General features: G+C 46.1%; 6 protein-coding genes across 11 annotated transcripts; 1 reads left to right on the forward strand and 5 right to left on the reverse strand.

Annotated features, from left to right (window-relative positions):
- Window positions 1-837: 837 nt before the first annotated feature.
- On the reverse strand, window positions 838-11,768 carry cracdla (cracd like a). Its single transcript, XM_034286971.1, has 11 exons — window positions 11,631-11,768; window positions 9,193-9,308; window positions 7,804-7,872; window positions 7,349-7,469; window positions 6,775-6,907; window positions 6,433-6,597; window positions 5,866-6,102; window positions 4,512-5,733; window positions 1,947-4,042; window positions 1,637-1,757; window positions 838-1,531 (listed from the first exon to the last, which is right to left on the reverse strand). The coding sequence occupies exons 3-11, from the start codon at window positions 7,850-7,852 to the stop codon at window positions 1,326-1,328; spliced, it is 4,350 nt and encodes a 1,449-aa protein (XP_034142862.1). The 5' UTR covers window positions 7,853-7,872; window positions 9,193-9,308; window positions 11,631-11,768; the 3' UTR covers window positions 838-1,325.
- Window positions 11,769-12,125: 357 nt separating this feature from the next.
- Window positions 12,126-15,922, reverse strand: mitd1 (MIT, microtubule interacting and transport, domain containing 1). The gene is made up of 7 exons (XM_010880554.4): window positions 15,343-15,922; window positions 15,175-15,276; window positions 14,622-14,758; window positions 14,108-14,194; window positions 12,943-13,055; window positions 12,708-12,768; window positions 12,126-12,543 (listed from the first exon to the last, which is right to left on the reverse strand). The coding sequence occupies exons 1-7, from the start codon at window positions 15,479-15,481 to the stop codon at window positions 12,448-12,450; spliced, it is 735 nt and encodes a 244-aa protein (XP_010878856.2). The 5' UTR covers window positions 15,482-15,922; the 3' UTR covers window positions 12,126-12,447.
- A 173-nt stretch (window positions 15,923-16,095) lies between these two features.
- Window positions 16,096-18,119, forward strand: mrpl30 (mitochondrial ribosomal protein L30). Of its 2 annotated transcripts, none has more exons than XM_010880555.3 (5): window positions 16,096-16,363; window positions 16,510-16,587; window positions 16,775-16,921; window positions 17,214-17,287; window positions 17,790-18,038. In XM_010880555.3, the coding sequence occupies exons 1-5, from the start codon at window positions 16,319-16,321 to the stop codon at window positions 17,920-17,922; spliced, it is 477 nt and encodes a 158-aa protein (XP_010878857.2). In that variant the 5' UTR covers window positions 16,096-16,318; the 3' UTR covers window positions 17,923-18,038.
- Window positions 18,120-18,143: 24 nt separating this feature from the next.
- On the reverse strand, window positions 18,144-21,995 carry txndc9 (thioredoxin domain containing 9). 3 transcript variants are annotated; one of them, XM_010880557.3, is made up of 5 exons: window positions 21,894-21,995; window positions 20,842-21,059; window positions 20,647-20,765; window positions 19,894-20,148; window positions 18,144-19,546 (listed from the first exon to the last, which is right to left on the reverse strand). In XM_010880557.3, exons 2-5 carry the CDS (start codon window positions 21,025-21,027, stop codon window positions 19,426-19,428), a joined length of 681 nt encoding a protein of 226 aa, XP_010878859.1. In that variant the 5' UTR covers window positions 21,028-21,059; window positions 21,894-21,995; the 3' UTR covers window positions 18,144-19,425. The 3 variants fall into 3 exon arrangements, with proteins under 3 accessions (XP_010878859.1, XP_010878860.1, XP_034142806.1); XM_010880558.5 differs by lacking the exon at window positions 21,894-21,995 and adding an exon at window positions 21,648-21,797; XM_034286915.1 differs by lacking the exon at window positions 18,144-19,546 and having other exon boundaries at window positions 19,890-20,148.
- Window positions 21,996-25,014: 3,019 nt separating this feature from the next.
- rev1 (REV1 DNA directed polymerase) lies at window positions 25,015-47,773 on the reverse strand. 3 transcript variants are annotated; one of them, XM_029125881.2, is made up of 21 exons: window positions 47,320-47,773; window positions 44,465-44,531; window positions 43,419-43,551; window positions 41,347-41,515; window positions 40,366-40,875; window positions 38,104-38,846; window positions 37,174-37,272; window positions 35,571-35,820; window positions 34,421-34,549; window positions 34,157-34,311; window positions 33,181-33,300; window positions 32,105-32,325; window positions 31,813-31,985; window positions 31,285-31,520; window positions 30,974-31,176; window positions 30,176-30,436; window positions 29,977-30,067; window positions 29,620-29,822; window positions 29,393-29,543; window positions 27,946-28,048; window positions 25,015-27,446 (listed from the first exon to the last, which is right to left on the reverse strand). In XM_029125881.2, exons 2-21 carry the CDS (start codon window positions 44,519-44,521, stop codon window positions 27,335-27,337), a joined length of 4,119 nt encoding a protein of 1,372 aa, XP_028981714.2. In that variant the 5' UTR covers window positions 44,522-44,531; window positions 47,320-47,773; the 3' UTR covers window positions 25,015-27,334. The 3 variants fall into 3 exon arrangements, with proteins under 3 accessions (XP_028981714.2, XP_028981716.2, XP_028981715.2); XM_029125883.2 differs by lacking the exons at window positions 44,465-44,531; window positions 47,320-47,773 and having other exon boundaries at window positions 41,347-41,549; window positions 43,419-43,548; XM_029125882.2 differs by lacking the exons at window positions 43,419-43,551; window positions 44,465-44,531; window positions 47,320-47,773 and adding an exon at window positions 42,907-42,930.
- Window positions 47,774-49,492: 1,719 nt separating this feature from the next.
- aff3 (AF4/FMR2 family, member 3) lies at window positions 49,493-57,343 on the reverse strand. The gene is made up of 11 exons (XM_029125884.2): window positions 57,221-57,343; window positions 55,935-56,681; window positions 55,676-55,794; window positions 55,267-55,515; window positions 54,761-54,824; window positions 54,407-54,543; window positions 54,241-54,312; window positions 52,143-52,236; window positions 51,994-52,043; window positions 51,507-51,712; window positions 49,493-51,354 (listed from the first exon to the last, which is right to left on the reverse strand). The coding sequence occupies exons 1-11, from the start codon at window positions 57,341-57,343 to the stop codon at window positions 51,233-51,235; spliced, it is 1,983 nt and encodes a 660-aa protein (XP_028981717.2). The 3' UTR covers window positions 49,493-51,232.
- Between the last annotated feature and the right edge of the window lie 11,838 nt (window positions 57,344-69,181).

The following is a 69,181-nucleotide window of genomic DNA, read 5'->3' on the forward strand; positions in this document are numbered from 1 at the left end:
ACATGCCACCCTCATGGAGTCTGTTTGTGACAGTTCTGTCAGAAACATGAACACCAGTAGCCCACTGGAGGTCATTTTGTAGGGCTCTGGCAGTGCTCCTTCTGTTCCTCCTCGCACAAAGGAACAGATACTGCTCCTGCTGCTGAGTTGATGCCCTTTATCAGCCCTGTCCAGCTCTCCTTGTGTAATGGCCCGTCTCCTGGTATCTCCTCCATGCTCTTGAGATTGTACTGGGAGACATAGCAAACCTTCTTGCGACAGCATGTATGGATGTGCCATCCTGGAGTAGCTGGACTACCTGTGCAACCTGAATGGGCTGCAGGTATCGCCTCATGCTAGCAGTAGTGACAAGGACACTAGCAAAAACGCAAAACTAGAGAAACAGTCAGGGAGGATACGGAGAGGACAATTGTCTGTGGCCACCAACTGCAAAAGCATTCCCTTTTTGGGGGTTGTCTTGCTTTTTCCTCTCCAGTGCCCCTGTTGTCACCTGTTGTCATTTCCACCAAACCAGGTGTCATTGATTCTAAATCAGTTGTGCTTCCTAACTGGACAGGTTGATATCCCTGAAGGTTAATTGACTGTGTTATACTGTGATGAATACGTGTTCCCTATGTTTTTCTGAGCTGTATATTATATTTAAGCAATAAGGCATGAGATAGGCATGGTATAATTGCCATAAACCACCTGCCAGCGTGGCTTTTTGCCAATATAAACAGATGAAAAACGTGAATATATTTTGTAATAACTTGTTAATGTGTGTTAATATTATAATAAATTACATTTATTTAATATTAGTCATTAACATATAGAAGTGAAACAATAGGACAAATTCAGTCAAATACATAAACATTTATTCAATTAAAAATTACTGAGTGACAATTAATGGACGATCTGAATATGCCAATAACATGTTCCATCTCCCACCAACCCCAGAGTTTGGGACAGAAAACATTTCAATCAAAACCCTGAGAGCAAGAAAACATAATAATTCAGAGCCAGAGAACCAGTCTGCTTCATGGTAATCCCAAACACTAACATACAGCACAGACATCTGTTCACATACTCAGCACATTCAAGGTACGCAGATTTTATAGCAGTCGCTTGCGAGGTCAACTAAATTCCACTTAAGACTTCCTGACAATCTCACTGTCTTCCACTCTCTCTACATTTCCATTACGTTTCTCTCATTGTGTTTTCATCACTCTTACAACCTACAGTTGAGGAATTTTAAGCAGAATAAGTTTACAAAGAATATTTCCGGTATATTTCCCAATCCCATCTGCCCTCAACCCTCACCCAACTTCCTCAATGTTTTCCTTCCATCAGTCCATGGTCTTGTCATTCCAGGCCATTGACTTCCTCTTGGCCAGTTCCATCCAAGATGGCTGCCCGCCCACATCAGTGATGGTCTGCAGGGGGGATGAAGTCGAAGGGGATGATGAAGGAGACAAGGACGATGGCACGTTCTTCCTCAGCCATTTTTCCTCTCGGTCTGCTAGCCTGCCTGGCACTTTGGTTGGGCTTGATTCTGCGTTAAGAGGCCATTATTATGAGCATTGAAAAGAACACAATGGTTACTGTATAACATACAATTCAGCCTTTATTCCAACCAAAGTAAATAACATCATTGTACCTGGTCTTCTGTCGAGTTGAGCAACTTTAGCGGCTACATGTGTGGGCGTAGTTTTGGGAGATGCAGCTGATTCGGCTGTGGTTTGAGACTCCGATGTGGTTTTGGTTCTTCTGAGATCCATCTGTATGAGGGCAGAGGGTGACTGAACTGAACAGCAACATGTTCTCTCTATCTATCTGCTCCGTGGATAAGGTCTAAAATTGCAGGAAATGTACTTACATTTATCTCTATTCCCGACAGACGGTGTGTTGAGAAAGTACCCACCCGGCCCATTGGCCCTAAATGTCCCATTCTCTGATGGTGTGGTTACCTTTCTCCCTGCTGGAGGACTCCACTCCGTCTGTTTCTCTAGAAAGGCGGCCCTCTCTTCCAAAGTCCCCGGCCTGTCCAGGCCCACCTTCTTCTCAGCTGGCGCCACTTCCCCCTCACACCTCCCCTGGAGGACAGGGCTCCTCTGGCCTCTTGCCGGGCCTCGGACTGGGCCTGGAGTCGTTGCTGGGCCAGGCTGGGGCCGAAGGTTAGGGTTGACGCCTCGGGTGGTCCAGGGAGGCTGGCTGGGGATGGAACGCGGGCTTGAGGAGTGAGTCGACGGAGCCTCAGGCTCTGTGAACGTGGCCCCGGCTGGGAAGGAATGGAGCACGGCTTGAGTCGGTGTGGTGGCGCGCAAGGCGGGCTGGGTCGCTCGTAGGCTAAACTGCGTGGTTATTTGAGACACAGAACGTTGGGTAGATTGTGGCTGTGGTGGAGTGGTGGTTGGTTGTGTTGCCCAAGTGCTGGTTTGGTTTGACACCCGTGTTGAAGGTTTTGTGTCCTGTGTTGAAGGTTTTGTGTTCTGTGTTGAAGGTTTTGTGTCCTGTGTTGAAGGTTTTGTGTCCTGTGTTGAAGGTTTTGTGTTCTGTGTTGAAGGTTTTGTGTCCTGTGTTGAAGGTTTTGTGTCCTGTGTTGAAGGTTTTGTGTCCTGTGTGGAAGGTTTTGTGTCCTGTGTTGAAGGTTTTGTGTCCTGCATTGATGGTTCAGCATCTTTCTGCAGTAGTGTTGACTTCTGTGTCAGTGGTGTTTTGGTGGTCTGAACTTTTGTGATCTGTGCGACTGCAGCTGTCTGTGACTGTAGTAGTATTGTTGTGGGCTGCGACTGTGGTTGGTTTGCGGTCTGGGAGTGTGGTAGTGTCATCGTCTGAGGCGGTTGCGCTGTGGTCTGTGACTTGAGTAGTTTGGAATTCAGCGTTTCAGTCGTGGACTGTGACTGCGGTTGCGCTGTGGTCTGTGATTTTAGTAGTTTAAAGGTTGGTGTTTCAGTCGTGGACTGTGACTGCGGTTGCGCTGCGGTCTGTGACTTTAGTAGTTTAGAAGTTGGCGTTTCAGTCGTGGACTGTGACTGCGGTTGCGCTGCGGTCTGTGACTTTAGTAGTTTAGAAATCGGCGTTTCAGTCGTGGACTGTGACTGCGGTTGCGCTGCGGTCTGTGACTTTAGTAGTTTAGAAATCGGCGTTTCAGTCGTGGACTGTGACTGCGGTTGCGCTGCGGTCTGTGACTTTAGTAGTTTAGAAATCGGCGTTTCAGTCGTGGACTGTGACTGCGGTTGCGCTGCGGTCTGTGACTTCAGTAGTTTAGAAGTCGCCGTTTCAGTCGTGGACTGTGACTGTGGTTGTGCTGCGGTCTGTGACTTTAGTAGTTTAGAAATCGGCGTTTCAGTCGTGGACTGTGACTGCGGTTGCGCTGCGGTCTGTGACTTCAGTAGTTTAGAAGTCGCCGTTTCAGTCGTGGACTGTGACTGTGGTTGTGCTGCGGTCTGTGACTTTAGTAGTTTAGAAATCGGCGTTTCAGTCGTGGACTGTGAATGCGGTTGCGCTGCGGTCTGTGACTTTAGTAGTTTAGAAATCGGCGTTTCAGTCGTGGACTGTGACTGCGGTTGCGCTGCGGTCTGTGACTTTAGTAGTTTAGAAGTCGGCATTTCAGTTCTGGACTGTGACTGCGGTTGCGCTGCGGTCTCAGTGTGTGGTGGTGCCACTGTCATTGTGTGTAGTAGTGTGACTTTCTGGGTTTGCTCCACAATCTGAGCCAATGCCGGTGGTGGCGTGGAGGGCGGAGCCTGCTGTTGGGAGGGGGTCTGCATGCTGGGGAACTCCCGGGGAAGACTGTTGGTAAAAAGCTGCTGAAGGTCCCTGGTCTTCACCCACGCCCTGCTCATCCATGAGACAGCCGCCTGGGGGAGGGCCTGGGGGAGGGCCTGGGGGAGGGCCTGGGGGAGGGCCTGGGGGCCAGACGGGTGGTCCTCAGGTGCTGAGGAGGCAGGTTGGGCTTCCACAGGTGGGACAGGGGTAGTTTTGACCTCGTTTGAGGTAGCTGATGGGGTTTGGGCCACTTTAGGGAGAGGTAAGGCGGCAGGCTGTGCTGAGCTTCCCGTATCTGAGGGAGGAGACACGAGGAGACAGGAGGAGACACGAGGAGAAAGGAAGATTGACACACGATTCTGTCATGGTGCAGTAACATGTTGTAAATGTACATTTGAGTCATTTAGCTTGTGCTCTTATCCAGAGCGACTTGTAGCCTCTTTGTAGCCTTCAATGCTTTTGCCCACTAAGCGATCAGCTGACCCAACCACACAGATAGCTCAGAGCAATCAATAACGTGCTTCATCATCCCTATGGAGTTTAACATTCTTATTAATGTGTAACATATCTGTTTACTGGTCAATACCCATGATAAAATGAAGACTGTATATTCTGTAGAAGTGTAGCTCAGGGACAATGTCCAGAACTGACATCCCTATCCAATAAATGCATGACTTATGAAAATGATTTACCCACATAGCTGAGCTTCTCGCCATTTTAACCACATGGCTGAACATTTAGCATTTGTGTAAAGTGAGTCTTACCTGCTTCTCTGAGACAACCGGCTCTGCCCCTGGTTGCAAACAGAGTTGTGGTGGAATCTGAGGTGCCCATATTGATGTTTTTGGGCATGGAGTTCAGCCTGGTTGAAGGGGTGTCCCCAGTGGGTTTGGAGGCGGGGCTATAAGGGGCCGGGGGTGGAGAACCCACTTCTGCATCGTGACATTTCTTGAGACCAGCGGCTGCTTCCGCCCTGATGTGCAGAGAGAGAGAGGTGGAGCGAAGTTTCACACCGAATGTTGTTTTTCCATCTTCCTCCTCTTCCTGTGTCTCCTCCGTCGCTTCCACACCCTCCTCCAACTCCTCCTCCAACTCCTCCCCTTCTGAGACTTTCTCTGCCATGTCACCTGGAGTCATCACCTCTTCTTTTGGTTTAGCACCCCCGTTGTTCCTCCACAGGTCCTGTCCCATGTTCATCCCTCCCCACTCCCCCCCTCCCTCTCTTTTGGCCTCGGCCTGCTGCACCAATCCTAGGAAACCAGCGCTTCCAGTCCTGGGTCTCCCCCACTCCCTGGCAGAGTTGACAGAGAAGAGGCAGGGCCGAGTGCCTGGCCTCAGAGTGTCTTCTGGGGATAGTGGCGTTGTTTGACCTGGGTCCTCCTGGCCAGCAGGGGGCTCTGTGGTAATCTGACCTCCGGCCCGTGTCTCCAGCTTTCTCATCAGAGAGGATGTTTTGAGCGCCACCACTGAGGCCAGGGTGGATGTGGGCAGTGTATAAGCCACTGGGTCAACTTTGGGCAATAACTCCATGCTTTGGATTGCGTCTGGCATCCGGCTCTTGCTCAGGGCATCCCGTTTGTTTGGGGGGGGGGCTGGGGGCTCGGGGGCTCCAAGGGACGTTTTCAGGACTGGGGTCTCAGAGGGCTGTGGCTGTTCAGCTCCAGCTTTAGTTGAAGTTGGCTGGGCAGTGACAGGGGCAGGGGAGTCGTTTGAAACCCCAAGATGGGGCTGCTCATGTGGGGAAGTCTTGCAGGGTAGGTGGAGGTCTTTTGTGGAGGTCTTTGGGCATTTTAAAGCCTCTGCGGGACCCGACATGAGCGGTGTCAGCTTTGGAGGTGCAGTGGGCGTAGTCGACCCTTCTTGCTCCGTCTTCAGGATCTGATTTGAATGAGAGCGCGTTCTCCCAGTAATGGCAGCCTTGTCCTCTTCATCCTTCTCAGTCAAGTAAAAGTTGATGAGACTCTCTGAGCGTGGTCTTGTCTCAGTCTGAAGAGGGGGTTGGGGGTCAGGGGAGAGATTTTAGAGCAATCGTGTATCCAGTATTTTTAGACTCTGTGTATGTGTGTACCCCAGACCCTTGGGCACCACGTGCCGGCGGCTCTCCCAGGCAGGACTCACCGTGCTCAGCCGTTTGTTCTTGGCACAGGCCCTCTGGTTCCTGGGCTTGACGGACATGCGGTGGCGGGCAGCAGAGTTATCCAGGCAGGAGGTTAACTGGGCCGGGGTGCTGAAGTCCAAGGGAGGGAGCGCATGGAAGGTGTCAGAGACGGGGGCAAACGGGGTGAGGGGCACCAAACTGGTAACAGGAGGTTTGGGCATAGCGGAGATGGGACGGGATAAGGGTTTGGAGGAATCCTGTGGACAGAAAAACACAGGATAAACACATACAATGACTCAGCGTTTAATAACGAGTGATACAGTGGCTGAGATCAAAAACAGGAAGTGGTATGACTTGCTCTTCCTCCTCACTTCTGGCTTCTGCTAAACTCAGAGGGTTTTGGTGTCTGGGGGAGCAAGGGAACTGGTGAGGAACGGGGAAGATTTTTGTGGTCGGACAGAGGCTGAGGAGGTGGGAATGTTTAAGTATCATACTACTGGAATATACATAAACCGTTACATGCCAACTCATTGGTTTAATGGAGCTGAAATTGGAGGTTTGAGGCAGCAAGTGGATGTATGACATACCTTGTAAGATGTGGCCGGGGGGATTGTTTTTTCATCCACGGACATTTCGGAAGGGCAGTGCAGAGGAGTGTCATTCTCCGAGCTGTTCCCTAGGTCTTTAGGGCGTTTGATTGGCAGAACCAGTGGGGATGGGCCTAGATGCAGCTTCTGCTGCTGGAGCTTCATCTGGCCAATGACACATCATAGAGCTGTGGAAACCTACCTGGAGATCTGCTCGGTGGATCATTTACAGCCTGACTTAGACGACTGTGGATCCACTGGGTTCACTATGAAGTATGAGACTCCTTTCTAAAAGGGGGTTGGCTCTTTCTACAGACAGTTCTCAGGGGAATTCCGACTCACCTGGAGTTCTTTGATTCGGCCTGGGGAGTTCTCCTCAGAGAGAACTCTAGGCTGCTCAGGACAACGGCCATCCAGGTCGGCCAGGAAGATACTGTCGTGCGACAACGCCCGTGATCCCAACGTCCCTGAACACCTGGTGGAGGACAGGGAGATGCCCAGCAGTTCAGAAGGAACTTTCTGACCTTCATTTGGACTACAGATCCCAGCAGCCGGAAACAAACCAGGGATGAAAAGTAGACATCTGCAATCTGACTGGCTGAACCCAGAATGCAACAGTTGGCGTGGCATTATTCACATGGCACACTTATTACAACCTAACCGTTTATGTCATTAGGACACTACACACATTCTCCCTGCGTTCAACCCACCAGCCAGCCATTAAAACCTTGCAGTCTGAATGAAGATTGATATCTGTTGTAATCCATGGTGGACACAGGGGCATCGTCCTACAGGCACAGTAGTGGAGATATGGGTGAAAACAGCACCCTCTACTGGCCATTAGAGGCTTGACTTAACAGAAGCATGGCTGCTTTTGGAACCGCTGTCCTGGAGGAAACACTCATAGCACACTCACAGGTTCTCAGCCGTTTCCTCCTCCTCCGTGATGTCACTGGCTGACTGGCTCAGTTTGGTGTCCGTCTTGGTCTTTCCAAACAGACGTGTTTTCAGGGTCTTCAGCTTGGACTTGCTCCTCCCTAAAGGAGACAAGCTGTGGTCATGACAACCAGTGTCCAGATGCATTCATACTACCACACACCTCCACTGCCACAGATACATTTCAAACTCCTCATGCTACTTAACTTACTGATGTTTCACAATACGCTATGGCTTTCTCAGTCCCTAGACCGATCGATAGAAAAATGCTTTTGCATCCCTCCAATGAAGTTCCAGACGCTCAGAGAATCAATTGCAAGGTGCACTGAAGCTGTTCTGGCGGCTCACAGTGTCCCAGTGCTCTGTCTGTCATGTTATGTTGTGTTTCCTTTACGTTAGCAGTCAATTCTACACACAGTTTTTCCAGGGTCTCACCTGCAATGTCATCGGCACTGCCCTCCCCATCTCCGGCAAAAGACTCCATTGCTCCTTCCTCTCACCAACCTAAAATCCAACATGCAGGAGAAGCAGAGAGAAAGGGGTGGAAAAACCCACAAACCAGCGAGACAGACGGGCCCACGGAAGCAGCTAGCGAGAGACGCCAGACGTCAGAGACGAAAGACAGAAGTGAAGACGCTGTATTTTAGACAGAATGTACTTTCTACCACGGAGTTTAAGATTAAACTCAGTGCTGTCCAGCCATTCTTGTTGACACATTGTGATAACTAACACCTAAACAGGAGGCTGCCAAACGCTCCACCCAAGCTCAAAGGTTTATTGGTACTTAATCTACAACCTTCACCTTCACCCAGTCAAGACAATGACCAAGGAGCACATTCCTTCGCCAAACAGACAGAGGACCTTCATCGGATCATTGTTGCAGGACATTTAAGAGGTTTTCAGAAGTCTGATATTTCCACCTTGAAAGTTTCAACTGGATTTCTGACTCCTGAACTTCCCTCTCGATTGTATTAACCCCCTCGTAAATTTCAGTTAAAACCACAAACTGATTCACACTTCCTGTTGAGATTTCCACCATTAGATCTGCCAGGATCAATCAATGTTTACAACTTACAGATGGCCGATAAATGGAACACTAACATGTGGAAAAGGGCAAGTTTATCACCGGTACCACACACACACACACACACGCACACACAGCTCGGTTGTAAAGTATTGATGTCTACACAATGTCCCCAGAGACTGATAACTGGAGCAATATTCAGCCTGATTCTGAGTTCCTATAAGACCAAACCTAAAGAGTCTTCTGACTGACTTGATATATGGGTTAAGTCAGAAACATTACACTTTTATGGCTGTCTCAATTAACCACCACAGTATCCTTTTGGAAATAGTTGCAATTCAACACAACCTGGAAGACGCTGAACACAGTCCGTGCGTAAAGAGGTAAATTCAGATGTAGCACGACTAGCAGTGCCACATGACCCCAGAGAGAAAATGGTGTCTAAAGAAACAGTGCCGTTCTCCAGAGAATCATCCAATCAGCCCAGGGAACAGCAGCACCAGAAACAGGAAATAATCTGCAGGATTACCAACATTGCATGGAGATCCCTGTATGATTTCACAGCCACATAATCCCACACACAAAACCCCCAGATTAACCACGAACTTCCAACGTCCCTGGTCCCATGTCACAGCAGTTATCTACGAGCAGTGTTCAAACATGCACTGTGTTCACATTGATAACACAAGCACAAACACATTCTGCAGCAGCACACTTGGTATTACGCACCTTGGTTTAAAGGCACACTTAACTGTTGCTAAACTAAATCTCCCCAGCGACAATAACGGCTGTTTACTCACCCTATACTAGCAGACACCCGTACTGCCCAGTAGAAATCCCTCCCTCCATCCTCCTCTCCCACTCCTCTTCTCCTTCTCTCCCACTCCTCTTCTCCTTCTCTCCCACTCCTCTTCTCCTTCTCTCCCTCCTGTCTTCTCCTGGGGTCAGAATATGCAGAGTGAGAGACAGCAAGAGAGACAAAAAGGGAGACTGAAAAAGAGAAAGAAAGAGAGAGAGAGAGAAAGAGGGAGACAAAGAGAGACAGGGAGTGACAGAAAGAGAGAGACAGAACGAGGGAGACAAAAAGAGGGAGACAGGGAGTGACAGAACGAGAGAGTCTATTACATTAGTAGCACACTGTGGCACATTGTGGTAAGCTTCTTATGAAACACTAACCTCATTTTAGGCCCAGAAACGAGGAGAGAGGGAAAATAAAGCTCCAGTTGGAAAGGGGACAATACTGCTGATGACATCAGTTAACCTCAACATTACCACCACTAGACATTACCACAATTAAACATTACCACCATTAAACAATGCCACCATTACAAATTACCACCACTAGACATGACCACAATTAAACATTACCACCATTACAAATTACCACCACTAGACATTATCATTATTTGACATTACTGCCACTGGACATTACTACCATGGGACAGGTTGGACTGGGCTATCATAAAAAAGTGTGTGTGTGTGTGTCACAAATACAGAGAGGGTGCAATATAGTGTGTGCTAGTATGTGTGTCTGTAAATAAAGTTATTCTCGATTGTTGACAACTTGGGGGAAAGCCCTGTGTAGTTACCTATTAACAATGAGAAGCTTTTGGATGACTTTGAAGTTCACTGCTCAGTTTAAAACCATCGACACCTGGACTACGTCATTTCCCAGCTCATTTGCCAGGGCCTATTGATTTAACCTCTACATGCGCGTCAGATGTAAATGAAATCCAATAGAGCCTATGGGAAATGTAATTGTCTGCAACTTTCGGCGTATAGCCAGGACAATAAATGGTGGCACGGGATTTGCATGTCCACGCACAATTCAGGCGCTGTGGGTTTTGCATGATTGATCTTTGAAACGAGATAAACTGTTCAGTCAATTCCTTTGTAACGTCACAGCTACGGTGCCTGTAAAAGCCCTGTCCATATCAGCGGTCCAAGCAACGTGCTGAAAGATGACACCTCCCTCTTCTCCCATCCAAATCCAGCAGGGTCCACTTGCATTCTAAAATAGAATATGAATTTCCCTCTGAATTCACTGCAACCAACATGGAGTTGAGCCATTTCTATTCTGTCTCCATGGGATTTGTTGAGCAGCTTGGTCCAGGAATATAACATACACTATATCTGTGCTGTGCTTTAGGGTGTCTGGTGTGTAAATCTCGCTTTCCACTCTCACAGGACCTAGTCTCAGCGGGGACATCCAGACCACTTCTCACTTCCCATATTCATCATCTATCTCTCTGCAGTCTACTGTACTTTCATCTCATCAGATAATACTCAACCTGACATCTAGCAATGGACATTTTCGTAGTACTTCCACTGGACTGACTGACCATGACAGTGTAAGAAAAGTGGACTTATAAGCTTTTCTTGCATAGTGATGATAAATCACCTTCTAACATAGAATGACCTATTTTGCATCTGATGTAGGCCAATGGTTTTTAGCATTTTCTCTGCAGACTCCAGGTGGTCTGCTAGGTTCTGCAGGTGATCAGTGAAATATAAATAATTTTAGATTAACTTATCAATTAAGAAATGTTTTTGAGAATAAGTCTAAGCAATTTCACACATTTTGACATTGTGGTAGGCTAATCAAAACCTTTTTTCAAGGTGATTTAGTGGTTTCGGTAACTGTACCGTTTAACTGTACCGTTTATCTATGCTAGTTTACTGAGACTGAAGGCAGCACAGACCAAACCATCCATCCAATAAATTACTGTCAAGACTAAGAAGCAGATCAAGATGACTGTCATTCATTGCTTTGGAGCGTTATCCGAGGCCAAGCCGCCGGACCGAAGGATTATATTTTCCTCATTGCTCAACACAGAGGACCGCTCATATCGAGATTAAGGCCGATTATAGATAGATTTTAATCCAAACCTCTGCAAGAACTCGGATATTCACTGAAACTATTTTTTTCTAATGAAGAGTGGAGGATGAAACACCCCCTATATACAAGTAATGGTCCACGTAGCCAACTAAAACTTCATTATAACTCATTCTGCCTTAACAATTCCTTTATTTAAATAATATAATGCAAATCGGGGTCAATGTCTAGCTCACCTTGACGACAACGTACCATATATGGTACGTATCAAACTCTCAAATTAAAATCGGATAACTATTATGCTACCTATTTTAATAGGTATGCACAACAGTGAGTGACAAAGTTAATTAAATGATAGAATTTGGTAAGGAAAAACTAGTCGTTATAGCAAGGTTACTTTACCCCAGGTCCGGAAGGTCCGGCGTTGAAGGAAATTATCTAAACGTCATAGTCTATAACTCCAGCGCGTGTACCGCTGCTCACAGATGTTTCACCATCAGTTCACGACGTGCACTCGTGTCCCCTCCGTCCAACCTAATGTCCATCTCACAGTCATAACTGAAGGGTATTAACCCTTCATCTACTGAAAAGATGACGCCCAATCAAATCCTCGAGGACCGAAATATAAAAAAACGTTCGTTCAAATCCAACGGTGAAAGCCCCAGTTGAAATGATGCACACGTAAGAATAATACATTTTGATAAGTTAAAAGCCAAAGGATTACATTTAGGCTACTCACTAAATATTCTGTGAATTATTATTTGATTTTTAATTCTACGGTAATTATATGAAGTCTCCAATAGATGGCGCCAGGTATTTTTACAACAGAAATGAAATAACGACCAAAATATCTAAGCATTTTAAATATGTAAACTTTTAATGAAAATACATACATGTTTAATTTAAAAAAATACACGTAAAGAAAATATTAAGAAAAGACCCAACGATCTTTAGGATCCTCCATTCAGGTCCAAATAATTTAAGAATGTACTTGGCTATAGCAAGGAACACCCAAAGACGATTGATCATGTAGTCTAAAGAAACATGTAAGCAGTTACATACGATATTGTCGAGTTACGTATTTTATAGGCACACACAAGGGGAGAGGGGACCAGCGTCTCTGCTCCAATGTGCTTGTCCACACCTATCTCTCAAAATGGAGCAAAGTATTAAGCATTACACTGGGCTGGCATGGTCACTGGGGTGTATAGAGACGGTTTTATTGTGTTTTGGTGTGTTTGCTGTGGAAGATATCCACTGTGGTTTCCTGGCACTGCCTCAGGTCATAGTCACAGTAGCCGATTGAGAACCGACCCTGAAGGAGAAAAGGAAAGAAGAAAACAGGACAAATGTTGTTTCAATGCTGAATTAGAACAAGCAGCACCATTTAATAAATGCCACATCTTTGATCTGTCATTATTTTTGAGGACATCAACTGAAGACTGAAGAGGAGAGAAAGATCCATAGTTGAACTCTTGCCTTCGGTTTCTTGAAGTAATCCAGTCCTCTTCCTATCTTGATGATCCAACCGTTGTCCAATCTAAGGGGGATTACGGCCATACCATCATGTTTATAACACAGTGATTATATGATTCACCCTCTGCCATAAGATACTTGAAGGCCCTCGTTCAACATCTTCCATTAGTGCTAGCCAGTATTGCCAAGCTAAGCCACTGGCATTCCGGAAATTGACTGGTAGAAATTGATGATGCACCTGATCTCCCTGTCGTGAAAAGTGGAGTAGTGGATGTCCAGGCCCACCCCCTGGCTCTGGAGACTCTGATGGAGCTCTGACAGGGCATTGGTCTGCTGGGAGGAATTGTCTGCCTGCAACACAGACAGGAGTGTATCAGGGAAGCTGCATCATATTAGAGTCCTGTGTAAATAATAAAACAGAGAAAATACATAGAGCCAGTTCTAAATTTACTCAGTTATGGCATTGATTGATAATGATAATGATAAGATATCATCAGATGACCCAGTTTTAGGGTTTCAGAACTCTGCCAGAGAGACAGGAGAGGTGAGACAGAGGGGCAGTTATATTGATGGGAGAGTTTAGTGTTGGGAGAGGTGAGACAGAAGGGTAATTATAGTGATGGGAGGTGAGACAGAGGGGTAATTATAGTGATGGGAGAGGTGAGACAGAGGGGTAGTTATAGTGATGGGGGTGGTGAGACAGAGGGGTAGTTATAGTGATGGGAGAGGTGAGACAGAGGGGTAATTATAGTGATGGGAGGTGAGACAGAGGGGTAGGTATAGTGATGGGGGAGGTGAGACAGAGGAGTAGTTATAGTGATGGGGGAGGTGAGACAGAGGGGTAATTATAGTGATGGAGAAGGTGAGACAGAGGGGTAGTTATAGTGATGGGAGAGGTGAGACAGAGGGGTAATTATAGTGATGGGGAAGGTGAGACAGAGGGGTAGTTATAGTGATGGGGGAGGTGAGACAGAGGGGTAATTATAGTGATGGGGAAGGTGAGACAGAGAGGTAGTTATAGTGATGGGGGAGGTGAGACAGAGGAGTAATTATAGTGATGGGGGAGGTGAGACAGAGGGGTAGTTATAGTGATGGGAGAGGTGAGACAGAGGGGTAGTTATAGTGATGGGGGAGGTGAGACAGAGGGGTAGTTATAGTGATGGGGGAGGTGAGACAGAGGGGTAGTTATAGTGATGGGAGAGGTGAGACAGAGGGGTAGTTATAGTGATGGGGGAGGTGAGACAGAGGAGTAGTTATAGTGATGGGGTGGTGAGACAGAGGGGTAGTTATAGTGTTGGGGGAGGTGAGACAGAGGAGTAGTTATAGTGATGGGGCAGGTTTCTTCTGTTCAGGAGGTGTACTTGCTCACAATACTATAGTCAGTTATTAAGTTAGTTAGTCACCTCATCCTGAGAGGTCAGGAGGTGAATCCTCTTCACCTTACAGCTGGCCTTCAGCAACATCTCACAGAACCTCAGGAAGTTATACAACTGGGGGGCAGAGGTCAAAGTCAAAACACCACATGACCAAACCAGCATTCAAATAGAATAATGTCAAATCAACATTATTTCTGACTTTGCAAGAAATGCATTCAAAGGGTTAGACTTTGGGAGGAAAAAAATTGAAAATGAAATACATAAAGTATTAAAACAAACATAAATATATACAGCTCCGGAAGAAATAAGAGACCACTGCACCTTTTTCTTTCCTTTCCAAAAAAAAAAATCATTTTTTCGACTTTTTTGGAAAGAAAAAGGTGCAGTAGTCGCCAAATTTTTTTTTCCAGAGGTGTATAGTACCAGTCTAACGTTTGGACACACCTACTCATTCATGGGCGGTTCTATACATAACTCCCCAGTACATTACCTTGCTTCATCACCTGGGGAATCTGTTTAATAAAGTTCACTGCAAAATCACCTGATGAACATGTCGTATGTAAGGGTCCTCTACCCAAACCTCAGTGAGGCTCCCAGTGATGTAGGGCCTGAACAGAGACTCGTAGCTGTAGCCTGTAGCATCCTCTGCTATCCTGATCTGCTCATGGTACTTCCCCTCTGTCAGAGAGGAAGGAGGGACAAAAAAGAAAGGATGGAGAAGAAAGAAAATAAATGTCATGTGGACTACTATGCACCAAAGTGGAGTTTATTTTAATTGTATTTTTTATCAAAGACAGGTATCCTAGCAGTTAGTGCATATGACTAGTAACCCATGTGGCTAGATCAAAACCCTCAGGGTGAAATGTGAAAATGAGTAATTCTGTGCCCGAGCAAGGCAGTTAACCCTAACTGCTCCCAGGTTTTAACAGGGAATGTGTTTTCAGTTAACTGACCTGGTAGAACAAAGGCAAACCAACGTGCCCTGCTCAAGGGCTGAACAACACATTTCACCTTTTTGACTCAGGATTTGAACAGGTGACCTTTTGTAAAATGTCACAACAACACACTAACCACTCGGCTATCTACTGTTTTACCTTCTTTTAGTTGGTTCACATGAACTTTGATCTGTTCTGCTCGCTCCATGTATCCCTTTATTTTCTGTCTGTAGTGGACTTTCTTTGAATCATCCTTGACAGCTGTGAACAGACAAGTAGATCAGTTAAACAATTGTTACACCCAGAAGCAAATGTTGGGTTTATTACCTTTAAGCACGTCCATCAGCAGCTGGATCCCCTCCTGGTAGCACACTAGCGACTCCTGGAAGCGCGAGGTCTGGTCCAGCTCCACTGCCCGTTTTAGCACGGAGATTGCAGAAGTCTCCATACCAGGGACTTGAGCCATTATTTACTATCCGGTAAAATTAACTAAGATTTGGCGAGATAGTGGATATTCGTAATTTTCTCAGTTACAATTCATACATGCTTCCCTTTAGTCGGTCCACAGCACAGCTTTAACTTCAGCTTATTATACAAAGTGTTTTTGTTTTTATCCGGGCATCTCTTCAATTGCAATGGCAATACAACACATCAATAGATCAATCCCACTTGTATGGCCTTGACTAAAATGTACATGGTTAGATCATATCTAAACCATAAAAATAGTTAACAAAATAAAAAATCAGATGGCGGCAAATAAAATAAAAAACTTGCAGAACTGGGTTTAATTGCTTTCGTCCTTACAGAGGTACGCAACAATAATAATTCCCCCAAGCAACACATCTACGGAAGCCAAAACGTCTAAATTTTATATCAATGTAAATACGTGCTAATGAAATATTTGTGTGAAAACAACGCAAAGAGATCGTCATAAAATATTACATAGTGACCGCCCTTAGCGTTTAACTCGGGTATATTACTGAAATCATGTTTTTGAGTTAACAATATTGAAAGACATGTTGGAACTATATTGAAGAAGTTTAGGATTTGTACGATTATATTTAAAAGTGACTATAATGCTGACAATTTCCGTTTCCGGTGGAAGGAATAAGCGTTAAACGTGAAACTTGGAATCTTTATTTCGGCTAGTATTCTGAATTTTCCTGTTTTATGCAAAACGAAATCGTAGATAAACTACACCCACTGTTGATCTGCAGGATTCAGTACACTATTGGCGGCCTTCTATGACGGTATTTGCCTTGTAACCTTGGCGTTTTGCGCTCCTATCAATAGATGAGTAAATATGGCAGTCTTGCGTCGTGGGATTTGCGTATCTTCACCGATTCAGGTATTATTAAAGTTATTAAAGACAGGCAGGAAACTAAGCAATCTGTTATATGTCTTGTTATTGGAACATTGTAGGATAATCGGACCGATTTAATTCCAGTGTTATGTAACTTTTCTCTCATTCATGTGCATATTCTTTTTTTCTAGGCTTTAACAGAAACGACGCCTCTGCCTTGGTTCATTTCATTCCGCAGCAAGTTCACAAAATCGCGTATTTCTCAAGAGGTAAGGGCTGGTGCAAGTTCTTCAAGGGCATGCCCATTAATTCTAAATCTAGTGAAGGCCTCAACTGGAAGCAGGTTTCTTACCTAATGTTGCTAACTCGTTGGGCCATAACCTAATAGCAAAGTCCATTGACATTTTATTTTGAAACACCCAATGACCAGTGTATGTTTTCTTCCCATATCTGCAGTTACTGGACCAGTGGTCTCAAGAACATGAGAAGTATGGCGGCAACCCGGAGCAGCCGCATAAGCTGCATGTGGTGACGAGGGTCAAGAGTACCATGCGCCGGCCGTACTGGGAGAAGAAGATGGTAGAGGGACTCTGCCTGCAGAAGGTGGGCCTCCTATAAGATTCATTTTATTTGACCGTTGATAGGTAATCACAGTGACACAAACCATGCACCGTTTTACAAAAATAAACCTAAATCGTGTCACACCTCTGGGGTAAGCTGGGTAGTGGGCAGTACTACCCTAAAGGTAAAGTTTGTGAAGGTGTTTACTGAAGACCAGAAGTTGATTCTAAGATTCCTCTTCCCTTTGACCTTTCAGCATTTGGTAGTATGAGACTTACAATCCTGTCTCTAACATGCTTTTGCTGTGATTATTCATTGTTCATCTTCTACTCAGGCAAATGTACCTGTAATTCACAAGAATATCCCTTCGGTCAACAGCCAGCTGAAATTCATCAAGCATCTAGTGAGGTAGGACAGCTCATTACTTATTAAATATCTTAGCTTCTGTGATGTTGATGTTTACCCATTGAATGTATGATCCAGAAAAGGATGACCAATTAAATGTACCAGAATTCATTATATTAATACCCCTAACTACTTCCCAACTTGGAGAATGTGAGGGGAACATGTCAGTAAATTTAATAGGATACCATAATAAATACACAAATTAACCATTCATTTATGGGTTGTGGTTTTTCCATTCTCCTAACAATACAGTGTAAAATACCTGTTCTTCTGAACACTGGTACCGTGCCCTCCAGTATTAACAGCACACTTAGTCAGTGTTATTAAAAAGGCTGTGGCTTAATGAGAAATAGTCTTATGTAAAATCTCAAACACGTCAATGTACTTCTGGAGGGAACTTTGCTTTAGCTGCCATTCCTGGACCTGACTGAAGGTTAGCCAACAAGGGACAGAATACCAGCAATGAATACAGGTGACCAACACCTCCATTTTGTCCTCCATTCAGGATCCAACCACTGAAGCTTCCCTATGGTCTGCCTGATGAGGAAGACATGGCCGACACCTACCTGAACAGCAAGGGAGAGCTGATCGTACGCCGCCTCCTAAAACCTTTAGAGCCCAAAACCATTGAGTCCTAGACACTTCAAGCCTGTAGAGCCCAGAGTCCATGTACCTTTGTTCATTTCAGAGAAACACTTCTATATCCTAGACCTGTCCTATTATAGTTCTAATAAAACAATAACATTTACAATTATTTAGTTGACATATACTATATTTTTTTCATACTGGCCGTACATGTTAATTTTATGTATAAAATGTCCACAGAATAAAGGTTAAGAAAAATGCAACAACGCACCGGTGCTGATAAGCATTTATTAAGATCAACCAAATTTCAATAGAACTCCAAAACCAGGGGTGTGTTCATTATGCCAAACAAAAACATTTCCCCAAGCAGAATTGAACACAAAGAAAACAGAATACCTACATTTGTCCATTAGAAAATACTTTTGCCATCACATTTCTTAACTAAAATGTTTTAGTTTTGCCGAATAAATACACCCCAGGGGTTTATTCATTCGACCTATTCTGTTGCAAATGGAATGATTGACAAATGTTTCCATTGGGACAAATTCAACTAAGTCACACTACATTTCCTTCAGTTTTTATGTTTTGCAACAGAATGAATTCACCCCTGTGCTACTTTCACACACTGACAGGACTGGGAGGGCAGCAGTAGTGGAATGTCCTTGGCACTTCATTGTTGCTCGCAACAGCAGTAGTTCAAGGCTCGTTCTACTCAGATCAACAACACGGATCAATGTTAAAGGGGAAGTTTAAAATGTTTTACCTTATTTTCAGTCTGATGGTAGGTGCAAATATGGATTTATGAAACAGTGACACTCTCTATAGAAATACTGGTCCAAGACATTAGGAGAATGTCATTTTCATTGGGATGACCCAGGAAAATGTGACAACCTAATGCCTCGAATGAAAAACATTAAAACTTTAGGGAAACAGACTGAGAATTAAATCACATGTAAAAATTAGTTAATCCCTTTAATTTAGCTGGCGATAATGTGGCTCTTCCAAACGGTGAAATGAGTCCATATGAATTTCAAAGTGGGTCATTATAATTGAGAGCAGCAGTCTGGGGTTCTCCAGTCTACGGGCCGGTTCCACAGACACTGAGAAAGCCTAGACTAGGACTAAAAAATTAAGTTCAATAGAAAACTCCATTGATCTTGTTTTTTAGTCCTAGACTAGGCTGAATCTGTGAAACCAGCCCTAAATGTAATGAATTGAAACATTCCTGCACAGAACAAGCATCCTTAGCAGAGCCACTCCAATTAAACGTAAGTTCAGTGGCTCAGTCAGGAATCCTCTTATTTTCAAGTAGGAAATAAATGTTGAATGAAAAAGCACTTGTGAATATATTAAACTAAAATGTTACACAAACATCCATCCACTCACTACAAAAAGCAACTATTTAATCCCTAACAGAATTTAAGTAATACACAGAGCATCACAGAAATTCTAAAAACGAGGAAGGACAGGAAATAAAGTACACGTGGGAAATGGTCCATGGTTCTGCCGGGTAGTGGGAAGTAGCCCTGAGAGTGTGACCAAGGTTGGCGGGTCTTCTAGTCATCTTCAGAACCAGAGTCTGAATCGTACCCTCTTCCTCTGATGGTCTTCTTCTCCACCTTGGTGAACTTTGACCCAGGTTTCTGTGTCAGGGTGGGAGGCTCCATAAGGTTACCGCTGGGAGAGAAGATCCGAGGGGTGTTAGGAAGAATCACTTGACAGAAACCGATTGAGTTGAAAAGGCACAGCGCACTATTCCTCAAATAATAACGGTCTTGAAATGTGACAAACACCTCAATCAGTTTACCACATCACTCCTTGGGCCACTCCAGACCTTTCCTATTTATAGTCCCAAAAAAAGGTCATTAAACTAAAATATTTGACAATTGAATCTGTTGTACCAGCTTACGGTTAAAAACCTAAATCATCTGTGGAGGCCCGAGGAGGGGTTTTGGAAACTGACCTAGAAAAAAAACCATGTAAACTTAGTGTGTATCTGTAAGGGAATTCCCCCATCGGTTCACCTGTAATTGATGATGTCGGAGCATCCCAGTCTCCACTCAAGAACCTCTGTTGGAAACTCATCTGTGTTTCCCATGTCAGTGAATCCCACCACGTAGTCCTTGGTCTTCCCATCCTTCACCAATGCCAGAGTGGGAATCACCTTAATCCGCAGTCTCTCGGTCAGGAACGGCGCCTTGTCCACATTCAGTTTGATGAACTTGGTCTCCAGGTGCTTCTTGGCCAGGATGCTTAGGTGCTTGTCCAGAATTTTGCATCTTTTAGAAGGCAGCAGAGAGAAGACCGTCAGTGATGCAGAAAAGCTTCTAGTAGTATAAATAGTTTTATTGCATTAAAGTTTTACAGGGCAATACATCTCCAATCCTTTTATTTTGTTTGAGAATGTAAGCTCACTTAGGACCTGTTCTAAGTTAATTTTGTAGGACAAAACCAGAAAGAAAAATTGTAATGTTGCTGTAGAGATCCTTGGAGGAGGTTTTGGGGTGGCAGATAGCCTAGCGATTACAGCGTCTGACCACTGCTTTAAAGGATGCTGCAACCAAACAGTCAAAAGGGTGGGCCTTCTAACTTCATTGGTTGAATGATCTGTTACCAGGTTGGTAATTGGCTGATTTCTCCTGATGACTCCATCAGCACATTCATTATATTGACATTGACCACTTTAGCACAAATGTCTGGTTAAATGGAAACAGATGCTATATCGCATAGATACAAAACCTCATAAGACCCCTGTCTGTCTATTTTATGTTGCCAACCTGAAGGTGGAGTCTCTGTAGAAATGGCAGACGACGCGATTGCTCTCTTTCACCTCCGGGAAGAAGTCTTTCTCACTGGCAATCTCCTTGTACTCCCCGTGACCTTTAGACAACCATTCCTGAGAGAACAAACCAGTGTTCATTAGTCATCCACCACATTGCTCTTCTTAGCCTGAGCCCCCAACCTCCACTTACCTGCTTCTGTTTCTGGGATTTCTTGAGGGCCTCTAACCTCCTCTCCTTCAGCTTTTCCATCTCGTCGTCATCCATGCGCTCCAACTTTCCCAGCTCGGCATCTAGCTTCTCCTCAACCATCCTGGCTGACTGCAGGACCTGTTGCTCCAGTGCCTTGGCCATGATTTCCATAGACTGACTCGCCATGACTAAGAGCTGCACGAAACCTCTGATACTCACTATGCCAGAGAGAAAAAGGGATTGGCAAAGAGAGGATGAGGGGGGCGGTCAGAAGAGAATGCAGAACTTCAGAACGGGCTAGTGTCCATGGTAACGACACACCTAATTGACGGTTAAACGTGATTACAAACAAGTCATTCAATTAACCACCTTTTTTCAATTTAAAACTCGTCATTGAATAAAACCTTAAACCAAAAACTATTTAGAGTTGCCATTTGATGACACTGACAAATTATTAAACCAATCATTCAACCAACTAGCTGCAGGCAGTAGTTAGTTAGGAACTGTAAAGCACTGTAGTGACTAGTGTAACTAACTAGGTTTCTTACTAGTAGTACTATCCGTTAGCTAGTTTACCATTGACAAGCTAGCGAGCTACTGGTACCACTACTAGCTGATGCCGGTAGACAAAGTCCCAGTCTTATAACCACGTCAACTAGTCAATATTAGATGTTTATTAAACACGGTATTCATCTCACGAGTCTAGAAAATGAGATTATTGCATACACTTTTTACGTGGCGTGCTGTAATTGTAATGAACAGGAATAAAATTACTGGCGTCGTTTTAGCATAGCAAGCGGTCTTACCAATTGTAGAACAGCTGGGCTAGCAAAACATGTAGTGTCTGCGTGACCACTGAACACTCACTAACAATAGCTAGCTAGCTAGCATAACTTACGCTAATGTTGGCTAGCTGGTACTGTCTACCAAGTTACGTGAACACAAAGAGACGTACAAAAAACACCCCACGCACATGCACAGACCCTCAAGACCACAACAAAAAGTAATCACTTCATTCGCACGACAATTACCAAGCAGGCTAACCTACTCACCAAAAACGGCCCCTATGTACAGACACAATACCAAGCCACTGTAGCCTACGCATATGTCTGCAAACCGCTACGCGCGCCGTGGACCACGCAGGAGACGTGAAGCACGTACTTTGACCAAGGCTTTGCGTCACAGTTAAATAAAAGAATAATTCTACTTGTCAATATGCTCCGTAAAAATACAGAAAATATATTACTAAGGTAGCACACTTTTTCAATTACATCGTTTATATAGTATTTTAGTGTATAACCAAACCGTTTGTTATTATAGGCAAATTATTGGCCAAATAACACACGTTTGCCCGGTGACTCAAAGAAAATCATACCGACCTACACACTTCTGTGTCAGGCAAGAGGATGATGGATTTATTTTATTCTTGGACTTTAAGAAAGCTTTTGATATGGTGGAACATAACTTTATTTTTGAGTGTCTTGAACATTTTGGATTTGTTCACAAGTTTTCTGATACCATGAAAATGTTATACTGTGACATTAGCAGTTCAATTTCCCTTCCTCATGGCACCTCTCAACGTTTTAATATAGACAGTGGAATTCGTCAAGGTTGTCCTATCTCGTCTTTTTTATTCATTTTAGCTGCTGAAATGCTGGCCATTTTGTTTAAAACTGATGGAAACATCTACAGGTTGAACGTTATGGATAAATCTCTAATTATAAGTCAACTGGCTGATGATACAACTTTATTTCTCAAGGACAAGCAACAAATCCCCATGGCTGTTGAACTGATAAACCTTTTCTCAAGTGCCTCAGGTTTGAGGCTGAACTTGAACAAATGTGAGCTTATGGCCATACATGACCATCCCCTAGATTTACTACATAACATCCCTGTAAAAAGCACAGTTAAGTATCTAGGGGTCTTCATCACAAAGGATGAAGAGGCAAGCATTAAACTCAATATTGAGAACAATTATGTTAAAGCCAAAGCTGTTCTTAATAGTTGGCTCCAAAGAGACCTGTCCATATTTGGAAGAATGTTTCTAACCAAAGCAGGAGGCTTATCTAGAATATATCCTGTTTTGTCTCTAGCTATCCCACCCAAGTATATTAAAATGCTCAACCAAGTTAATTTAAATTATATTTGGAAGAATAAAGTTTATTATATAAGGAAGGCTGATGCTCTGAACCATATGAGGAAAGGGGATTGAATGCTATTGATTTTGATTGTATGAATGGCATGTTAAAACTGAAATGGTTACAATCTTTTCTTTGCAATTTGGATAGCCTATGGTTTAGTGTCCCGGTTTCAATCTTTAACACTGTTGGAGGAATAGACTTATTACTTCAATGCGACTTCAGTATAAACAAGCTACCTCTGAAACTCTCTTTCACCAACAAGTGCTTTTTTTTAAAATTGGAAATTGGCATACAAACACAACTTCAACCCACATAACGCACCAATTTGGAATAACCGATCTATATTATACCGTAATAAAACCATATTCTTTGAAGAACGGATTAGAAAAGATATTTGGTCTGTCACAGATTTGTTGGATGACCGTGGTAATATTCTCAGCTAAAATAGTTTTATGCAAAAATATGATTTCTTGTGCCAACCCAAACAGTTTTGCTCAGTCATGAATGCTATACCTGAAGGATTGTTATTGTTAATTAGAGGGATGATATTATATTCAGCAACGTCTCTGTGCCTCCCAGTGCAACAGACAGGTGGTGATTGCTTACGGGATGAAAGATGCAATAACAAACACATTAGGCAAACCTTATCTAAAACCATGTTCCCAGAACAGCTTAAAAGAAGATATATCTGTCAGACCTTTGATATACTTTGCAGCGAAAGGAGCCAGTTGAGGTGGTTCGGGCATCTGGTAAGGATGCCCCCAGGACGTCTCCCTAGGGAGGTGTTCCAGGCACGTCCAGCTGGGAGGAGACCTCGGGGTAGGCCCAGGACTAGATGGAGAGATTATATTTCGACACTGGCCTTGGAACGCCTCGGGATCCCCCAGTCAGAGCTGGCAAATGTGGCTCGGGAAAGGGAAGTTTGGGGTCCCCTGCTGGAGCTGCTGCCCCCGCGACCCGATAACGGATAAGCGAATGAAGATGAGACCTTTGATATACTAACTACTAAAAAGATTAGAACAAAATACTTATCATTCCATATATCACCCAAAGTAAAACAAAACCACTTTAAAATGTTAAATGATATCTATCCATCTAATGTAATTATAAGTTTATTATTGAGCAAAATGACTGTGTTCTGTGGGGACAGCAATGAAACAACCAAACATATATTTTTTGAGTGTGATTGTGTTGCCTGTTTCTTGATGGAGTTGCATGATGGACAGCAAAAATATTCATATTCCCTACTTTACTTATTCTGTTGGTTTTGTTGGAGAGTTTTCTTGTCAATAATGTTATTCTATTAGCTAAATTCTTCAGACGTATATGTAGGTTTCTTAAAACCTCCCCCTTGGTAGTTATTTTTGAACAAGAGTTTTATATTTTTGTACGCTCACTAAGATTTGTTAAAACCAAGCCTGCTGTAAAACTAATTGCTGACCTTGAAACTTTCAAATTAATATGATGTTTAAAAAGACCTCTAATGTTATGTGAAGGTTTTGTAATGTGCCCTTTTATAAATTTTTTGTTATATCTTTTTTATTTATAATTGTCATCCTAGTTATTTTTGTTATGATGCCTATGTATAATTTTCCAATGCATTTTGAGAATGTCATCAAGCTATGTACATGATGGAAAAATGTAAAAAAAACCAAAAAACTTCTGTGTCAAAACAAAGAGTATGGTGGCCCACATGGGGAAAACTGGGAACAGTACAAGATCAGTGGTCCACGTTAAAGGGGTCTGGGTGCCAGCACTTAATTTCAGCCGGGATCCTGACGGACACTGAACAAATTCTGAGAGGTGCCGGTCTTGGGCCGAAAACCGGCTGCCAAAATCGAACCCCGCTTACAAATTAAGCACTGCTGTATACCCAGGCAAACCATTAGCTAACTACTGAGGTAGTTAATGGGCTAGTCCCAATTCAATTTGCCTATAAATATGACCGTGTGACCACTTAGGTAACTGCAAGGTTGACTTGTCATTCCTTTTGTAGTGCAAAAACAACTCCAAATCACATAAAAACTCAAACTGTAATTTCAATCAAGAAGTTCCAAGTTTATTATCAAGTTCTTAGAAAACATACAAATGAAGTCACAGCTTCAGGTCTTCAGGCACAGGTCAGTCATTGGACAGGTACACTGACCAATGAGATACTTCCTTCTGGCCCTTCCCTTTTGTAGAGTTATGGCGGATGAGGATTGGTGAGTATTTTACAGTCACTCAGAGACCACAGCATCAACATTTTAATGATGATTAACCATAAACCCAAAACAAAAGGATGTCCGTCTGCCTCTCACGTCCAGAACTACATTCACTAGAACACCAACTGTTATATGATCACAAATTGGGTCCAGAAGCCATTTCAAATCCACCATGTCTATAACTGTTGATGTCATAAAGAGAACAAAACTGTCAGTTATTTTGTTTCTGGTTGCATTTCCCTGCTCAGTAGTTGCTTGCCAGGTTATCATAATTGCTATATGTAGTTTATTCATATCTACATTGGGTTGTTGGTTCAAGTGCCAGTAAGAGAATTTAGGCACTGACTCCTGTCAGTTGCGCAGCCTAAGAGCTTATGATAAATTATTTGAAAGTAAAAATACCGATCAAAGGTGGTTCTGTCTGCTAGGCAACGAATGAGCAGGGGAACATTCCCAGTAACTTGGTATAACCGTCATGTCACAAGTGTGACACTGTGTATAATAATTTCTTCTGATAGAAAGCAGTGACAGCATAAAGGTCAGTCCGGGTGAATCAGGAAACTGTCTGAAATGCCGCCTCCCCCCCCCCCCTGTATGAATAAATCTGCAACTATCCAAAGACACGGTTTTGCCTTCCCCCATATTTCTTCACCAGAGCGGATGAAGGGGAGGAGGGACGTTTTGACCATTGTGATTTTGCGTCTTAGCTAACCAAAAAGAAGTTGCATAAAAATAGTAAAGTAAGGGCTTTGGCCAGCTTCTGGTCTCCACACACTCACACACACACACACACACACACACACACAGAATTGCATTTGAAGTGAGGACCGGAGAAGTAGTATCCTTTAATAAAACTATTTTCCCTACATCCTCTAGCCTTTAACCCCACATATAAGACTTGCTCTAAGTGGTTCCCAACCGTTTTCAGTTACTGTCCTCTCAACAAGAGTAACCCTGGAGTACCCCCTCATATTAAGGCTTACTAGCAAGCCTATGGTGTCATTAATGTTCTCAAGTGCCCCCTTGTGGAGAAGCCTAGTACTCCCAGGTGTCCTAGTACCCCTGGTTGGGAACCACTACAAAACCTGACCCGAACCTTGACCCAACCTGAATCTTAACCTCAATAACCTACTTTTATCGCAAAACTTAACCCTAACCTAAAAAAAATATTGTCAATGCAAGGGCTGGCTAGAAGGACCTCACTTTAATAGCAATTTGAGTGCACAGGCACATGCACACTCAGGCACACACACACACCTAGCCATGATGAAAGAGCACTAACAACAGTTAACAGAACAGTACTTGTAAACAATACAAGAGAAAACAAAAACATCTACAAAGAAACAAGCTTTTTCTTTTGAGGCGGAGTTGAAAACACTATTTACATGCTATAACGACGTTCGGCACTTTCTTTTTTTTTGCAGAGGAAAAGTATAAAAGTATATTTTCAAAACAAACCGAAGACCACCCCTCAACCAGGTATTTTAGCTGTTTCTTGCTACCGTGTCAGTTTGCAGATACTTCTGTGGCTTCCGTGACAGAGCTTGGAGTAACAAAATTACTAACAAAAACAAGAAAGTACAGAAATAGAATCAGGAGGAGTAGAGGTCTGCCATCATTCTACTTCTGATCCTGGACACCACAGAACAGGCAGGAGGGCAACTACACATTTGAGGTGGCAAGGACCCTGCGTGGCATATTTAGGCAGCAGTCTGTCCCACACTGGCATTTTCCCAGACCCTGTGGCCAAACCAGCCATCACTCAGAGTTCCAGTAGGTCCTGACCAATGGGGTCCCTGCCCCCTCCCCCCTGCCCACGGATGTTTGGACCGTATGTTTTGGGTCAGGTTTACGGGTCCGGCTGCTGGTCTAGTCCCCGGTTCTGCGGACGTGCTTCTATGGCGTTGGGACAGAACGCGGGTCAGGTTGTCATAGCGATTGAGAGCTACTGTGGTGACGTCAGAATGCCCCGGCGCTCTTCAGACAGGATCATGATGCAATAACGGTCAGGTGACAACAGATTACTGGTGCAGAGAATTTCGGACGGAACAGGATCCCAAGGAGGTTTGGTATCTTCCTCAAACTAGTACCCCAACAGAGCAGCCCCCCCCTTGACACGGTGTAACCAGAGGTGCAGCCAGGTCTTTCCTATGTGATCTTCAGTGTGCTTCCATAAGTCTGTTGCACCACCACCTGAACATTGTCCAGGATGAAGTCGAAGGCCATGCACCAGACAGACTCCACCGACTGCTGCATCAATCTGCCATCACACAGGACGCAGGTTAGCACAGCAAAGTGGAACTCAACTGGTCAAATCATTTAGCAGCCTCAGTTTTATCACTAAATCAACCGCCCCCTGCATATTTTGCACAGCACTACTTTCACTGAACGGTCAAGTCAATGCTTTATTAATGCATGAAACTAAAAGAGGGCCCAGGATTTTAGCCAATCTTTGCACACACAATGGTTGAACCAGGCAACATGCCAACACACTTGTTTCTTTATCTGTGGATTTGTATGAGCGTTACATATATTAAAGATGTCTTTAGGCATTTTTTGCTTTGTTGAAAGACAGATTGGGAAGTGTGTTTTGCTGAAAAAGCTCTGGGATTAATTTGAACACACTACTGCAGGGTTAAACTGCATCAATCACTAAAAATACTAATTTACTGCTGTATTCTAGAAATATCAATTTCTTTAACCAAGACCTGCGTGACCTTAAGACTCAGTGGAAATGAGTCACCATGACTTGACAATACCTCTTCATGCACTTGATGACTAGATCAAGTTTCTCCAGGTCTTTGTCCTCGATCAGATCAGTGCAGTACTTCACCACCTGGAGAATGTCTTCCTCCATGGGCTCTAAGGGGGAAACATGTTGACAAAACAACATTCATTATTAACATACAAGCCCCGCTCACCTGAGGACCTGACCTCTTCCATGTCCTGTATTTCTATCATAACTAATATTTTTCTATTAACTGTGCTTATTTTTATTTCTTTTTTGTTATAAAGAAATTATATAGAAGAGTAAATTTTGTATGACTAAATTAGCATTTCTTGAAATTAGAAGCAACAGTTTTATTTGAGATGGTAGTGACCCCCCCCCCCCCCCCCCGAGATGGTAGTCACCCCCCCCTCCCCCCCCCTCCTACCTGAGATGGTAGTGACCCCCCCCTCCTACCTGAGATGGTAGTGACCCCCCCTCCCCCCCCTCCTACCTGAGATGGTAGTGACCCCCCCCCCCCCCCCCCCTCCTACCTGAGATGGTAGTGACCCCCCCCTCCTACCTGAGATGGTAGTGACCCCCCCTCCCCCCTCCCTACCTGAGATGGTAGTGACCCCCCCCTCCCCCCTCCCCTACCTGAGATGGTAGTGACCCCCCCTCCCCCATCCTCCTACCTGAGATGGTAGTGACCCCCCCTCCCCCATCCTCCTACCTGAGATGGTAGTGACCCCCCCTCCCCCCTCCCCTACCTGAGATGGTAGTGACCCCCCTCCTACCTGAGATGGTAGTGACCCCCCTCCTACCTGAGATAGTAGTGACCCCCCCTCCCCCATCCTCCTACCTGAGATGGTAGTGACCCCCCCCTCCCCCATCCTCCTACCTGAGATGGTAGTGACCCCCCCCTCCCCCATCCTCCTACCTGAGATGGTAGTGACCCCCCCCTCCCCCATCCTCCTACCTGAGATGGTAGTGACCCCCCCTCCCCCATCCTCCTACCTGAGATGGTAGTGACCCCCCCTCCCCCATCCTCCTACCTGAGATGGTAGTGACCCCCCTCCCCCATCCTCCTACCTGAGATGGTAGTGACCCCCCTCCCCCATCCTCCTACCTGAGATGGTAGTGACCCCCCTCCCCCATCCTCCTACCTGAGATGGTAGTGACCCCCCTCCCCCATCCTCCTACCTGAGATGGTAGTGACCCCCCTCCCCCATCCTCCTACCTGAGATGGTAGTGACCCCCCTCCCCCATCCTCCTACCTGAGATGGTAGTGACCCCCCTCCCCCATCCTCCTACCTGAGATGGTAGTGACCCCCCTCCCCCATCCTCCTACCTGAGATGGTAGTGACCCCCCTCCCCCATCCTCCTACCTGAGATGGTAGTGACCCCCCTCCCCCATCCTCCTACCTGAGATGGTAGTGACCCCCCTCCCCCATCCTCCTACCTGAGATGGTAGTGACCCCCCTCCCCCATCCTCCTACCTGAGATGGTAGTGACCCATTCTCTGAGGAGTGTTCGGATGTCGGTGAAATCCCAGGCTCCAGCCAGGGTGGGTCTGGGGCGCAGGGTGATCTTGGAGCGTGTCTCCAGGGCGTCCTGTTTCAGGGTGGAGGTGGAGGGTCCATTCTCCAGCTGGTTGGGGTTCAGATCACGTCAATCAATAATACCGACCACAAAGCTGACCCTGGACCAGGGTTTAGGGACTCACCTTGAGGCCGTTGGAGAGGTCCCGGGGTCTAAGCGCGTGTGGCAGGGCTTTGGCAGGGCTGCTTCCTGGTGGGCGGGGTCTCTTTAGAGGGGAGGGACCTTTCTTAGCAGGGCTGGTGTTGGTGTTTTTCCTCTTGTAGCGGCGCTTCACACGTCCCACCCCGGCCGCTACATTCTTGAGCTGCAACAGAGGGTTCCTCTGTTCTGTTACGTGGGGAGACAAGAAAGAGGGTCAGAGGTAGAAAAACACCCAACCAGGGGAGACAGTGGGTGGTAATGAGACAGGCTGACCGACCATTCCAGCCCACGGACCCAGACCACTGTGAAGGAACAGCAGTTCCTGTTTGGGCGGTCTTACCCGTGACCTCCTGGGTTCCTCGACGGACATACGCTGAACGCAGCTCCTCCTGGAGCTCTGGAGGGAGCGCTGCAAACACATCCGGGTCCACCTGCAATCACAAACAGAAGATACGTGGAGAGCATTGGTCTTGATGAACGCGTGTGCGTGCGTGCGTGCGGGTAGCTGTACAAACTTGTGTGTATTATTGTGTGTGTACCTGGGAGAAGTCTGGCAGCTCCAGTATGATCCCAGTGGATCCGGACTGTCCAGACTGGTTGGGGATCTGAAGCACCAGAGTTCCTGCAGACCGACCTTCAGGGGGGGAGGCCATGCGTGGGGGTGGGGGGGGAGAGGGGTGAGGGGAGGAAGGGCCAAGGCGTGATCTGTAGTGGGGTCTCATGGTCTCCCTGTGGGTCCAGGAACTCTCAACCTGTTCCCTCAACTCAGCAGGCAAGGCTTCCAGCACAGACCGGTCCACCTGAAACCGACACAGACGACGCTTTCAAACCGCCAACAGACGACGCTTTCAAACCGCCAACAGACGCCGCTTTCAAACCGCCAACAGACGACGCTTTCAAACCGCCAACAGACGACGCTTTCAAACCGCCAACAGACGACGCTTTCAAACCGCCAACAGACGACGCTTTCAAACCGCCAACAGACGACGCTTTCAAACCGCCAACAGACGACGCTTTCAAACCGCCAACAGACGACGCTTTCAAACCGCCAACAGACGACGCTTTCAAACCGCCAACAGACGACGCTTTCAAACCGCCAACAGACGACGCTTTCAAACCGCCAACAGACGACGCTTTCAAACCGCCAACAGACGACGCTTGAAAAGCACACGTTTTTTATCAAGGTAGAAGTTTGATTTGCATGTTCTGCTGGACTGAAGTATTTAGCATTCAGTCAGTAAGTTTTCACACTAGCCCTTCCAGAGCCGACCCTGAGCCCCCCTGAGCCCCCCCCAGGCATCCAGAAGCAGTGTGCTGATGGGTAATGAGGACTGCACCTGTGAAGGCGAAGGGACCTCGATGCTGAGGTTGAGGCGTGTCCGGGTCGGGGTGTGAATGGTGGGTGGTGGCTCCCCTTTGCTTGTCCCTGGGATTGGCTCGGCGGGTGAAAGTGGGCGGGTTGTGGAGACGCCAGCCGGGACTCTGGCAGACGATCTCCTCTCCTGATTGGTAGTTGAATCCAGAGCATCAGGTGGCGGATCTGGAGGAGACAGACGCTGAATGAAAGCCTCCTGGAGGAACATTCAGGTCACCTAGCAGATTTCTCTAGAGACACTGATCAGTATTGAATAGACCCAAAAACACAAACCTGAGGGTCGGGGCTGGGCGGGGGACTGCTGGGCCGGGGGGCGCGGGGCCAGCAGCATGTCTCTGATTGAACGGCTTTTGGGTCCTGAGGGGTCTGAATGGGCCCCCTCGAGAAGCTGAACCTGGAGGCCCACCCCCCTCAGGTCCCGCACCTCCAGACTCATGGTGTGGAAGAGCTTGATGACCTCACAGGCGATCAGCTGACCACTGTCTGTTGTCTGGGCGAGGGTCACTGACCTGAGGGAGGAGAGGTGGGTGAAGGGAACACACACACACACACACACACACACACACACACACACAAAAGAACGAATGACTAAAATGACAGACAAATTATATGCTTTTAGTTATTTTAGTAAAAAAATTTAATAATGCATATTTCCTATGAAATAATGCATATTTAGGCAACTTCTTACCTGCCATGATGTTCAGAATCACAGAGCATTGTCTTCTACTACATTAAGTCTGCAGTTTTAGGACTCTGATAAAAATGAAAATTAGGACTGACACTTCAGAGCCGGTCACTTACCTTGCCAGATTATCACAGATTCCATGACCACCATATTTAGAAGGCTCCAATGGGGCACCAGCTTTACGGACCATGACCTTTAGGGTCAGCCTGCGACCCTTAAGCCCCGCCCCCTGCAGACGCTTCTCTAACTCCATGGACAGGTTAGTCAGGAATGACTCCGCCTCATCCACCTGGAGAGGGGAAGAATGGAGTGACCTCTCACCTCAGTTTTGACCATTGGAAACCAGTTATGACTGGTGTCGACAAGATCAGACTAGTTCTAACCAGCTGAAATCAGACCCGTCCTGACCTGTGTGAAGCGGATGTTGTAGTTCATTTCGGCCGAGACGGACTTCCTCTCCTTCTCACTGCGGACGGGCCGGTCATCCAGACCTCGGCAGAACCTGAAGAGAGTCTGCCCGGTCCGAGGCCCGAACTCTTTCTGCAGCCGCTGAAGAGTCACCTGCTGCAGATCCCCACAAGACCTCACCCCCAGAGACGCCAGTTTACCACCCATAGAACGACCCACACCTGAGGGACGAGAGGCAGAGGGACGAGAGGCAGAGGGACGAGAGGCAGAGGGACGAGAGGCGGTGAGGTAGAGGGACGAGAGGCAGTGAGGTAGAGGGACGAGAGGCAGTGAGGTAGAGGGACGAGAGGCAGTGAGGTAGAGGGACGAGAGGCAGTGAGGTAGAGGGACGAGAGGCAGTGAGGCAGAGGGACGAGAGGCAGTGAGGCAGAGGGACGAGAGGCAGTGGGACGAGAGGCAGAGGGACGAGAGGGGGTGAGGTAGAGGGACGAGAGGCAGAGGGACGAGAGGGGGTGAGGTAGAGGGACGAGAGGCAGAGGGACGAGAGGGGGTGAGGTAGAGGGATGATTTTGGAGATGAAAACCAGGACATTGCAGAGGAGAGATCTACATTCACCAGCTTTCTGTCCGTTGGCAACCATTACACCCTACTGGCAATGTCACACGTTTTGTATGTAGCTGCCTTCTAGGAGCAGGATCATTTCAGATAGAAAACAAAGAGTTAATTTCCCACGTTCATTAAACGACACCATTATACTGAACGCGGGCCCATACTCTACAGTATCCTCTACCCGGCTATTCACTGAAAAACACGCAGGCCTGATCTCAAAACACATTTAGGGTCTTGGGAACACCAGATCAAGTTAAGACACAGTAGGTCCCAATAAACTGAAGTGGGTGAATATAGAGGTACTTGATATATAGGCTTTAATATCCTGGCTTAGTATGGTGTCGGATAACTCCTACCAAGCAGAAAGAGGATCTGTGAGACAGAATCATTATTTAATTCAGCCTGACCATCCACATCATTAGAAATGCAGTCTGTGTGTGACCAGCAGGTGGTGCAAGTGTCCATACCTGGCAGGCTGGTAACGGTCTGGTCCCTTATGAAGTCGTCCACTTCTTCTGGCCTCAGGAGGTACTGTCCATCAGGCTTGGCTTTCCGAGTAGCCATCCTCGCCAGCAGGATGTTGGATCCTGCACAGGTCACAGAGGTCAGCGGGATGACAGTGGGAAGTAAACTTTTCCGAGCTGCTTCCTTAAGCTCGCCCCACTACCTTAGAGGTTTCAAGTGTTGACCCACCCCCCAGGTTGTCCCTGTCCTTGTCCATCTGGTCATGCTGCTGACCTGGATTACGTTTCATCGACTCTGGACACAGCCCAGATGCATTTATTAATTATTACAACTTGTACTCTCAAAATGTTCACCCGGCACAGCCAGAAGAGGACGGGTCACCCCTCAGAGCTTGGTTCCTCTCTAGGTTTCTTCCTTAATTACGGCCCCTTTTAGGGAGTTTTTCCTAGCCACTGTGCTTCAACATTCTTGTTATTTGCTTTGGGGTTTCAGGCTGGGTGTTTTGTAAAAGCACTTTGTGACAACTGCTGATGTAAAAAGGGCTTTATAAATAAATGTGATTGATTGCAGCGTTGCAGTGAAACATTTAGAAACAGTGTGACATTAGCGAACATGTAGCTGTGGAAACATTACATAGGTTTACAGAAAAGGTACTTAAATAGAAACTCATTAAGGCTCAGAAAAAACTAGTTTTTTGTCTACAAAGGTGTATATTCTCTATGAACACTACTTACTTGAATTTGTTTCTCAATAACAACATAATTGTTGTTAAAAAATCTATATGACACGCATTGACGAGCAATAATGGATTTCAATGTAATTAATTATTTTCTGTAAACCGATGTAAAGTTCCAAAACCAAAAGACCAGCTAATATCAAGCTACTTTAGTTGCAGTCAAAAGTAAGCCTCTACCAGAGGAGGTGGCAGCGCTCAGAATGACACCCTGGGCTGGCAGAGGGAGGTGTGGCACCACTCACCCATGCCCACGGACGCCGAGCACCCTGTCCTCTCCTTGACGTCAGCCCGGATGGCGCTCGCCAACTCATCTGGTGTAACACCCAATTCAGCCAGCAGGGCAGAGCCATCCACCAACGCCTCATCACAACTCAGAGCCTCTATGCTATGAGTGTAACTACAGATGGAGGGGGAGAGCGGGGTGAAGGCGAGGGAGAGAAAGAAAGACACTGATGAAATTGTGCTACAATCATGCCTAGTAACAAAGGACTGTCCCCCCTCCTCACCTGGCCAGGGTGTTGTACAAGGTCAGGGCCACTTCCTTATACGCCTGGAAGTCATAAGGGACAGACTGCAGGGAGGGACACAGCAGCTTGGCCTGGCCGAAAAACATCCCGTTCCTCACCCCCGCCTGCCTAACACACAACCACACACAACCACACACAGAGACAGACCCACAGAGACAGATCCAGAGACAACATGTTAGTTTGGGTAGAGTATATTAGTGATGGCCAAACAAGGCTTCATTAGTGTTATTTTAGCAGCAGGATATTATGCTGGCAGCTCTCGGATTTTCTTTATCACAATAAAAGGCATCATTGACATTAATGAGGCAATATAGTTAACAATCTAGTCTCTAAGAAAGAACAGACAAGAACAACATTGGAACAGACAAAAAAAAATGTACAGACTAGATTAATAACTACACTGAACAAAATTATAAAACGCAACTCTTGTTTTTGCCCCCATTTATCATGAGCTCAACTCAAAGATCTAAGACTTTCTCTATGTACACAAAAGGCCTATTTCTCTCAAATACTGTTCACAAATCTGTCTAAATCTGTGTTAGTGAGCACTTCACCTTTACCGAGATAATCCATCCACCTCACACGTGTGGCATATCAAGATGCTGATTGGACAGCATGCACCAGAATGCCAATTGCATGCTCCCTCAGAACTTGCCATTGTGCTATGTGATGGAACTGCACATTTTAGAGTGGCCTTTTATTGTGGCCAGCCTAAGGCACACCTGTGCAATAATCATGCTGTCTAATCAGCATCTTGATATGCCACCACCTGTGAGGTGAAGGAGAAGTGCTCACTAGCACAGATTTAGACAGATTTGTGAACAATATTTTAGAGAAATAGGCCTTTTGTGTACATAGAGAAAGTCTTAGATCTTTGAGTTCAGCTCATGATAAATGGGGGCAAAAACAAAAGTGCTGCATTTATAATTTTGTTAAGTGTACATTGCCATATACATTTCAATGATGGCTTTCATTTTGAAAATGAAAATCTGAGTTAGCGCTGCTAGCACAATATCCTGCTGCTTGAAGAATGATAATGAAGCCTTAAATGGCCATCACTTGAGTATATACATGCATTCTCAAATATGTTGGCAACAACCAGGTGTGTGTGTGTGTGTTCCTTTTGTACCTGGCCTCATAGCTACAGGAGGCGATCTCGGCCATGGAGAGGGTAGCCGTGTCAACACGGTTGTTGCCGTGGGATGCGTGTCTCTCAGTTTCAGGTGGCGAGGTCATTTCCTCCAGGTCCTCATCCTTCCTGTCTGAGGCCAGGTGGGAGTATTTCTTCTGGTAGTACTGCATCTCCAGCTGGCGGTCAACACCAGGCCTCTGGGCCACTCTGCCAGGACCTCGGTTACTGGTCACCGCCACTGGCTTCCCTGGGGACAAAGGGGAGACAGAAAGGTGGTTATTAGTCAGTTAGGACAACACTCATTGGTGCGTTTCTCTGGCATAGGAACCGGATAGTTTTAACTAAATGCTAACAGACTGACTCATGTGAAACAGAGTGAATGGTTTTAAATACAGTATATATAGTTGAATATACTACTGATACAGAGTATATAGTTAAATGTCACAACACTGATAAACACATAAATGAGGATAAATAGGGGTTTAAATTGAGGATGTTTAAATAGTTCAGTAGTCAACAGTAACAGTCTTCAGCAGATTTATTCATCGTGTTTAGTCTGGGTTTCTAACTAGCAAACCATTGGTTACTAGGCTGTGTGTTTGTGCGTGAGAGAAAGAAAGGGGGGGGTGCAAGTCACATTCAGGTTTTGAGCAGTCTAATGGCCTAAATGCAAGCCATCTCAGTCTGTTCTAATGGGATCTTGTGTTCTGACAGAGATCCCTTCTGGCCGATGTTTTTGTTCACGCGATAGAACCTTTGTCAGGTGTCCTGATTTGGTGGAAGCTTGGCCCCAGTGATGTACTGCATTAACCCTCCAGCCGGTCAGAGTGGTGCTGATGATGTCCCAGGACGGCATGGCAACGCCTTCAGCTGCTGCTGGGTCCTCTCCGCAGCGTGGATGTCCGTGACTCTGCTATGTGAATGACGAGGAAACATAACGGCAGATTCTCTGTTGACAGGGATCAGGGCCTGTTTCCCCTCTGATTCCTCAACAATCACCTCCCTTTTCCTGAGGTTGAGGCCGAGGCCTGTCTGCTAACCTCCTCAAAGCAGACTGAATCCTCTCTGCTGGTTATAAAGGCCTGGTGATGACTGGGAACATGCATGCAGAGGCTGTTGTGCAGAGCCACTGTCAGGGAGTAAAGCAGAAAACTGAGGAAATACACCTGGGGGACCCCAGTGTTAACAGTCAGTAAGGATTTGTCGCCAATCCCACCAGGCTGAGGTCAGCCCACCAGAAAGTCCAGTTCAAACCTCATAGCATGGGTCCAGACCCAGTGACCTGAAGTTAATGAATACTGAACTGTGGTCAATAAACAGAATTCTGACAGGTGTTCTTCTTCCTCAGCCATGTTACAGCTGGCTGGGTAGCTACGGTAACGCCGTCCTCCATTGGTCCATTCTGATGGTCGGCCAATTAGAACAGGTCCAGTGATTCTGGCAGATGGCCTTGGGCCATGACAAGCCGAACTAGCCAGTGTGATGCTGAATTAAGTCCACTGGGTCACATTCAGAGCATTTTAAGCAAGATTCTGATTTGTCCTAATGACACATTTCCTAATGGAAGGGCGTGGCCATTAGGGGGCGTGAACGTGTGTACCTTTAAGGTCTGGCCGGTGTCTGATCCCCACGGAGACGAAGAAACAGTCCATGTCCACATGCAAAATGCAGGACTGCGGTCCGGGGACAGCCGGGCCACCTTATCCAAAACAGACAGATTGGAAGACAAGAAGACAGAATTGGAGAAAGTTAGACTGGAGCAGAAAGATGAAGTGGCGGACATACAGACTGATGGAGAAAGGCAGGCAGGCAGGCTGATTAAGAGGTAGATTTGATAGACAGGCAGCTACTGATTACGTAATAAGGTCTTCAGAATGCGCTGCAATCAAGCTCACACGGACACATTAACAACACGCGGGGACTGAAAGGGGGAAAGACACGTGACGGAGTAATGAAACCCATCCGAACATTCAATCATTCCCAAGTTTGCCATACATCCTGGTTGGAGTATTGAGGATTTCCTGCGTATTCCCTCCTGATCCCAGAAATCCTCTAAGCCAGGGAATTTATTTAGTTTGAAAATGTTTCAACCCTGGACAGATCATCTCATCCTCGGGCCCACACACACACACACACACACACACACAGACACACACACACACACACACACGTTTGTACAGCAACCTTCATGGGGACCAGAAAATAGAAATTGCATGCTGCCTTGCCCTAAACCTAACCCTAATCTAACCCTAAACCTAACCATAACCTCAATAAAGTAACATTTATGCCTAAACTTTACCTAGATGTAAAGTAAACCTTAACCAACAACTCCTGGACCTTAAAGAAACCCCAATTCTAACTATAAAATACATTTTTAGTTTGACCCTAAAGCTAAACCCTGAGCTGGAAATTGACCTTTGCCTCATGGGGGTCCGGCAAAAGGTCCCAATGAGGCCAATTTTTTCTGGTTTTACTATACTCACTGGGACATTTGGGTAAGACCTAAAACACACTCCACACACACACTCACCTTCTCTCCTGTGGCGTCTTAGCCGGTCTCTGCCGGGGAAGTTGGCGCCCCCGGTGGCTCTCCTGGAGCTCTGCAGCGTGTTGACATACTCAGAGAACTCATTTCTCCACGTGGAGATGTGATGCAGGCGAGAGTGAGAGTAGTACTCCGAGATGATCCCTCCCGTCTTCGCCTTTGCCGACTGGTGGTCACTGTCCGAGGGGGCGGAGTTTGATGAAACAGGATTGGCTGATAGGCTGTTGGTTTCCATAACACCAGGGTGAGGAGGAAAGGCATTGTGGTGACTGCCATTCAGACGGACAGAGGAAGGGGAGGTGTTTAGGTCGGGTGGGGTGTGTGGTTTCTCAGGTGGGGAATCTGACTGACAGGACTTGGGAGGTGGGAGATTGAGGGGGCGGGAAGCCGAGGCTGCCGTTGCCTCTTGATAGGTCGGCGGAGGGGGCTTGGGTCTTTGTTCATTGGTTGGTTGCAAGTGGTTTCTATGGTGAGAGATGGTGGGAGAACTGGGGCCTCTGGGGGGGCTGTAGAGATGTTTGGGTGCGTCAAGGTTGGATGAGGGGGGATGGGGCCATGTTGGCGAAAGGTCCAAAGGTTTTAAGGCACCATTCACAGGGAGGGCAAAACCATTGGTAACAGGATGGTTCTTCGCCCCCTTTGGGGGTCTGATCAGACAGGGGCCCCCCTCCCGGGCCCCGTTCATTTGCATAGTCCCTGTGTTGTCATATGTCAGTAGTGACCCGTTCCTGTTGGACCAAGACAGACGTGAATTAAGAATCACAGGATGGAACCCATGGCGTTTACTCCCTTCTAATGTTTGTTGTTGCCAAGACAATACAACACCAATCACTAATATACACATATAGTGGGGAGAACAAGTATTTGATAACCTGCAAAATCGGCAGTGTTTCCTACTTACAAAGCATGTAGAGGTAGATCATTTTTATCATAGGTACACTTCAACTGTGAGAGACGGAATTTAAAACAAAAATCCAGAAAATCACATTGTATGATTTTTAAATAATTGTTTTGCATTTTACTGCATGACATAAGTATTTCATCACCTACCAACCAGTAAGAATTCCGGCTCTCACAGACCTGTTAGTTTCTCTTTAAGAAGCCCTCCTGTTCTCCACTCATTACTTGTATTAACTGCACCTGTTTGAACTCGTTACCTGTATAAAAGACACCTGTCCACACACTCAAACCTCTCCACAATGGCCAAGACCAGAGAGCTGTGTAAGGACATCAGGGATAAAATTGAAGACCTTCACAAGGCTGGGATGGGCTACAGGACAATAGGCAAGCAGCTTGGTGAGAAGGCAACAACTGTTGGTCCAATTATTAGAAAATGGAAGAAGTTCAAGATGACGGTCAATCTCCCTCGGTCTGGGGCTCCATGCAAGATCTCACCTCATGGGGCATCAATGATCATGAGGAAGGTGAGGGATCAGCCCAGAACTACACAGCAGGACCTGGTCAATGACCTGACGAGAGCTGGGACCACAGTCTCAAAGAAAACCATTAGTAACACACTATGCCGTCATGGATTAAAATCCTGCAGCGCACACAAGGGGAGGATGGATGAGGCCATGTATCGTGAGATCTTGGCCAACAACCTCCTTCCCTCAATAAGAGCATTGAAGATGGGTCGTGGCTGGGTCTTCCATCATGACAATGACCCGAAACACACAGCCAGGGCAACTAAGGAGTGGCTCCGCAAGAAGCATCTCAAGGTCCTGGAGCGGCCTAGCCAGTCTTCAGACCTGAACCCAATAGAAAATCTTTGGAGGGAGCTGAAAGTCCGTATTGCCCAGCGACAGCCCCGAAACCTGAAGGATCTGGAGAAGATCTGTATGGAGGAGTGGGCCAAAATCCCTGCTGCAGTGTGTGCAAACTTGGTCAAGAACTACAGGAAACATATGATCTCTGTAATTGCAAACAAAGGTTTCTGTACCAAATATTAAGTTCTGCTTTTCTGATGTATCAAATACTTATGTCATGCAATAAAATGCAAATTAATTACTTAAAAATCATACAATGTGATTTTCTGGATTTCTGTTTTAGATTCCGTCACTCACAGTTAAAGATGACCTATGATAGAAATTACAGACTTCTACATGCTTTCTAAGTGGGAAAACCTGCAAATTCGGCAGTGTATCAAATACTTGTTCTCCCCACTGTATATATAAAGCCTTAACAGTTTACTAAAACGCACACATTTCATTTTTGTTGACAGCACCAGTTCAACACCAACACACTCACAGTCTGAAGTCCAACTCCCGATAGCTGTGCTGTAGGTGATTTGAAAAGGACAGGTTGGACATGAGTGTTGCGTGTCCAGGTTTAGAGTGCTCGTGGTTGGGGAGTGCTAGGACAGGACCAGCTGTCTGTGGCTGGGTGTAGGCAGGTGGAGGGGGTCGGAAGCAGCCTGGCTTGGGCTGAACGTGGCCGGGTGGGTGGGGCGCGATGTGTCCCGGGTCAGAGTACAGGTGGTTGGAGGATATGGTTCTGATGAATCCAGACACTGGACTGAGGTGACCCAATAGGGGGTTAGTCTGGTTGGCTTGTGGGTTGTTGTGGCCGGGTGTTAGGTGACTGAGGTTGGATGTGGGGGGTCCAAGGCTGGGGTGGGGGTGGCCGGGTGGAGGCAGAACACGGCCGGGTGCTGTGGTCTCCTGGCCCGGGGGAACACACAGGCTGGGGAAGCTCAGGCCTTTCTGCTTGGCATAAAGCTGGAACTGCAGGTAGGACAGGAGATGGCCAGCCTTCACACTGTAGATGGGATGAGAGGGATGGTCAAACTCTGGGAAGCAGTTAATAATGCTGGCAAACTGGAAACGCCTGTAGCCATACACAAATGTACTCTCAGAACGTAGTGGTGGATCAACTGTCAACTACTGAATTGGGGTAAGAATTTCGCTGTGCTTTCCTACATATACACAGGCTAATTTCTGTTCTGTTCAGAAGAACTATAATCTAAACACGGCGTGCCGGATAATCTAACAAGCTTCCTCCAAACAGATGGAGTTTTTCTCAGACGTCCTGTGAACTCAAATGCTGCCAGTCATCTATCAGACACTCTTGTAGTGTTACCAACAGTGAGAACCCTCTGAAATACCAGTGCTCCTATCAGGAATCACTGACACCCAGACACGCCTCTCAGCGATCCAGTCAGAAAGACACGCCTCTCAGCGATCCAGTCAGAAAGACACGCCTCTCAGCGATCCAGTCAGAAAGACACACCTCTCAGTGATCCACTCAGGCCGCACCACCTTCTGGTCCCGGAGCTCCTGGATCTTGCTGTTGGGCAGGTTGGTGGCGATGATGTGGGTGGTCTTGGAGCGGGAGTAGTAGAGGTGGAACTGACCTCCGTGCATCATCATCAGCCGCCGCAGCTCGTCCGCACTGGGGTCTGGGCGCAGAACGGGAATAGGCTGGTTAATACTCTGAAATATACAGTATACAGCTGAGAATGCACACACACACACGAATATGCACGTGGCAAAAAACGAAGAACCACATCAGATCTGTCCCAGGCATATTATCAAACACACTCATGTGTTCTCATGGGGACATTATCACACACAGAGGCTGGTTTCACAGAGGCTGGTTTCACAGAGGCTGGTTTCACAGACCTACATATTTCAGAGAGGAAGACACAGAGAAGAGCCAAGCTGAGGGAGAAATAAGAGTACTGTTATGATAGAAATCCTTACTTAATCAAACAGAGATAACAAAAAAGACAGAGAGAGAGAGAGTGTGAGAGAGGGAGAGAGTGTGATGGAAGGACAGACAGATATGGACATTGAGAGAAAGCGAGAGCGAAAAGAGAGACACCAGGAGAGAGGAATTGTTTTCATGTATCCTCTGCGATAGATATTCATAGAGATTAATCACATTTACTGTCAGTGGAAAAGAGAAAGATGGAAGGACAAAAGAAGAAGGGAAAGGAGGGTTTTTTGGGGGAGAAAGATGAAACAAGGAAGAGAATTTTAGATAAGAGGGGGAATGTGGAAGCGTAGAGAAAGGAGGAAGACAACAACGATAAAAAAATAAATAATGGTATAAAGTGATGACCGCCCATCACCGCCCCTGCTACAAAGCCCTTTCTTTCAACTATCTAGCAGTCTCAACCCAGTCCTAAGGGCTACAGAGCACAGTCTCAACCCAGTCCTAAGGGCTACAGAGCACAGTCTCAACCCAGTCCTAAGGGCTACAGAGCACAGCCTCAACCCAGGCCTGCGGGCTACAGAGCACAGCCTCAACCCAGGCCTGCGGGCTACAGAGCACAGCCTCAACCCAGGCCTGCGGGCTACAGAGCACAGCCTCAACCCAGGCCTGCGGGCTACAGAGCACAGCCTCAACCCATGTTTCACAATGAGCACAGTGTACTGCTGGCCGTTTCCCATAATGACAAAAACATTTTCAGAAATTTGCACCAATTCCTTGAATATTAAAATCTTTAATATCCAATGTACATGCTAGGGCTCCGTCATTGTGAAATGGAAGAAGTCTGGCACTACCAAAACGTCCTAAAACTGGTCGTCCAGCCAAACTTAGTAACCAGACCAGAAAGTCCTTAGTCAGGGAGGTGACCAACAAACCAACGTCCACTCTAACAGTGTTTCTGCAGAGATAGACCAGGACAACCATTATGGCAGAACTCCATCAACCAGGCCTTTATAGTAGAATGGGAATACAGCACTCACTCATTATGAGACAGGTTGTCTGGTCTGATTAAATTAACTATTAAGCCTGAATGCCAAGGGCTAGGCTTGACGAAAACAAGGTACCGCTCATCACCTGGCTTAAAGCATCCCTACGGTGAAGCATGGTGGCGGGACCATCATGCTGTGGGGATGCTTCTCAGCGGCAGGAACTAGGAAACGAATACAGAAAGGTCCTTGAAAGAAACCTGATCCAGAGTGAACAGGACCTCAGACTCATTTCACCAACCACTCAAAACACTCAGCCAAGGCAACCTTGGTGTGACTAGAGAGGCTCGGTAAGGAAGAGTGGGAGAACCTGCCCAAATCCAGGAGTGCAAAGCAGGCAGACAGTTGAGGCAGATAGGCTGTGATTGTTGTACAAAATACTGAATAAAGGGTCTTAATGCATACATACATATTTTATTTTCAATAAATTGGCAAACATTTCTTAATGTGACATTATGGGGTATTGCGTGAATATTGATGGAAAAAAACATTAAAATATAATCAATTTTAAATGAAGTCAATGGGGGGGGGGGCAGAACGAGCAGACCTGTACCAATGCATGTAACGGTTTCACCCCTGGTAACCCGCCGTGAGTCTCACCGGTGTAGCCGTTAACATGGATGGCCACGCCGGCAAAGATGCTGGAGCCGGAAACACCTTTCTGCTTCTCTCCGGGGGCGTCCAACTTGAACTGCTCTTCCAGCTTGGACACCTTGGCAGCCATGTAACCTCCCTGCGCAGATGCACGCACACAGAGACGCACAGGTCAGAATTCATTCCAGCAAGAAACTAGGAAACATGAGTGTCCGACTCCAACCAATGGAGTTTACAGTGCTGGCTCATCATGCCTGACGGGTGGAGACCACGTCCTTGCTGGTCCATGATGTCTTTGTAGTATAACATCAGTGCATGTCTGTGGGTGTTGGTTTAATGGAAACATTGTCATCATCTGTCATGCATTTCCCAAACAATCCTCCAGCCTGTGAAACGCTCCTTATGATCCTGTGAGCTTTAGGAGAATATTAAAATTTGTCATGCCATTTACTATTCAAAGCTTTGTTAGTTATGTAAATTCTGCATCATTATGGAACCAGAATCCTTAAAGGCAAACGTGTCGATAATGACCAACATGGCCCTGACTGACTCGCTCGGACTAACTGCTCAACGTGACACTTCCTGCACGACCAAAACGTGGTCATTTAAGACAAATTATTTCAACTGATTTTATCAATTTATTGAAACCCACTGCTATTTCTAAATATTTGCCAATTTAAGAAAAGAGTGTTCTAAGTCCAGTAAAGCTGTGGAATGACATCACATGGTGATGGTGGCAGTTTGTGTGTAGTTCTTCTAAAAAGGCAACAGCTTAATAGTCATCCTTCTTGTAGGTGGTCAAGGACATTGAAAACCGGAACACGGTGAATTCAGTTGGACACTAGGTACTCTGTCAAGAAGGTTTTACAGGGTGGGTCTTTCATAGGCATTATACAGAGATCACATCTGTGATTTTTATTTTTATTTTACATTTAGTGTGGCAATATAAACATTTCTTATATAAATATGAATTTTTTTGCAGGGGCCCAATTACTACCAAATGATCTCACAGGGAACCAATGGGAATATCAGACTGACAGGAAGTGACTCACTCTGGATGCCCAGCCATTGTCATCATTCTCCCTCTTCCTCCGCCCATCACGACTCATACTGAGACACCTGAGGGAGGAGACAGAAAGAAAAAGGGGTAGAGAGAGTTATGGGAACTACATTCACAAGACACACACACCCCCCCCCCCCCCCCCTAAGATCAGTGTCCCGTCAGGTCTGACAGGTCGATTGACAGCCCAACCGGCCAGTCGTCTGCAGCCGACCGTTGTGACAGCAGCGTTTCATTTTCCGCCGGGACCAGGCGTTCCAATAGTAACACTCTGGTCGGCTCAAAGGGGGGTGAATTCATACCACAACAATGGACACTTTGGGTCATGGCCGAAAGGACAAGATCCCGGATACAGGCGGCCGAAATTAGCTTTCTCCGATCCCTTAGAGATAGGGTGAGAAGCTCGGTCACCCGGGAGGAGCTCAGAGTAGAGCCGCTGCTCCTCCACATCGAGAGGGGTCAGCTGAGGTGGCTTGGGCATCTGTTTCGGATGCCTCCGGAACGCCTTCCTGGGAAGGTGTTCCGGTCCCATCCCACCTGGAGGAGACCCCGGGGAAGACCTAGGACACGCTGGAGGGACTATGTCTCCCGGCTGGCCTGGGAACGCCTCAGTGTCCCCCCGGAAGAGCTGGAGGAAGTGTCTGGGGAGAGGGAAGTCTGGGCATCCCTGCTTAGACTGCTGCCCCTGCGACCCAGCCCCGGATAAGGGGAAGAAGATGGATGGATGGCCAATGGATACTAAGAAAAAGGAAGTGAAGAAGGCCGAGAGGGGTGGGGGGGGGGCTCTGTAATGAAGGGATTGAGACAGGAGGTTAAATCGAGTCCTCTTGTCCTACATATAGCCTACAGGTGGCTCACTCAGGCATCTTAATTCTGATAACCAGTTACTGGAAGAATTTTCACTAATCAGTTCAGCTCAGAAAATGACAAATTAGTGCGGGAAATAATCTCTGAATCGGGCTGCCGTAGAGAGGTTGAACTTCTCATTTATTAGATGTCTTGAAACTGTTTCGTACACTTGAGTGAGTCTATATGGCAGACTTGAATACATCTATTGAGGTACATCTTGTTCATAGTACATCTTTCTACATTCATCACAAACATAAACACACATTAATATTGAACGTGTTTTTTCGATGGTAATGTTCCATCATCGACATTTATAGGTTTGGCTGATTTGTTTGATGTTCTTTCGCAGTGTTGCGAAGCTGGTCACTTAAGCATTTTTCTGCACTGGCTAAAAGATCTGCATGTGAAATTAGTCCTCAAACTAGCCTTTCAGAGTTACATCTAGAATCAGCTCCATCAGATGCTGTCATGACCTTTGCTTTAATGGGCTAAAAATACACCCGCCACCAGAACGGTTCTGTGTAAAACCATCACTATCTGATTTTACAGCCCAATGCAATCAGCAGGTATGGCTGGACCCCTGCCAGACCGCCAGTCTGTCCTGCTGTGCCGCTTGCAAACGAGTCCCCTCTGGGACACAAATGGTCCACAGCTGACAGACTGCGGGTGTCACTGTGAAATCTGTCACCCAGGTGTGCAGTATGAAAGGCATGAAGGTTCTGCCCTCCTGAAGTCCCATTGCAGTGCTGTAACAACGACGCATCATGCTAAGAGGTTCGGCTGGACGTGAGAGATGCAATGGGACAGAGTAGTTATTGAAGCAGGTTAGAAAGCAACAGACCAACTGTTGGTCTGTAGATCTGTCGGGTTATGCACTGTCAGCCTGAAGCCATCCACAACACCATGGTAAGTGTTGGCCTTTGTTCCTGATGGTTCTGATTGATTTAGAGGTCTTTCAGACATGCCTCAGAAAAAAACCCTAAAAAGAAGTCAGTGCAATTACGGTTTTGTTTTTCCATCACAGAGTAAACTAACAGAAAAAGCAGTACAAAGAGCAAAGCGACAGCCTACATAAATGCAGCCTCTCCCTTTTGTCAGAGCTATTACAGTAGATGATGGAGCAGGCTTTGTACAGTACCTCCGACTGCTCTACTCCCGGACTTGTACTGCTGTACTGAAAATGCTAATGTCAGCAGGCTACTGGTGTCACACTTGCTGGCCTTACCGGAGTTGTCTACAGGTCTAGTCAGCCATCTCCTCTAACTAACCCCCCCTACCGATCCCCTTCCTCCTTAAGCTACTCGATCAGGACACAAACAAGGATTAGTGGTCAACGTGAACCTGCGTGGCGGGCACTCATGGATGGGCTCACGAATAGGACATATTTTCTTTCTAAGCTACAGTACCTACTGTGAGCAATGCTTACGGGCTAGCTCTTTTTCCTACGGTAGAGTAGGTGGCAACATACGATTCCCAAAATCGAAAGACAGGCGACTTCCACTACTATGGGTGAAGCTAAGCTTACTAGCAAGCTAGTTAGATCCACGCCTGATTTCTGTGTGGACAGTGGGCTGCCTCGTCACGTTTTGTATGTCCGTTAGTTAAGTTCCATGTGATTTTGACGATTGTATATCATATCTAGACCCCCCCAAAAAACAGCCAGCCACGTTAACCTAGAATACGGACTGTCAAGAAAGACAGGCAGAACAGAATACAGATAATTATGCAAATCAAGCCAGCGCAGAGGTCTACAACCGTTAGAGAGCTAGCCATAAAATACAACAAATGTAACCGAATTGTGTGTCGCAGCGGCAGAGTATCAATACAGAGTGAACAAATTGTGTGCAGCAGTGAGGACACGTTGCTACGTCGAAATTATGTTACATAATTGCCCAACAATGAATAAACAACACGAGGTGTGCGAGTGTGTTCTACGAAGTGTCCACAAACACTCTGAACAGTTCCCATTGTACAAGCGGAAGTCACTTCGCTACTCACCTTTTATCTCTTTTACCGACTTTGATGTTGTGCAGAAGCCAAGTATCTTAATGGCGTTCCCGGGGGCCGGACTGGTCCCAAGGGTCAAGGCGACGGAGTTGCTCCTTACTTGGAGTTTAGAGTAACTGTCCTGGTCTTCCCATTTTTACATCCCCTCGAATAGTCTCCGATAAACCTTCTCCGTGAGCACTCCATTTTCAACAGCCTATCTGCTTTTTCTCTCTGCCTACCTCGCTCCCCTCTCCCTGCTCTCAACTCCCCGGCTCCTCCCCTCACTGTTTACCGCCTTGAACCCGCCTCCCTATCGGGTCAGTGACAGCTCGAATTGACGCTGGCTGAGGTTATCGTGCCGCCCAGTGGCAAGTCAACGACACTACCATTGACGCAGAGCCGTGAACGTTACTTCATAGTAGTTCAATGATGTGAAGGGACACGGTCCATTTCATTGCCCATTGCTAAGTCCTTACCTCCGCGGTTTCCAAGGCAGAGAGACGTGGTGAACAATGGAAGGTAAGAAAAAAATCGAAATGGGATTAAATAACAGTTTAAGGACGAGCGGATGTGATGGGCTGCACTGTCCACCCCCTCAAATCTCACAGATCCTCATTGACTGGGCTGTGTTTTTAGTGTTATTATTGCACGCCCGCACGCACGGCACACACAGAGAATGAACCATGAAATAGAAGACTGAAAATAACAATATGTTTGCATAATTTATGGGAGCCTATACTATCAGGAAAACACGTCGCCAAGAAGGTCTACAGTCCCCATAAAAGATGGTTGGGCCTATATAGGCTGAGTAGGAGTACTTAGCGCGATAGGAAAAAGGGACCCCCCCCCCCCCACCCCCGGTTTACTCGTAGTCTGGTGCTTTGATGCAGGCTGGCCACTAGCCAGTGTCCTCAGGAAACCTGGCACGCGCGCAGACCAACAGAAATGAGAGACGGGGCGGACAGCATGCATGCGAAGAATACCGAGCCACCAGGAAACTAGACTTTAGTGTAAACTACTGCAACAAGACATATCGTATCTCAGTCAAAATGCTGTGTTGGAACCTTGTGACAGTATCTGCCATCACGTGGTGGCCGCTTAACGCCAGCGGGCGGATTTCAGTAACCAGTTCAATTCCAATCTCTGCTCCAGTGATTTCACTGAATTTGATCCCGCGTCCGTCATCGTGGGCAATGCACACGTATATATCCAGAAACCCGTTGCGTTAACACAAGAGTGCAGACGCGAAATTGTGAAGTGCACACAGTAAAACGTGATATTTAAAAATGTGTTTGTATTGCATTGTTTCGTCTAGACTAATCTAAATATAGATTATCCGCTGTTTTTTTAATCCACTCCGGGTCTCATTGCATTGCGCCGGTCGTACACAGATGTAGGCTACAGCCTCACCAGTTTCATTGGCTGTTCTGAGCTGTTGCTATGGTTCCAGACAGCGGATGCTGAGGCTTGCCATAGCAGTCTTCCTATTGGTACTGCAAAGGGCATCAGAGTAATGCGATGGAGAAAGGACTATAGCGGAGTGTGTGTTGCCTCTACTACACATTTGGCACAGACGTCATTTAAATGTCGGTGGGGAGGAGTCAGACAGAGACGAAAGGAGAAGACAGACTGGGGTTCCGTATCTATGGAGATACTGCTATTGATGTTGGCTGGAGAGTTCATAGCCGCAGCGCTGTTATCACGATACATGGAACATTTCTTTCTAGTGGAAAATGCATTGCAAGGACATCTTCCGGTTTATTTGGCTCATTGAGCAATTTCTGGACACACGCGTACACACACACACACACACACACACACACACACACAGTTGTATATACACATCTTATATGTATATACACATGCAAAGGTCAGTCACACACAAGCGCACACGGGCAAACACACCCTCACACTCCCACAGAAACTAAACCCTTCTTAATCTGTGAGTATGAGAACTTGAATAACAGCAAAAACAGAATTCTGAAAATATTTGAAAGTGTTTGGGAATATGCCTTTGTTGTCATGGAATATAAACTATATAAAAAAGAGATACAATCCAAATTGCAATTTAAAAAAGCTATTTAAGAAACACACATTTTGGTATGCAATTTCCGAAACACATAAGACTATATTATAAATTAGAATTTTGCATAGACAGGAAGATGATTGCTGGCTTTGCACTCGCCAACAAAACAACATCCAAGTGCCAAAGCATTGGTACTTTGATAAAAAAAAAAATCTGACAATCTGACAAACACATATTGCACATAAAAAAATATTTAAAAAAAGTGAAAGGCATCTCAAAATATTCAAAAGGCCACAACACAGTTTAGTTGTACAAGTAAAATCACCAGTAGGTTGGTATGCATTTTTTGGATCAGTGGTCCAACAATCCAAAAGATAACTAAAAATGCCAACTTCATCTTTCCACGGAATAATTAATTAGTGCTGGTAAGACCCATGGGAAATGTAGTCACGTCAGGCTCTTCTGTGCAGTAGAGGCATCTCAAAGCCCCCCCAGGTGAACCGTACCATGTTCTTCGTCAACGTTCTTGTTGAACAGTTCCCATCTGGGTTTCAAGATTACCGATGTGGCACATTTGGCAAAAGCAGCAGGTTTGGAGGCAATAAATCAACGTCTCCTGCTCTGACAGAGACATCAAAACAAATTCCTTATGCCTCTTTGAAGAATTAACAAAACCTCCCCATACAAGGTCCTGCCCCGGAGAGGGAAAGAGGTATATCCTGCTCAATGGGTAGCATGGGAAGTTGTGTGTTCCATTACAGTTTATTGGTTGAGACCTCCTGGGAATCCGGTTGGACTCTTCAAGAGAGGTCAGCCAATGAAGTTAAAGTCTGACCCAACTGACTGCATAACAATTCCACTGGACATGCCATAACGATGTCCAAGCTAGTATGAGTTTTGTCTATGGGTAAAGCACATTTATCCAAAATGAATAATTAACAGTACAAGACATAGAACACAGTGGAGGTTGTTGGTAATCACACAGTGTGTGTCCCTCTCAATCCATAAGGCCAAAGCTTTGGGTCTAGTCCCTTGCTCCACTAGTCCTGGTTATTGAGCCTCATCCCTCATTCCATTAGGCCATTTTATTGAGCCTCATCAATGCTACCACAATGTCAGGTTGTTGGATCAATTCCCACCTTTCACTTGGCCAGGTTGTTTGGTCTGATCTCCCCCACCACAAGGCCATGTTTTGGGGTCTCATCTCCCCCACCACAAAGCTAGGTTTCTGGGTCACGTCCCTTCCACCAATTGGCCAGGTTGTCGGGTCTGGTCCCTCCAATAGACCAGATGGTTGGGTCTTGTCCATCCCTCCAATAGGCCAGGTTGTTGTTCCTCATACCTCCTTCTAATTTTTTAGGTTGATGGGTCTCATGCCTCCAACAGGACAGATTGTTGGATCTTGTCCAGCCCTTCACTAGGCCTGGTTGTTGGGTCTCACCCCTCCATTAAGCCTGGTTGATGGGTCTCATTCCTCTTTTATTAGGCTAGGTGGCTGGGTTCTGTACTTCTCTCCATGAGGACACGTTGTTGTACTTCCCCCACCTTCACTAGGCCAGGCTGTTGGGTCTTGTCCCTCCCTCCCCTAGGCCAGGCTGTTGGGTCTTGTCCCTCCCTCCCCTAGGCCAGGCTGTTGGGTCTTGTCCCTCCCTCCCCTAGGCCAGGCTGTTGGGTCTTGTCCCTCCCTCCCCTAGGCCAGGCTGTTGGGTCTTGTCCCTCCCTCCCCTAGGCCAGGCTGTTGGGTCTTGTCCCTCCCTCCCCTAGGCCAGGCTGTTGGGTCTTGTCCCTCCCTCCCCTAGGCCAGGCTGTTGGGTCTTGTCCCTCCCTCCCCTAGGCCAGGCTGTTGGGTCTTGTCCCTCCCTCCCCTAGGCCAGGCTGTTGGGTCTTGTCCCTCCATTAGCCCACTTTGGCACTGATGCGTATCCACTGCAGAGCCTGTCTGGTATATTGGACTGCATGAGCAATACTACTATGGAGAGTCAGTGGTCCCGATAAGGTGTTCAGGTAGTTAAAGAACTCTGGGTGGAGAAAATAGAGAGGGGAGGGGATAGAGAAGAAAGTTAGATCAAATCTAATAAAACATTTAAAACACTTCCTAGTCTCAACAAACTCTGCTCGTTCTGTTTCTCTCACTCCTTTTGTTTCACTCTCTTCCTGTCATCTATCTCACCCTTGTTGTCTCTGGCCAGGCTATCTGCTACCTCCCAATACTCATAGCTGTAGAGGACACTGTTGGTGATGTTGAGGTGGTTGGCCGCCATCTGGTGTATGCGCTGGGGAATGCTGATGAGAGAAGAAGGGGAGCTGCCAGGTTGTGAGCCCAGAGAAAGGCCTGAGGAGTTGGGGGATTGGGAGGTGGGAGGTCCCCCAGTGCCCCTGTGGATGTAAAAACTAAATTATACAGCAGCTAGGAGAATCAAATCAATATACTGACTTACAGATCATATCGGTCAAGGGTAACTCACAATGATATAAACAAATATGTGCAAAAACATTTGAGAGAAAATATACACTTTCTGTCCGTATGGAACATTTCTGGGATCTTTCATTTCAGCTCATGAAACATGGTACCAGCACTTGTCATTTTGTGTTGACATTTTCTTTCGGTTTATATGCATTCACAGATCCGTAAGTAAGAAAGAGAGAGAAAGCCTCACTTTCCAGAATCGCTCCAGATGATGGGGCCGGTGGAGGATTTAGGAGAGTTCTGGAACGACAGTTGAAAGATGTTTACAGACTAAACCAATACAAGCAACAAGACTATTAACAACATCTACTGTGAATAGGGTGCAAGAGACGTGGGCACCTTGAAGTAGTCCAGGAGGGCTTTGGAATACTTCAGGGCATGATCCTTCTTCAAACGGAACATCTGCCAGTACAGGAGAGCAAGGCACCGGAAACTATGGAGCACACACAGACACACACACACACACACACACACACACACAGACACACACACACAGACACAGACAGACACAGACACACACACACACACACACACACACACAGACACAGACACGCACAAGCACAGACATACACACAGACACACGCACAAACACAGACATGCACAAACACAGACACACCCACAGACAGACAAACACACACAAGCACAAACACAGCCACAAACACAGACACACACATGCACAGACACACAGAAACACACAAGACATGTTTCAAACATGCGACAATTTAATAGCAAAACACATAAATACACAATATATCAACTATAACAACTGGTCATATTGTACATCAGATGTTCATCCAAATCTTAATGTAATATCTACCACAGTACTGTGTGTAAAACTGCTTAACACTGTGACTCCAGATGTTAATGTAATATCTACCACAGTACTGTGTGTAAAACTGCTTAACACTGTGACTCCAGATGTTAATGTAATATCTACCACAGTACTGTGTGTAAAACTGCTTAACACTGTGACTCCAGATGTTAATGTAATATCTACCACAGTACTGTGTGTAAAACTGCTTAACACTGTGACTCCAGATGTTAATGTAATATCTACCACAGTACTGTGTGTAAAACTGCTTAAAACTGTGACTACAGATGTTAATGTAATATCTACCACAGTACTGTGTGTAAAACTGCTTAACACTGTGACTCCTGATGTTAATGTAATATCTACCACAGTCCTGTGTGTAAAACTGCTTAACACTGTGACTCCAGATGTTAATGTAATATCTACCACAGTCCTGTGTGTAAAACTACTTAACACTGTGACTCCAGATGTTAATGTAATATCTACCACAGTCCTGTGTGTAAAACTACTTAACACTGTGACTCCAGATGTTAATGTAATATCTACCACAGTACTGTGTGTAAAACTACTTAACACTGTGACTACAGATGTTAATGTAATATCTACCACAGTCCTGTGTGTAAAACTGCTTAACACTGTGACTCCAGATGTTAATGTAATATCTACCACAGTCCTGTGTGTAAAACTACTTAACACTGAGACTACAGATGTTAATGTAATATCTACCACAGTACTGTGTGTAAAACTGCTTAACACTGTGACTCCAGATGTTAATGTAATATCTACCACAGTCCTGTGTGTAAAACTGCTTAACACTGTGACTCCAGATGTTAATGTAATATCTACCACAGTCCTGTGTGTAAAACTACTTAACACTGTGACTCCAGATGTTAATGTAATATCTACCACAGTCCTGTGTGTAAAACTGCTTAACACTGTGACTCCAGATGTTAATGTAATATCTACCACAGTCCTGTGTGTAAAACTACTTAACACTGTGACTACAGATGTTAATGTAATATCTACCACAGTCCTGTGTGTAAAACTGCTTAACACTGTGACTCCTGATGTTAATGTAATATCTACCACAGTCCTGTGTGTAAAACTGCTTAACACTGTGACTCCAGATGTTAATGTAATATCTACCACAGTCCTGTGTGTAAAACTGCTTAACACTGTGACTCCAGATGTTAATGTAATATCTACCACAGTACTGTGTGTAAAACTGCTTAACACTGTGACTCCAGATGTTAATGTAATATCTACCACAGTCCTGTGTGTAAAACTGCTTAACACTGTGACTCCTGATGTTAATGTAATATCTACCACAGTCCTGTGTGTAAAACTGCTTAACACTGTGACTCCAGATGTTAATGTAATATCTACCACAGTCCTGTGTGTAAAACTGCTTAACACTGTGACTCCAGATGTTAATGTAATATCTACCACAGTACTGTGTGTAAAACTGCTTAACACTGTGACTCCAGATGTTAATGTAATATCTACCACAGTACTGTGTGTAAAACTGCTTAACACTGTGACTCCAGATGTTAATGTAATATCTACCACAGTACTGTGTGTAAAACTGCTTAACACTGTGACTCCAGATGTTAATGTAATATCTACCACAGCACGGCCAGCTGTTTGTCCTCCTGTCGGGCTCCTGGACCTGAGTGGTTCTTCAGTCTCATGGCATACCTGACAACCAACAGAGCACCACAGTTACAGTGTGTGGGCATGCATGCGTTTCTGTGTGTGTGTGTGTGTGTGTGTGTGTTTCTGTGTGTCTCACCGGATGAGCTCCACAGTCTCGGCGTACATGGTGTAGGGAGACTTGGCCTCCAGCGGTCCGTCCTCCATAGCTTTGCCACACTCCATGAAAGATAGGGCGGCATCCACGTAGTTCACCGCCTTCCCCAGCTTATCCACCTGACAGAGAACCGGACCGATGGGGAAAAAGACAGGCTGAGTGTGACGGGACAGGAGATTTGAAGAGTTTCTGAAATCTCACTAGAGTCCACGTGATCTTAACCTACGGAATCTTTAGAACTGTAATGGAGTCAAAAAAAGCCAAAATAATTTCCGAAAATACAGTATAGACAAAAAAAATGTATTTGGTTTGAACACGTTTCTGATCCAGTCTCACCATGGCATCTGCACGATGTTTCATCCTCTTGGCTTCATGCATGTAATACTCAGCATGCTGTGGGCTGAAGACGGGGGGAGAAAGGGAGACAGAGCGGGAGGATGAAGACAGGGAGGGAGAGGGGTGGGAGACAGGGAGGGAGAGGGGTGGGAGACAGGGAGGGAGAGGGGTGGGAGACAGGGAGGGAGGGGGGTGGGAGACAGGGAGGGAGAGGGGGATGGGAGACAGGGAGGGAGAGGGGTGGGAGACAGGGAGGGAGAGGGGTGGGAGACAGGGAGGGAGAGGGGTGGGAGACAGGGAGGGAGGGGGGTGGGAGACAGGGAGGGAGAGGGGGATGGGAGACAGGGAGGGAGAGGGGTGGGAGACAGGGAGGGAGAGGGGGATGGGAGACAGGGAAGGTGGTGGGATATAAATAAGCAGACATTTTATGTAGTAGTGAGTTTCTGACCGTTCTAGACTGTGGTCATTAAATCGTCAGTGGTCCCACATTAGGTTAGCGGACTCACGGTTCATGTGGGGGAACGGTTCCTCTTGGTCCCACCGACCGTTGTAAAGAGGATCCCCAGGATTCACAGTCAGGCGGGGGCTTCCCTGACACCCCCACGCCCTCCATCTTAGGCTGGCCCCTGGGTTTGTCCGGGTGGCTGGAACCCGGGTGTTGGGTTTTGGCGGGGGGCTTCGGGGGCTCTGCGGTGTCCGACAGGGGTGACAGCGGGGACAGAGGCCTTTTGCTGTCCAGGAAGTCCTCCAAGAACCTGCTCACACACACACACACACACACACACACCCAAAAATACAGTTGTCTTTGTAGTGTGTATGTGTGTATCAAGACAGTACCGGCTTGTAGTATAAGCTGCCAGAATTGGACGACCCAAGTGAAGACGAGGCATGTAAGAGTATGTCCTCCGGTCTCACCCGTTGTGCGTGGTGTCGGAGTGGGGGTCCTGGTGTCTGCTGGCTGTAGCGTGGACCGGGGGGCTCTGGGGTGGGAGGTTACTCCTCTTACTCTCTTTGTGCAGGACCCCATTCTCCACCTGAGAGGGAAAAACACACACACACTTCAACACCAAGGACACCAGGCTATTGTAGTTCTGAATCAACACCAAGGACACCAGGCTTCTGTAGTTGTGTGGGTGTGTAGTTGTGTGGGTGTGTAGTTGTGTGGGTGTGCTACCTTGCGTTTTCTCCTCCTGTCTCCTCCCTCTGTGTCGGGGGTGTAGAGGTGTCGCATGGCCTCCGTCTGCTTAGATGAGTAGGGAGCCGAGGGGGGGTGCTTGGAAGATGCGGGGGTGCCTGTCGTTGTGTCCGGTACTCGGTTGAGCAGGGAGAGATCTATCTGCACCACCAAGTTCCTCAGGCCTCGATGGGAGCTTGTGGCCTGCTCACTACGTCCAAATGGGACCAGGGTGTAGAGCTTTTGCTTCCCCTGGCTCGGCTGCCCCTGGTCGGGTGTCAACGTGGCAGTGCCCCTGGGATAGAGCACTCCAGGACGGCGGTCGCCGTGCTTCCCCTGGCCCTGGTGGCCTCTCCTGGGGACGGGGCGCTGGCTGGACGTGGAGTCCGCAGGGACCTTGGTGACGTTGGGCGGCAGGCCGGGCTCCGAGTCAGACTCTGATGAGGAAGACGACGAAGAGGAGGAGTCCGTGGGAGGGGCGACAGGAAGGGGTGAGGGTGGCGAGGGCGGAAGGGAAGGGTCCGGGTGAGACTCTCTCTCCTCTTCGTCGCTCCTCCTCCTCTTGGTTCTGGTAACGTGGCGTTGAGGGTTAGTGTTGGTGTGAGGTCTCTGCTTGGGCTGGACCGCTTGCCATTCACCTTGGTGCTGTTTTTCCTTCCTTTTTCTCCTCCGCTCTTCCTCCCGCTGTCTTTCCTCCCTCCTCTTCCTGATTTCTTCAAGGTCCTCTTCCTCCTCTTCTTCTGAGCTCTGGACCCAGCGGCGTCTTACTAACTGCTCCTGCGCCAGTCTTCTCTCTTCCTGTCTGTCTCTCTGTCTCTCCTCTTTTCTCTCTTCTTGTCTGTCTCTCTGTCTCTCCTCTTTTCTCTCTACCTGTCTCTCTCTTTGTCTCTCCTCTTTTCTCTCTCCCTGTTTCTCTCTCTGTTTCTCCTCTTTTCTCTCTCCCTGTTTCTCTCTCTGTCTCTCGTCTTTTTTCTCAACCGGTCGGTCTCTCTGTTTCTCCTCTTTTCTCTCTCCCTGTCGGTCTCTCTGCCGTTCGTCTTTTCTCTCTCTCTGTCTCTCCTCTTTTTTCTCTTCCTGTCTGTCTCTCTGTCTCTCGTCTTTTCTCTCTTCCTGTTTGTCTCTCTGCCTCTCGTCTTTTCTCTCCCCCTGTCTTTCTACGTGTCTCTCCCTCTCTCTTTCTGCCTGTCTTTCTAACCCTAATTCCCCCTTCCCCTCGGTCTTCCTGTCTGTCTGCCTGGCTGGTGCCTGGGTCACTCTGTGGTTCTCCACTTCTCGTTCTCTTTCACTGGACCAGGACTTCTTCTGTGGAGACTTTGGAGGATGAGCTGGGTCCTCCTGTTGCTTGACTTTGGGCCTTGAGCTGAGATCTGAATGGGCCTGGGAGATGTGCTGAAACTGTGGCCTGGCATTCAGGGTGGATCTGTGACCAACTGTATTGCTGGTCACTCTGCTTGAGTCTTTGGCAGGTAAGTGCTTATCTCTGGGTGTGGAACTGGTACTGAGGCTGGTCGTCAAACTAGGACCAAACCTGAGCCTGGGGTTGGACTGTGAACTGTGACTCAGTTTATTACTTTCCTTTGGCCTTGGTCCAGAGGTTAGCGGTTGTTGGATTTTGGGGGCTACGGTGGGGTTGTGTTTCGAACTAGGCCGAGAATGAAGCCTGGGACTTGAGTTGGGACTAGCCCTGGGTCTGTGTTTATGTCCTTGGCTTGGTTCACTGCTCAGAGCCGGTGCTTCCTTGGCTGTGGGCACACGTTGGCCCGGTGTATGTTTAGGCCTGGATCTGGGCGGAGGCTGGGGAGAGGGGCTGTGCCTTGGCTTGTTTGTGGGCTCGACGCTTGGCACAGGAGCGATCCAGGGACGTATTCTGGGTCTGTGGTTTGGGCTGGTTATTAGGCTAGGCCATGTCGGAGGCCTGAGGCTTTCCTGATGGGGACTCAGAACCTGAGGGTAGAGATGAGGGCTGGGCGGATTTAGGCTGGGACTTGGACTCCTAGGAGGGTGCAGCCGTTTAGGGCTCGGGCTGCAGCTGGCCCTGGGACTGTGGCAGGGGCTAGGAACCGGGCTGGTGAAGGGGCTAAGGCAAGTACTATAACCAGGGCTAGTTCGAGGGCTCTGCCTGGGGCTGTAGTTGAAGTGTGGGCTGGGAACAGGGCTCTGGCTCGGGCTGTAGTCCCGCCTTGTCCCCCAAGATCTGGCCGGGGACGGGGCTCTGCCGGGCTCAGGGGACGGGGCTCTGCCGGGCTCAGGGGAGGGCGAGCCGTGCTCTGGGGGTCTCCGGCCGGGGCTCTGGTCACCGACGTCCTGGTCGCAGGAGGATTTTTTTCGGACTTTCTTCAGCCACTCATCAAGCTGCCACTGAGTGGTGGAGGGGTGATGTGTCTGCGGAAGCTGAGAAGAGAAGGGGACAGTAGAAACACTAGTCATGCAGCCTACAACACGTCCATATTGGTTTTACGGGGCCGCTCTGGTCCCATGACCATCCATCTGAAAAGGCCCACCTTGCAAAGCAACCATTTGTTTTAAAGACATCCAGTGACAACCTATTCTAGCCTTTATGTATTAATAGCTATTAAAAACAGCATCCCTCCCTGTTATGGTGATCTGTCTGAAAAAAGTGTATTTAGAGGAGGTTTTGAACAGGATAATAATGTGAACGCTGTCTACCTTAACTGTTAACCCCTAACCCTATATGAATGTGATTGGACTATATGAATGTGATTGGACTATATGAATGTGATTGGACTATATGAATGTGATTGGACTATATGAATGTGATTGGACTATATGAATGTGATTGGACTATATGAAGGTGATATGGTTTAAGGACTGAGTAAAAAAACTGTTAAATATCCATTGCAGCAAGAATGACAATTTAAAAGTATTTAGTTGTGTTTTTCCAAGGAAATACTGACCAGAGCAAATTTTTTAACAAAATGAGCAAAAAATAAACAAGTTCCTGAAGTCGAGTGAGCTTAGGACAAAAAGGGACAAACAAGGCCAAAAAAAGAAATGTAGCGATTTTTCTGTAAACAGTAAGAAAGAGAGAGGGATGAGGAAGGATGAGGGGAGCCTGTGAGCGAGGGAGGAGAAAAAAGTGGACGTGATAGTGTCAGTGAGACTATTGAAAACAGTCGACATACACAACCCATACTCAACCTGAACACAACCCATACTCAACCTGAACACAACCCATACTCAACCTGAACACAACCCATACTCAACCTGAACACAACCCATACTCAACCTGAACACAACCCCAAACACAACCCCAAACTAACATTTCTAAGACTAATTTGGACCCAGCTTGGCGCTGACCAGTAAAACTAAACAGTTTTAAGCTAATTGAATAGAGACAAGACTCTGTAGAAACGGCCACACATTTACCATGATATAAGAAGCTCTAACTTGAACTGTTGCACTTTATTTTGACTTCCTGACTTCTTCAAACATTAATTACCTGCTCCCATCTGCGCTCCCCCCATAGCGAAGAACATACAGAAAGTGAGTTTTAAAAAGGAGCGGATATACTCACAGCTTTCCGTTCTCTCACTCTCTTTTTCACTCTCTTCTTCTCTCCCTCTCTCCAGTAGCTGGCCAGACCTAATTTAAAGCTCTATCCTCTAGTCAAACACTGCCCCCCCAACCCCCCAGCCCGGTACGGTTTGCCCTCTTCACCAGAGAGGACACTGCATCTCTTGTACCCTCTCTGCCCCCTCCCTCTATGCTCTCCTTCCCTCCTCTTCTCTCTCTCCATCCTCACCTTCTCTCCTCCCCTGCCTCTCCTCCCTTAACCTGGTAGGGTAACCCCCCCCCCTCCCAAAAGCTGTAATGCTCCACGTAGATGAGAAACATATGGGCCCCCACCCTCAGCCCCCCCCTCTTTAGGGGCCTGATATATGCTGTTTAGACAGAGCCAGCTGGTTACACACAGGGACTTCTATTCATACAAGCAGGTTTCCTCTCTCTGCATAGCAGACCTGTACCTCCTGCCCCCGTCCTACAGTCCCAGTCCTCCTGCCCCCGCTCTCCTTCCTCCTCCCTCCTGCTTCCTCCCTCCTACCCCGGTCCTCCAGCCCCGCCCTCCTGCCCCGGTCCTCCTGCACCCTCCTTCCTGCCCCGGTCCTCCTGCCCCCATCCTCCAGTCCCAGTCCTCCTGCCCCCGCTCTCCTGCCTCCTCCCTCCTGCATCCTCCCTCCTGCCCTGGTCCTCCTGCCCCCGCTCTCCTGCCCCGGTCCTCCTACCCCCGTCCTCCTTAAATATGGACCGAGAATGATGTATACGCCCCTGCTTAGACAGATCCCTCTCTCTACTTGTCCCTCTCTCTCTCTACTTGTCTCTCTCTCTCTCTACTTGTCCCTCTCTCTCTCTACTTGTCACTCTCTCTCTCTCTACTTGTCCCTCTCTCTCTCTCTACTTGTCCCTCTCTCTCTCTCTACTTGTCCCTCTCTCTCTCTCTACTTGTCCCTCACTGTTTCTCTTCAGTGCATTTATATGCTTTTAACCCAGGGCCAAAAATACTGCAAATCCACTACATTTTAAAGCTTGTCTTTAGTTGACTTTAGCATGAGCTTGCGTAGCATGGATAATGAGTAGTTGGTTATTAATGTGGGACTGTCATGCTAACTGCTAATGAAATGTTAGCGTGAAACTGGATCTCCGGGACTCCCACCTCCCCAGGGGTTTAGTCTTTGGGACTGGGCTTGTTGACATGACATCCAGACTAATTCCTACAGTACCCCCCCCATACTTCTCCCCTTCCTTCCTTCCTTCCTACCCCAACCCCCACCCAGCCTCATGCCCTCCCCAGCTCACGTGCATTCCTCCCTTCCCCCCTCCCCAGTGACAGAGGGGGAGAGTGAGGTTGAAGTGGGGGGAGGCGGAGAACACTAAGTCTGAAGGGTGAGAGAAAAACCTAAAAAGGGAGAAAGTGAGAAACGAGAGCAAGACAGAGGGGGAGCTGAGGAGAGAATAATATGAGGTACAGACAGACGGACAGACATTGACCGTGGTGGTACTACCTCGCTGGGGCAGCGTGGAGCTCCAGTGTTCGTGGGAGTCCCAGGATCGGAGAGTGTTTCTGGGCTGGGGCTACGGGAACGCTGGCTACTGCTCTCCTCCTCTGACTCACTGGAGCAGTTTGAGGAGTCGGAGCTGGAATGTCTCACCCTCCCGCCATGTGTGTGCTGGTCCGACAGACTGTCAATCAACACGCACACGCATCACAATGCTTGTGAGGACTCCACGAAGTACAGATGAAGGGTCTGAATACTTATGTACATGAGCAATTTCTGTTTGTTGTTTTCTATAAATCGGCAACATGTTTCTGAAAATGTGTTTTTGCTTTGTTATTATGGGTTTTCGTTCATTGTATATTGATGGCAATTTCTTTTTTACTCAATAACACAGCACAATGTGGAGAAAGTGAAGGGATCAGAAGACTTTCCCACGCTCGGTGGTTCCCCTGCTGGCTAGTTGGCAAAAAAAACCACGGTGCTACTTAAAACTTACAAATAAAATAAAAATATATTTTTAAAGGGCGACAAATCTGCTGACCTCTGTAACCCAGAGAACTCAGTGACCAATCAGTTACCATACCACCCAAGCCTCTCTGGGACCTTGTTGCACTACTCCCTTGTACTACTCTGACACTGCCTTGCTATGCCTGATAATGGATGTTTTCAGTTGTTAAATGTACGTATCTACCTCAGGAACCTCACCGCTGCTATCCCTGCATTTCAGTTGCACATGCTACCTAAATACATCACTCCTTCATTTGCCTTGTTTGCATATTTTGAATACCATTTTGAAATTGCCATTTGTATCCAAACAACTATCCCCATTGTAACATCCAGAGTTGGGGAGTATTACAAACAAACATTAACTGTAATCCGTTACCAACTAAAATATTGTAATCAGATTACAGACACTTCTGAAACAAGAAACCAGGCAATCCTAGTTCAGACGGCCCGCAACAGAAAGCGTTGCCATCTTGAGATTCAAAGCCGGGTCGCCCACGTGAACGGCTGTGTTGTTAACCACTACACCACAGAGCCTATTGTCTCTATCCTGAACAAATGCTCTTTTGCCAATGGCTGTTTTAAAAGTTAATTGGCCATTTGTGAATGACATTGATACAGTTAAACTGACTAACGTTTCTTACTAAGTTTACCGGTATCTACTAACTTACTGGAATAGTCATAAGAATTGAGCAATTGCTAACGAGTCTGACAAAGCTATTTCATTTCTAGGCATAAAAACTTATTTATTTATTTCTTTCATGGCAAAACAACATACTTTTTTCTTTCATTCGTGAATTATATTTATACAGTAACTATCAATAAAGGCAACTTTTTCTTCAAGTGAAAAGACGAGAGAATCGTGGAATCATAAATATCATTGCTCTCAATAGAATCTAACTTAGGTTTTCCACATGAGAGACACTGTCTTTAACCACTACGCCACAGCTTTACACGATTCAGCAGTCGCTAGACTCCATTGAGCATTGCGTTAAACTGACTAACGTTTTTTAAGTTTACCTCCACCATAGCGTCTATGAACTGTATTGATTTTGCCACTGGCTGTTTTAGCAGCTTATTAGCCAGTAATGTGCTTACTAGTATTTACTAACTTTCTAGGAATAATCATAAGAATTGAGCAATTTCTAGCGAGACTCAAGATAAACTTTTCCATGCCAGAAACAGTCGCAATATAACCATATACAATTTCACTTAAGGCTTTCTATAACGTAACTACGTTGTTAAGCCAACAAACGTGTTTGTCTTTCCTGACTCAAAACGCATGCATGGATGCGTACTTCGAAAATCCACCAGAAACAGTTCCAATATAACCGTAAACATTTACATTTTATTTCCGGTTTAACATGTTTTCGTCTATATGGAATAATTCAAAGCGTATATCGCTTCGCCTGTGAGGAGATACGAACTCGGAACCTTTAGCTCACAAGTCCGCTTCTCTAACCACTATGCTATTTAACAAGTGGTGGGCGGGCGGTCGGTCGGTCGGTCAGTTTTTATTACATTTGGATTATTGAATTGAATAATTCTCTTGTCTATTAAAAAAAGAATAGGTGCGCGAAATAATGATGACACAATGCATTTTTTATTTTATTATCTAATGTTTAAAAAGCATCGTTATTTGAACATAAATAACAATTGCTCGCCTCTGATGTGTGCGTGATCATCAGGGTGGGCGCACATAACCAGAATGGTGACGATGATGCGCTAGTTGAATTCTCTCCGGTTTTGGTAGATTGGATGACTGGTAAAATCATTATATTTCTACGATAATATTTGCTGACCCATATAAAATGTGGTTTACCTATCTAAGCTATTCTTCACATCTCTCTCAGAACAATGATAGGCGATAGGCCTATCTGGTGTTACATCTTTTTTGAGTTTCAAGGTGTATTTGTCAAATGCACTGAACAACTCAGACAGAAATTGTTTAGAAGATTAGGCAACTCTTTTTTAGATAGCTGTAACATGGCGCCGTCTTCCAGATAAAACATTACATGGAATTTATCACGATATTTCACATACAGGAGAAAGCTGTATGTAGGAGAAAGGGAAGCACTCAGCGATGATCATTTGCATTTGATGCAGCCACCTCAAGTCCACATGCTTTGCATTACAGAAAATTGCTTTCATTTGTTATCATTGGCTGCTGGCAACATTGACTTTAAGCTACGAAGGCAGGTATACAATCAACAAAATCTTAAATTTGCGTTTTGAATATCCACCGCTGGTGGCCTTAGTAATCGCAGGTTACGTTTGTGCAGGTAAAACGTATTTGTTTGCAGGTGTTTCAAGTTTGCAAACACGCATTTGCGCACCTGGGGTTTCTGCAACGTTTTCACAATGTTGGTGGATGTGGAACAAAACACCTTTACTGTACGCGCGACATTATTATATACAATAATGTCAATACCCCTTTCAAGAAATTGATATTTCTACAATGTTTTGAAGCAAATAAAAGCATGAATAAAACAAATAACAGAATAGGCTAACACATTTTTTGATTTTGGATTATGTTCAGATAAAAAGTCAGATTCTGGAAGATCGAGGGTTATTGGATAAATTGTCATGACTGAAATCTGACAGACCTTTAGCATGCAATGTTGAGATTTTGCCCAAACACACTGAAGTAGAAATCAATGGTTTAGGCGCTGTACATAACCCAAAAGGTAACATGCTAATTCTGTTTTTGACCAGCTATGTAAACTCTTAACATTGATCAATCCCACAAAAGGTGTTCAAATGGTTATAGGCTATTCCTATTTGTTTTCTAATGCCTCTTAATATGAAAGTAATCAAACTGGGTCAAAGTAATTAGATTACATTACTAGGTTTGAGTAATCAAAAAGTTACATTACTGATTACAAATGTGGACAGTTAACTTGTAACTGTAACGGATTACATTTAAACCTACCCAACCCTGACTATACCTAATACCTGTAACATTTCTGCCCTACTCTATTAGCCTAATTGTACATTTAGTATTGCTCATCTACACATTCCACTGGTAATATACATATACTAAATACTTGTAAATGTTCTGCCCTCTTCTATTTGCACTTCTGGTTAGATTCTAACTGCATTTCGTTGTACTGTACTTGTTCTGTTCAGTGACAATAAAGTTTAATTTAATCTGATCTAAAATGAATAACGAAATCAGTTTGTATCGTAAATTGGTCACCATCTTGATGTCACCATCCGTTAGCCAAATAATAAAAACATATTTGCCAGGCAGCGTCTTCTAACTTACAACTTGGTTTGAATTACCATGGCAACAGTGTGCTTCCCAGGTGCTTCCTGCTGACGGCTGTTTTCTGCTGGGCACCAGACTAACTTAACCAGGGAGCTGTTTCACCAGTCCCTGGTAGTGGCTAATATGGCTAACACTGCTGAAATGCAGTTAGCTGAGGGACGAAGCTAAGCACTTCTGACTCCGGCAGATGTTTCAAATTATTGCAAAAATCTCTAGCCATTAGCATAGCTCGCTGAACTTAGGATAATGAATCTGTTGTTCCTCACCGTACTTCAACAATACGTTCACCTTAAAGCTCAGCCAGGCAGGAACATATTCCATCCATAAAACACAATCTCTCCTCTATCTCCCAATTTCTCTGTATCCACAACAAGCATAAAATGCCAGAAAAGCTTAGAGATCTGAAATTTAAATCAAATTCAAATTGATATACGTGCCAACACACAAAAAGAAACATAGTGACACCAGAGTCTACAATAACTTGAGAATGCAATCATAATACTCTATATGGAAACATAACATCTTCCAACCTACAACTTCCTAATATGTCATAATAATAATGTTACCATAACATATGTAATTATAGCATGATGTCATCTTAATATTTATAATTAAATGTAATTAAAACACTTATTAGCACACCAGTTTGGCTGGGAAGTATACCCCAGACCAGGTGAAAACCTACCATTCAGCTGTCACATTCCACACATTCTGACCTTTTATATATCACACACGCATACACGCACGCACGCACGCACGCACGCACGCACGCACGCACACATTTTGTACCTGTTGTTGCCAGCCCAGGAGACTGAGTGATCAGGGTCCTGGTAGAATGACAGGAAGGAAACTGGGGTTATTCATGTAGCTCATCAACCCTGCTGACCTCAACATGTCATGTAGATTCTATGCTGCCCCTCACTCAACTGCTATTGGATCGGTGAAATCGAAAGGCAAAGGACAGCCAGACAATTTCATCTCAGTTCCTTTTGATCAATATAGTTGGGGGAGGTCGTCTTAAGAGTGTGTTTCTGTGTGTGTGTGTTTTATGTGTAAGTGTATGTGTGTTTTGCAGCTCCACTCAGACAGACATGGAGCACAAAGAGCTCCTTCAGGAGGCATCTGTTGCCAACTCTCCAGACTCTCTCCCTCTAACCCCCTCTCCCTCTCTCTTGTTGTCTCCCTCCTCTCAACCTCTCTCCAGACTCTCTCCGTCTCTAATTTCTCTTCCCCCATGCTCTCTCCCGCTAACCCCCTCTCAACCTCTCTCCAGACTCTCTCCTTCTCTTCACAACTTTCCCTCCAGCCCCTCAACACCCTCCCTGCAGCATCCCACTCCCCCCCGAATACTCACTCCTTCTCACCCCTCACCCCCCAAATACTCTCTCCCTCTGTCACCCCTCACCCCCCAAATAATATCTCCCTCTTTCACTCCTCTCCCCCTCTGTCAATACTCTCTCCCCCTTAATACTCATGCCATCTCACTCCTCTCCCCCTCTGTCAATACTCTCCAGGATTTCCACCATTTTCAACTAACTCTCTCCTCCTCTTCTTGTGTTTGGTCAGTTACAAAGTTCTTTGTGTCGAGTTACTTAAAAACAATTTTGGCCTCTTCCTTTTTTTTCTTGCTGTGCAGTAGCCAGGAGGGAGGGTTGGAGAGAGGCAAGAGAGGGAAGATGGGAGGAGAGAGGCGATTGGAGGGAGGAGAGAGGAGGGCGAAGGGAACATGGGTGGAGAAAGGATGGAGGAGGGAGAAGGGAGGAGAGATAAAAGGGGAGGGAGGAGCAATGAGGGAATGAAGGAAGAGAGGAGGAGAAGAGAGGAGGTTTAAGGGAAGCAGGAGGGTCACAAACAGAGAGAATCTGAAGTGTGGTGAACATTTTCAGGCAGATGTATAAAATATCCTGGTGATTCCCAACCTTGTCAGCATCTTCCTCGTCACTGCTGAGCTTCAAGTCATCAGCAAGCATGCTGGGAAAAAGGAGAAAAACACAGAGATGGACTTAAGGAAAGTTTACACTAACTAAGTTCAACTATAAAATACTCCGTTCTACAGCAAAAGAAGAAGGGGTGCTATTTTGCAGGGACACTGAAGTATGTTCCACCCCAGACTGAAACAGGATGTACAGAGTTAATATGAGGAGCTTCGGTTCTCTGTCACTGAAGGTCACACGTGTCAGATGACCTCTGACCTGGTGTCATGGTGCTCTTCTGTCATGTTGACTACACAGCTAAAACCTTCAGCACTACTCTGTCTGTATGTCTGCTGTGTGTTGATCACAGCCCCGGCTCCTGGTCCGGTGTTCAGCAACCTGAGGTGGATCGCGTTTCTCGTGTCCTACTTACGATTTGTGAGGGGCCACGTGAGACTGGCTCGTCCTGACCTGCTGCATTTCCCCCCCTGCTTCAAGAGACACACACACACACACACACATTACCAGGACACACTCATTAATACACTATGACAACACACATTATCAGGACACACTCATTAATACACTATGACAACACACATTATCAGGACACACTATGACAACACACATTACCAGGACACACTATGACAACACACATTATCAGGACACACTCATTAATACACTATGACAACACATTAACAGGACACACTATGACAACACACATTACCAGGACACACTCATTAATACACTATGACAACACATTAACAGGACACACTATGACAACACACATTACCAGGACACACTCATTAATACACTATGACAACACGTTAACAGGACACACTATGACAACACACATTACCAGGACACGCTATGACAACACACATTACAAGGACACACTCATTAATACACTATGACAACACACATTATCGGGACACACTATGACAACACACATTATCGGGACACACTATGACAACACACATTATCAGGACACACTATGACAACACACATTACCAGGACACACTATGACAACACACATTACAAGGACACACATTAATATACTATGACAACACACATTATCAGGACACACTATGACAACACACATTATCAGGACACACTATGACAACACACATTACCAGGACACACTATGACAACACACATTACCAGGACACACATTAATATACTATGACAACACACATTATCAGGACACACTATGACAACACACATTACCAGGACACACTATGACAACACACATTACCAGGACACACATTAATATACTATGACAACACACATTATCAGGACACACTATGACAACACACATTATCAGGACACACTATGACAACACACATTATCGGGATACACTACGACAACACACATTATCGGGACACACTACGACAACACACATTATCGGGACGCACTACGACAACACACATTATCAGGACACACTTATTGATATACTAAAATAACAATCCTGGGCACACACACACTCAAACACACACACATTCCCAGAGCATGAATAATACATACATTGCTTGTGCTGTGTTGTTTGCTGTTTTGCTTCCTAGAAAGAAAAGGACTGACAGTGAGTTTAAAGACACATACGCACACACACACACACACACACACGCACGCTACGTACATGCACGCACACACGCACACACACAGAGAGAGAGAAAAACATGACAAAAAAATATTATCTTGTGTAGGACCGCAAATGTCCAGCAGATGGCCTTGGTTTCTGGATAGCAGCACCGCAGGCCTGCATAGACAAGTGCAGCTGTGGCCTTTTGTCACCAGGGGTCGCTGTTTCACCCCCTTGTCAGCAGAGAGCTACAAAATGTGGTGCCCAACTGAACAATCCACTCCCAAAATCAGCACCTCTCTTTGGCGTCATCCCCACAACAACATTGGGCGTATCTACACAGGGAAGGAACATGCTGTCCTCAACAGCAAACGATGCTAGTGGACTTGTGGTTTTGACGAGGCCTGCATCAGTTTGACGGACAGGCTGTCTAGCAAGACGCAGGTCCTTGTATAGACAACAACCATTAACAGCGCAGGCAACATTCTTAATGAAGCCTGACTGATGCAGAATTGGAGCCAAGTCTATAGTACCTGGTGGTTGTAGAGGAAGTGCTGGTCCAGAACTCCTCCAGACGGCTGTTGTGGCGGCCAGGATTGAGTCATGTCCTGGGGAAGGAATGGTAGAGGTCAGGGGTCAGTTAGCAACTTACATGCAAGCATTTGCACTCACGCACATGCATGTCCACACCGAACACACACACACCCGGAAAGGAATTGTGTTATGAAGGTGTGATAATCATCAGGGTGATAATCATCAGGATGTTAATCATCAGGATGTTAATCATCAGGATAATTAGTGTCAAGGTGATACATTGCCCAGTTTACTATCCCGTCTGTTATGTATTTGTTATCCCTGTTGCGTCAGTTATCCCTGTTGCGTCAGTTATCCCTGTTGCGTCAATTTCTTAACATAAAAGAGAATGGTGTGTGTGATTTTGGTGGTGTGCGTGTATGTGTGGTTTG

The sequence above is a fragment of the Esox lucius genome, chromosome 16 (genome assembly GCF_011004845.1).
Source record: "Esox lucius isolate fEsoLuc1 chromosome 16, fEsoLuc1.pri, whole genome shotgun sequence".
Taxonomy (NCBI): domain Eukaryota; kingdom Metazoa; phylum Chordata; class Actinopteri; order Esociformes; family Esocidae; genus Esox; species Esox lucius.

Coding starts and splice junctions, on each gene's coding strand:
- cracdla (XM_034286971.1), bottom strand. CDS start 7,852: ATGGAGTCTTTTGCCGGAGATGGGGAGGGCAGTGCCGATGACATTGCA. Junction 7,470..7,803: donor CAGTGCCGATGACATTGCAG/GTGAGACCCTGG, acceptor TGTCTCCTTTAG/GGAGGAGCAAGTCCAAGCTG. Junction 6,103..6,432: donor CCCCGGCCACATCTTACAAG/GTATGTCATACA, acceptor TTCTGTCCACAG/GATTCCTCCAAACCCTTATC.
- mitd1 (XM_010880554.4), bottom strand. CDS start 15,481: ATGGCTCAAGTCCCTGGTATGGAGACTTCTGCAATCTCCGTGCTAAAA. Junction 15,277..15,342: donor GCTGATGGACGTGCTTAAAG/GTAATAAACCCA, acceptor GTCTGTTCACAG/CTGTCAAGGATGATTCAAAG. Junction 12,544..12,707: donor ATTACTTCAAGAAACCGAAG/GCAAGAGTTCAA, acceptor TTTCTCCTTCAG/GGTCGGTTCTCAATCGGCTA.
- mrpl30 (XM_010880555.3), top strand. CDS start 16,319: ATGGCAGTCTTGCGTCGTGGGATTTGCGTATCTTCACCGATTCAG. Junction 16,364..16,509: donor GCGTATCTTCACCGATTCAG/GTATTATTAAAG, acceptor CTTTTTTTCTAG/GCTTTAACAGAAACGACGCC. Junction 16,922..17,213: donor AGGGACTCTGCCTGCAGAAG/GTGGGCCTCCTA, acceptor TCTTCTACTCAG/GCAAATGTACCTGTAATTCA.
- txndc9 (XM_010880557.3), bottom strand. CDS start 21,027: ATGGCGAGTCAGTCTATGGAAATCATGGCCAAGGCACTGGAGCAACAG. Junction 20,766..20,841: donor AATCCCAGAAACAGAAGCAG/GTAAGTGGAGGT, acceptor TTGTTCTCTCAG/GAATGGTTGTCTAAAGGTCA. Junction 20,149..20,646: donor TACAGAGACTCCACCTTCAG/GTTGGCAACATA, acceptor GCCTTCTAAAAG/ATGCAAAATTCTGGACAAGC.
- rev1 (XM_029125881.2), bottom strand. CDS start 44,521: ATGAGTCGTGATGGGCGGAGGAAGAGGGAGAATGATGACAATGGCTGG. Junction 31,177..31,284: donor CGCCCAGCCCCGACCCTCAG/GTTTGTGTTTTT, acceptor TGTCTCCTCCAG/ATCCGCCACCTGATGCTCTG. Junction 29,544..29,619: donor ACCTCTCCAACGGCCTCAAG/GTGAGTCCCTAA, acceptor AACCCCAACCAG/CTGGAGAATGGACCCTCCAC.
- aff3 (XM_029125884.2), bottom strand. CDS start 57,343: ATGCCAGGCCACAGTTTCAGCACATCTCCCAGGCCCATTCAGATCTCA. Junction 55,516..55,675: donor TCCGACACCACGCACAACGG/GTGAGACCGGAG, acceptor GTGTGTGAGCAG/GTTCTTGGAGGACTTCCTGG. Junction 54,544..54,760: donor AACATCGTGCAGATGCCATG/GTGAGACTGGAT, acceptor GTTCTCTGTCAG/GTGGATAAGCTGGGGAAGGC.